Genomic DNA, 72,089 nt, shown 5'->3' with positions numbered 1-72,089 from the left:
CTGTTTTCTTTATATCACAAGTATTTCTGTCTGAGACCATTTCAAATGTTCTTTTGATCCTTTCTTCACTTTCTTCACTAATGTATCGGCCTTCAGTGGCGTTATTTGTCACCGGAAATGGTTTTGCTACTAAACAATTTCCTAATTGCATCTTTCATCTGGGTATTTCTCAGAGTGTAGATTAAGGGATTTAACATGGGAGTTATCATGGTGTAGAATACAGTCACTGCTTTGTCAAAGGGCAAAGTAGCTGCAGGTCTCATGTACACAATCAGGCAGGGCACAAAGAATAAGACAACCACCGTGATGTGGGAGGCACAGGTGGACAGGGCTTTAAGCCTTGCCTCCAAGCTGTGGTTCTTCAGGGAGTGCACGATGGCCACGTAAGAAATGAGCAAGAGAGAGAAAGTCAATAGACAGATGAACCCACTGTTGGCAGCAACAAAGAGTCCTAGGATATGCGTGTCAGCACAGGCCAGATTGAGCAACGGGTTTAGATCACACATGAAGTGATCAATGATGTTAGGGCCACAGAAGGGTAACTGGACAATGAAAAGGATCTGTATGGTTGCATGGAGAATGCCTCCTACCCACGACACTACTACCAGCAGCCTACACAACTGTCGACTCATAATGCTTGCGTAGTGCAAAGGCTTGCAGATGGCCACATAGCGGTCATAGGCCATCACAGTAAGCAGGATGATCTCAGCACCTCCAAAGAAATGTTCCCCAAAGACTTGTGTCATACATCCATTGAACCTGATGGTCTTCCTGTCATGGAGGGAATCTGTGATCAGCTTGGGGTGTTGACGGAAGAATAGCAGGCATCAATGAAGGAGAGATGGGCCAGGAAGAAGTACATGGGGGACCTCAGAAGTGGACTGGCAGTGATGGTGATCATGATGAAAACATTTCCTACAATAGAGATGATATAGATAACCAAAAACACGAAAAATACTACTTTCTGCATCTTTGGATTCTCTGTAAGCCCCAGTAGAACAAACTCTGTCACGTTGTTTCTATTCTCCATGTGATTCAGGCTAAAGTTGTATTACCTGTAAGAAAAGTAATTAAAATTTTTATTTAATAAACTGCTTTATGATTATAAATGATAAATTTTTGGATTCCAGTGATTTGTGTGATGTTGCAATATCTTTTTTATTTTTGCAAATGGAGTAAAATGTTTTAGATTACTTAAGAGTATAAAAATTGCCTGACTAAATATGCTTTAAATATAAACATTAGGAATTTTATGACCTAAGGCACAAGACCACCTGAATATCTTCATATTCTAAAATGATGAGGCCTCTTACCTGGGGCAGTAGATTGCATACTTAGTGGCAGGTATGCTCCCAAAATGAAGTAGAAAATGTAGGCTGTGTCCAAAGAGAATTTTGTTAATTGTTTTAGGAAATGTAAAATAACTGAGAACATGAGTGCAAGGATGACAAGGAATTTAGAAAAGGAGAAATCATGGCCATTACTGAAAAAAAAAACACTTTTTGTGTGTGTGTTTTGAATAAAATGGATTGTGGCTCACTAAGGAAGGCAGGTGGGGGATCTAGAAACAGAAATTGGGGCCTGGAAATGCTGTGTATTGGCTGACATAAAGAGTAGCAAGGCATTGGTGATGGAGCTGTAATGAGAGCATACAAGAGCAAGGAAGGAATAATTCACAGCACCTGAGGTCTAATATGTATCTTTGTAAATGCCAATATTAGAAAATGTTGAGTGTTTACTGTGAAATCAGGTGCTTTGCACATATTATTTCCCTAGTTACTGGACAGTAACTTGGTCGGATGCCTGTACCTCCTTCATTTTATAGATAAGGGCATTATCTTAGTGACTAGTGTTCATAGCTACAACTGAAATTTATGGAACATTCAGTGCAGTGTGTGTGTGTGTGTGTGTGTGTGTGTGTGTGTTTGCATTAGGTGATTTCATAAAGTGGATGGCAACCATTATCATTCTTGTCCTTATTTTACCAGCAGTGCAAGCATAGTAACATCAAGAATCTTGCCTCAGAACAAGCAGATAACAACAATAAACTGATAAAGTTTTGGGGGAGAAAATTAAGCCTTAGTTTAAACTTTGCAGTTTACACTGATTAAGCATGGTTTTATAGAACTTTGCATTTTAACAATTGAAGAATAGAAAAGTTTTAGGCAGGTGAGCAGAGAAATCCCCAACAACCCAGTGAGTGAGGAAGAATTTAACTCTACATGCTACCTAGTAAAGTCCAGGAGAAGCAAATAGGAAGCCTAACCAGTAATTACAGGCTGAGCGATTATTACCTAGTTGGTCTTTCCCCTGGCTGTTCCAGACTTTCTATATCTATATCTATGTCTCTCTCTGTCAATCTGAAAAGCCAAATGGGAAGTCTGATCAGTAAGGTACAAGCTGTGTGACTATCAACTAGCTGACCTTATTAGTCTCTGTCTACAACATGTAACTGCAGAGAAACTTTGATGTTAAGTTCGTACTCAGCTGTTATATATGATGGATGTTAGTGTTGATCCTGCCTCTGTTCCTGTGCCACTCTGATTTAGGTTAAACTCAAAAACATGTTAGCTTGGGAGAAAAAAAAAAGGTTTATAGCAGCTGGTTGCATATATACTAACATTGAGATGGCAAGGAAGTAGTTACAGGATGTGGTTAAGAACTTGCATTTTCTAACATATTGGTCACTTAATACCATGTTAATTAACTTCATGATGTTGTTAATTTCAATGTTTCTTCCTTTTGTTGTGTAGTGACATCTCATTGGAGGCGATGATATTCTACCAGCTCTACTTTCAGACTAAGGATGGTCTCCCAATAAAATTGTTGAATTTAACCGGACAATAAGATGCTGGACTCTCCGAATGGTCCATATCCACAATAAAAGAATCATGACTGGATATGATCTGTACTACTGTAACAATATAGAGGAAATCTATATGAGGGGAGGGTTTGGGGGAATCCCAGAGCCTATGAAACTGTGTCATAAAATGATATAAAATTTAAAAAATAAGTAAGTAAGTTACAAACTGTTTATAAAAAATAGTAGGACTCAGGTTGCATTTAGTTTTGCCTACCACATCCTTAAGCTATCTGTCTTTCAATTCCTTTATGTACACAATGTTTAACAAAATATTGTTTCAGAAGAAAGGTTATGAGTTAAGCCTGTAAGTGTAGAGTGGGTTAAAATTATGTCTTTGCAAAGAAGATTAAAACGAAGTAAGGGGAGGAAGGGAGAGGGATTGGAGGGTGAAGGGGAAGGAAGAAGGGAGGCTGAATTGTCTCTTTGGAGATTTACTTATGGAATACATGAAATTTAACTCTTTTATTAGTATTTTGAAGGGATGAAAAATAAAAACTTACCTTGAAAGTCATAGATGAGACTTGGAAGTGTTCATGTTCTCATGTCCAGAGTGACTTCCTCTTGGAATATGACACTTTCACAACTCAAAAGAAAGCACATTTGCAAGGAAACTTCTGATGATCCAGTATCAAATCAGTAGTTGTAAAGGAACTGTCTTCGTAAGTGTAAATATTTCCTTCTGACCCAGAGATTAAACATGTCTTATTAACAACAGCTAGAGATTTGAATTTAGAACACATTCACTTGCTGCTCCATAGAGAAGCAATTGTTCTGTTACTCTGATCTTTCACTGTAAGGAGTAGAAAAGTTTAGAGGAAGAGCATTCCAAAGACTCCCTCCATCTGTGATGACTCTTTCTTGGGGGATATGAAATAAAACAACAGAAAAGAACTAGGTCCAACTTGTACTGCAAGAATCTTGACACACACTTCCATACGGACTCAAAGTCCTTGTCTTATGCATGAGTCTTTGTCTCTGAGGAATTAATTATGTTTTTTGATGGAAAGATTTTGTCTTAGAAGCAGAATACGCATTTTGTGGTCATGGGTGAATCACTCATTTTTGAATGGGGAATTCTATTTCTTCCTATAGATAACTAAGGATGTGTGGGGTTGCCTTCTCTGTTAGAACTCAGATTGGAAGCTGAGTGACAGTTCCATAAACAGTGGTCAAGGAACAATTATTCAATGTTATATCATTTTTGAAGACTTATTTATTTACTTTTTAATGGGAAGAAAATGTACAGAAAAGAGGAGAGAAAGAGAGGGAGATATTCCATCCACTCCCAAATGACCACAACAGCTAGACTGCGCTGATCTGAAGCCAGGAGCCAGGATCTGCAGGGTTTCCACTTGGTTATAGGGTCCCAAGGCTTTGGGCTGTCCTTGACTGCTCTCCCAGGCCACAAGCAGGGAGCTGGAAGGGAAACAGGGCCACCGGGATTAGAATCGGCACCCATATGGGATCCCAGAGCATGCAAGGCAAGGATTTTAATCACTATGCTATCGTGAAAGCCCTGTTTATCTGTTTATTTGAAAGTCAGTTTGCAGAGAAAAATGTCAGAGAAAGAGAAAGTCCCCTTCAGCTGGTGCATTTTCTTGACAGCCACAAGCAACTCTCATTGCTGGAACAAGCTTCACCCAGGAGCCAGGTGTTTCATCCAGCCTTCCCTCAGGGTATCTAAGGCCCAAACACTTGAGTTGTCTCCACATGCTTTCCCAGGCCAGCAGCAGGGAGCTGGATGGGAAGTGGGGCAGCCAGGAAACAGCAGAAGGCCATGTTGGATGGCAACGTGGCAGGTAGTGGCTTTGACTGCCACACTATTGGCAGCCCTGACATGAACATTTCTGTAGCAGTCTATGTGGACCACTGTTTTTACTCTGTCTGAAAATATGTTTAGACTTGCCATGTTTAATAGGTTATGTTTTCCAAAACTTTTCAATTACTAAATACTCATTTCAGTACTGTTAATTTTCAGGTATTTGTTTCCAACATTATTTATATGCAATGGATATAACATAATATTTCATTATAATATTTGAATCTTTGGATGAAAGAGGATTTCTCTTTTTTTACAACTAATCTATTTTTCAAAATTTTAGAAAATCATATGTATTTGTGCATTTTTGTATATTTCTTTATATTTCTACTTATAATGCCATAGTTCAAGAAATAAACACAGAATAAACTGATCAAGCCAGGCAATTACTATTTGCATTTAATTATGTTTATGTGTATTTAGAAATAGCTAGGTTTTTTTTTCCAGTTGTTTAACAGTGTATGAGTCACAAACATTCCACAGTAAAATGGAACTCCAGCACTCATTATTTGTTTTGATGGTAGTTTAATCTTCATTTTCAGGATAGCTCCAGTACCTTTCTATTATAAGTCCCTCTCAGCTTCTAGGGATCAGTATAGAGATTGACAGTTTTTAAAAATTTTAACACAAAAAGATGATACAATACGTGTTCTTAAGTGTGACCTAACCTTTTACTAATTTTTCTTCAATATCAGGATTTCATTTTTTCCATATTTATACAGCACTCCAATAAATTTGAACTGCTTGGATCTCAATGATGTGATTATGTCAACTCCTTTGGAAGAAGGCAGAGAGTTGGAACATCTAGGTCTTAACTGTGGATCTTCTTTGCTTTTCTGAGACACCTCCACACAGTTTTCCAGAGCGACTTTGCAAACCTCCATCTTCATCATTGTTGAAAAAGGGCTCCAGTCTTTGCATTTCCCTAATAACTAATGATGGTGAGTATATTTTATTAATTGCTTTACTGTATCTGGATAAATGGCTACTTAATTCTTTTTCATAATATTAAGTTATGTGCCTGTGTCTTTGTTCCAAAAATGTACAATTTCATTTTTATTTGATAAGCAAGGGCTTTATCACAGATAATATAGTCAAATATTTTCTGCCCTTTTAAATCCAGAGTTGCAGGGAGAAGAAGAGATAGAGAAGGGAAAGATCTTCCATCCACTGGTTCACTCCCCAAATGGCCACAATGGCCAGAGCTGAGCTGATTGGAGGCCAGGATTCAGGAGCTTGTTTGGGTCTTCCTCTTTGGTGCAGGGGCACGAGGACTTGAGCCATCCAACACTGCTTTCCTGGGCCATAAGCAGGAAGCTGGATGGAAAGTGGAAGAGCCAGGTCATAAACTGGTGCCCCTATGGGGTGCTGGTGCTACAGGAGAGGCTGAACAAACTAAGCCCTGCCACCAACCCCAACTTGTCTTTCTTGATAGGGCTCCTTGATTCAGAAGGGACTTTAATTTGGGTAATTTTTAGTTTATTATTTTCCTTTTTTGTTGTTTCAAGAGTTAAACTATTTATATATTTACATGTCATCAAATACTGCTAAATACTATCTCAGTACCCAATTTTTTAAATTCCTTCTATATTCTGCAATATAGTAAAACAATCATTTTTAATGTAGAACAAATAATCACTGAGTTGAGTCTTGGCTGATCAGTGTTAGCACAAATATGGAGGGTGAAAGACATACAGTGAAGAATCACAAGAATTTTCATAGCCATTTAACATTTTATTAACATACTCCCAACAAGAGGAAATGAAGTATATTAAAATATACAAAAGTAGATGATTTTGTCATTGGTCATGGTCAGATGTGAACCAAGCACCACAGTTAACACATCCTTTTCCATCTAGGTTCTGTACTGACACTCCTGTCCTGCTCTCGCTCAGGGTTAGGGAAATACAAAACCAAGAAAATCACAAAAACAATTTTAAAAGAAAAAATCTGATTATGTACAATAGCATGTTTCTTGCCTTAACTAGAGCTCAAATGTTAGCTATAACGCTCAGTACAAAATACTGTATGTAGCTGATAAAATTCCAGTGGACATAAATATGGTTTCTAAGACTTCAAGAAAATTGCAATAATTCTAAGTTGATGAGGATAGTCTTATCATTTTTATGGTGTTCTCTTAGCACATTGATCCAAGTGGATGATGCATACATCAACATTAATTAAGTATATATTGTGCTCCTTAAAAGATATCAAAGGATTTAAGTTTTTGAATATGATTACAGCAAAAGGGATGTGAAAATATAAAAACTATTTCCTAAATCATGTCACGTTATGGAAATCTTGATTCACACATGTACTAACCCTGAAAAAATAAACCAAAAGACGTCTTCAAACTCATTTCCATGAACACCTCAATGAAATTGGGCTTCTTTTTTACAAGTATAACTATACATGCATTTGTTTCAGGAAAATGCCAGGGGAGTTTTTCCCTGAGGTACACTTTGTCCTTTTTGATTTAAAGAAATCGCTGCAATGACTCTCTGCTTCTTTTGGATTGAAGACTCATGGGTGAGACGGGTGCTCTGCGTGAGTACTCGCTGCTGCAGGTGACTATGCCAGAGAAGAAGGAATCACCCTGGGAGACCACGCAGGCATATGAAGGGTGAGTTCATCCACAATGGAGCAGTAACTGGGTTAGTGCCATGTATGTATTTTTAAACTGAATTACCTTTCACTTTGGAGTTTGAGTAACCATTTCATATAAAATATAATATTGGTGAAATTTAAAAATGTATATTTTTTTGCTGATGGTTATTTTTAAGAGAAGTAAATGAACATATTCAGAAATATCTGAATGACAGTTGATGTCATTTTAATATATGGGTAAAGATTTAAGACTTTATTTTTATTTGTGGGATCACATACTTAGTGAAAATTGAGTTTTGAATCACACAAATGTGGCTTAATACTGACCTTATTACTTGTGTTATCATAAACACAATTTCCACTTTTATAAAAACTCAGTAATTTTTAAACCGGCACATGATTATTATTTTTGATGAAAATGAAATGATCAAGAAATTGCAAATTGTTTATTTTCATATACTGCATTGTTAAGTGCCCAGAAGACATTTTAACAAATATTTGTTCTATAAAATAGTTTGCATTGAATATATGAAGTCATTAGTTTATAACTTTCAGTTTCATTCATTTCTTTTTTGTACATACTTGATAGTAAAAGAAGCAAAAATATAGAATTTTTCCTTGTTGAAATTTTTGCCTTTTATGTCATGATGCTCATAAAATTTAAGAATTGTCAATGATTTTGTTTTTTACTGTTGGCAATCTGCAGCTGAAATATCACTGGAAACAATTCAATGATAATTTTGATTTAAAGGCAAATCATTTCTGGGACATGCTTCAAGTGAAAGGTAGGTGAAAAGGTTGACCAAATATTGTTCCTAACTATGGCCCAAACACATATGGTGATGTGTGTGTGTGTGTGTGCACGCGCACACGCGTGTGTGTGCAGATCCACATTTAGTAGAGTAGGGAGGAGTGTAGAAGGGAGAAGCAGAGAAAGGCAGTGACAGAAAACTTGAGCATTAATGGCCGGGGAGGGTTGAGGAGAGGATGGGAGCTGTGGAAGCCTCTGCAGTGGGCTGCACCTACAGAGTACTCAGGAGAGACCCTGAGAACACAGTAATGGAGCATCTTTCCCCACGTAGTTTTGTGTGTTTTCCACTAATGCTTCTGACTAATGTTATCCAGACAAGAAGTGGGTATAGCGGGAAAACTTAGGGGCATACTCTTCACCCTGAGTTGTACTTTCTGAAACATCTGTGTTCGCAACAGTGTTGCTTGCCAGTGATTGGGGAGAGGGGGAATTAATAGTTGACTCTTTCATCTCCCTTAACTCACAGATTCTTCAACACAATTTATGCCCATAACAAACAGGTACTAACACCCATTTGCCTTTCTATACACTTCACATACATCTTGAGAGTTCTTTAATTGATCTTCTAGTGCAAAAACAAGTCCACCATAGGGGAAATCATGAACAAGGGAAATATTGGCTTATGATTCATTTATTTCACAGTGTGCTTTCCCTTAAAACATTTCAGTTATGAATGTGATTTTACAAACGTACTAGCAATGGTAAGCTACTTCTTTCGTTCTATATGTTGAGCTTGGTAATAATTGAGTGGTGTTGGTAGCATGGCCCCTGCTTACTGGTAGAAGAAGGGTTTCCAATATCTGGACAGCTCAGTGTAACACAGTAAGAAATGATCAGGGCATCTTAGGATCCTGATGATTACAACCTGGGACTGGGCATCAGTGCACTGTATCAGATCATACATTCACTGGTGCCGTTTTAAAGGTCAGAAAAGCTAATTACATTTTAGGAAAACCATGAATTTCTTAAGGAAAATTAGCTATAAATGGAAAAGATGATATATAAGCATACATATGTGAAAAAATATAAATAATATTTTAGTGCATAACAATGTAGACATCAATACTTAAGAGTCTTAAGACTGAGAGTAAAGATATATATTAAAGACATATACTGGTGGGTTAAACAATTTTATATACATACATATCTTCCCATGATATTGTCCAAGACAGTGGGGACATCCCTGGTGTTCTGCCATGCTCCCACATGCAGTGTCTCAGAACACCTGCACAGTTCTCAGAGCAACTAACCACCAGATCCTGCCTGAGTCACAGCACTGCATCAGCATGTCAGCAAATAATGACAGCCTCTCAAAGATTTGTAATATATCTGTGTAACATCAATATTCCCCTTTAAAATAATTAGTCCAAATGTCAGGCATTTACATCAGAAGAAACCACATTCCCATGATCAGACAGCCAAAAATGCTCTCTACAATTGCTCATTTCCAGCCTCTCCCTGTGTGTGATTTGTGCATGCATGAGCAATGAGAAATGACAGAACCTCTTATTACCTGATTTCTCAGCTGTGATCAAGAATTCAATTTTTTTTCAATTGTTAACATTAATTCACTAGAACTGTGAAGTGGATATTCACCAGAAATTATATTATTAACTTGTAAAAAGTGGAAGGGTTCTGTGTATGTGTATGCAGTAAAGGGCAGGATAAAAAGAAAACTTCTTGTTTTCACCTAAGAAATAAGCTTGGAATCCATTTGGTGTATGAACCATGCAGCACAGCATTTAGGAGCATGAAATCTGGCACCAAATATGGGATCATATCTCCTGCCATCTTGATAATTTTCCATAGTAAATCATTAATATTTGTATTATTTTTTCATGAATAGACTGCTTTAAATACTTATTTGGGTTTTCAAGGTTCACTTGACAAAAATTCAAGCAATGTCCATGTGTAGAATGTGCTTCTATTACATATCATTAGAAATACAGACTGTTGATTTAAAAACGTTCAGATTAAGCAAGTAATAATTTTAATGACATGTTAAGGTTAGCATTTTAAAAAGAGATATTAATTGTCCTGTGTTTCTCTACTATTTCACTAGATTAAAGTTCCCGTGAGTATTCTGCATTCAGCTAGACTTCATGGAAAATCATAACAATGTCACAGAATTCATTTTCATGGGACTGTGGAAAAACAGGCACATAGAGCTACTGCTCTTCTTCTTCTTCCTGCTTTGCTACCTGGCGGTCTTGATGGGGAACTGCATCATCCTACTCACCATCACCTGCAGCCACCTCATTGAACAGCCCATGTACTACTTTCTGTGCCACCTCTCCCTCATGGATGTCACTTACACCTCCACTGTGGTTCCCCGGCTAATCAGGGACTTAGCTGCAGCAAGAAAGAACATTTCCTATGGCGAGTGCATGACACAGCTCTTCACTGTCCATTTGTTAGGAGGTGTGGAAATCTTCATCTTGGTGTGCATGGCATTAGACCGCTATGTGGCCATTGTCAAGCCCTTGCACTACATGGTCATCATGAACCAGAAGAGGTGCCACATGCTGATTGCCCTGGCATGGCTTCTAGGCTTTTGGCACTCCATTGCTCTCCTGCTCATGGTACTCAGCTTACCTTTCTGTGGTCCCAACCTGATAAATCACTACTTCTGCGATGTGAAACCTCTATTGAAACTGGTCTGCCAAGATACCCATGTGGTTAGTATCTTAGTGATTGCAAATTCAGGCATGGTGGTAGTCACAATTTTCCTTGTTTTGGTGGCTTCTTATATTCTCATTTTATACAACCTTAGGACAAGGTCTTCTGCAGGGCGTCACAAAGCCTTGTCAACCTGTAGCTCTCATATAATGGTTGTAGTTTTGTTTTTTGTGCCTTGCATCTATATCTATGTATTACCTGCAGGAAGTGAGAACAAGGACAAGGAAGTGTCTGTGTTTTACACTGTGATTGCTCCCATGCTAAACCCTCTCATTTATACGCTGAGAAATACAGAGATGAAACTTGCCATGCGGAAGGTATGGTCTCGATTCTCACATTCAGAATTACAGTAAATCACCAGGCATTCACTGTGCTTTCAATTCCACCTCTCTTGGTAAGTCATCATTGGAGAGTTTACATAGAAGCATTATGCATTTTCTACAGAGCCAGAGTAAACTGTCATTCACGTAAAATGAATGTAATGTTCATGTTATTCTCATTGCATCCTGCAATGTACACAGTTCAAATCTTTGCAAATGTGACCATGCAGATATCAAGTGTGCAATAAATGTCCTTCTAGGGCCCGGCGCGATGGCGCAAGTGGTTAAGGTCCTCACCTTGCACGCCCGCTATCCCATATGGGCGCCGGTTCTAATCCTGGCGGCCCTGCTTCCCTTCCAGCTCCCTGCTTGTGGCCTGGGAAAGCAGTTGAGGATGGCCCAAAGCTTTGGGACCCTGCACCAGTGTGGGAGAACCGGAAGAGGCTCCTGGCTTCGGATTGGCATAGCATCAGCTGTTGCGCTCACTTGGGGAGTGAATCATCGGACAGAAGATCTTCCTCTCTGTCTTTCCTCTCTGTATATCCGCCTTTCCTATAAAAATAAAATAAATCTTAAAAAAAAAAATGTCCTTCTAAAATAAACCTTTGATCTTGTCAATCTCTCTTCCCCTATAACTTACACTCCAGAACCTACCACATAACAAACAAAAAAACTGAAACAACCTAACACCTTACAACACTTAGTTTTGATTTTTTTTTTTGAGTAAAACACAAGTTTCTCATTTATAAATGTGCAATCTCTCAAAACTGGTCAAATGACTTACTTAGGTAGTGTTTACTCTTCTACAGGATCTTATGGTGTCATACCTACAGGATGTGTAGTTATGGAGCCCTGAGCAATGAACTCACTTTGTCGGTTTTTGTCTCTTTGACTTGGTTCTTGGTTTTCATAATTGCATCTTCTTTGTAAGATATTGGTGATGTCAGCTAATATTACACTAAATATATAAAACTACTTGTGCTAACATGTGAAGCCTCTTCATCATGAGGAGTGTCTTTGGTGGGTGTGAAGCTGATGAAAGATGCCCTTCTCCCCCACCCTCCTTAAGCTTTACACCCTGTAATTTGTGTTGAATAAATGGTGAGTTTTCATCAGCTTGTCTCCAGTAGTTCTTATGGCTAATGTACACTATTACCTCACCCTTGGGGGCATTGGAGCCTGCTGGGAGGCTTAAACCCCGAGATTTTTCCTTATGTTTCTGTGTCATTCTCTTGGACACAATTGTCTACTAATGTTTATCATATCCAGTATGTTCTCACAAACCAAAGAGTCAAAGGACATGTTTTGGGTCCTTCACTCTTACTATGTTGACATCTGTATATTTATGGTATTCCTCCTGTGCTGTGTACTAATGTTCCTTGGTATGAATTGTTTTTCCAAATTGAGTGAGCATATATGCTATGTACCCATTCTTTTTTTAACTTGATCCAAGTTGACATAAGTTAATCCTACCAAATTTAATTAATCAGTAGTATTTTCATTTTATTTTCTTACATATGCTGTCTTATCATATGCAGCAACTCTCCTTATGTAATAACTCTCTTTATGTCTAACCATTTATACATTAACAACAGAAAGTAATGTGAATATGCTTACGCTTTAATATGTGTCCCCTATGTCGTGGAACTAATAAAACCCAGCAGATTCTCTGTCCCCTGTAATGTCTTTTGCTTATTTAGTATTGTGGCACATGGATACTAGTAATTCAATTGTGTTTGATTCAATTTCTAGAAAATCACATAATTGAGATGGAATCCATTCTGTTTATCAGAAATCAAATAATCTCTCTTTGCTAGGCATTTACTTTATTACACAAAATAAAGAATTATCCCTACAAGTTCTTTTTGGAGTCATGCTTCTCCCACAGATAATATTCAGAAAACACGATGAATGCCACAAACCTGTTTTTAGTACAAAGAACGACTTTAATGTTTCAATTCTCAGACATTTCGCATACGAAATTTACAATTTGCCTGTTAACACTTAATTTTTAAAATTGGCCTCAAAGAGACATTAATATTCCTGTTGATAAACATTTTTCTATATCCTCTGATAGGACTTCTGCAAATTCTTGTGTAGATAAAACAACTAAATGATCAGTATCCTGAAACACTAATAACCCATTGCAAAGATTATGGGTTTTTTTTTTGCCTCTAGAATTTCCTGATGGATCCTCGGAAAAACTTTGGATTTTGCTACAGCTCCTCTGACCTCAGGTGATGTGTATTTGGATGATTGTATATTTTTGACAACTGTTCATGTGATTTTTAAATAAGCAACATTTTATTTACTTATTTGAGGGAAAAAAACAACAACAACAACCTAGAGTTAGAGTCCTGAAATCAAGACACAGAGAGTTGTCCTCAGTCCCCTCTTTTACTTCCCAGATGGGAGTCCAGCGCTGGCCAGCACTAACCAGGCTCAAGACAGAATCAGGAACCTCACGCAGGTCTTGCACATGGTTACAGGGGCCCAAATACTTGATTTGTGTCCACTGTTGCATCCAGCCATTGGCAGGGAGCTGGATATAAAGTGGAACAGGTCAGAAACAAGCTGGAGCCCCCACGGATTGCCACATATTTGAATATGTATTTTAAAATATATTGGTTGTATTACATAGTTTTGCATAATTTTGCAATTCTATCAATAGGGTAGAAAATTCTCAGTTTTCAATAACTCATGTCAACACTTACTATTTTCCAGGTCTTTCACCTAATGTTATACACATGCAACAGAAAAGAAATATTTAATGGTAATATAATTGTAATATGATTATAGGCTATTATTATAGCAATGTTAATTTTAAACTTTTCAGTACAATGTGAATTGCCTGCATTTTTTTGCATACAATGCAATATTTCAAAGATGTAAACAAAACAACTACCAAGAAAGGCAAGTGCACTTTACATTTAATATCTCCATGTGTGTTTCAAGCTGGTTAGTTCTTCATATGGTGGATAATACATTATTATGAACAACTATCATTCCATGTTACAATGGACAGCTGGAATTCATTTTCTCTTTTTGAGTTGTAGTTTGGTATAGACTTTCTTTCCCCAAATCGTTTCAACATCTTTTTTATTTCAAAGTTTATCTCTGATACTCTTTACATATTTGACAAGGATGCCTACCTATGAAGACTATCGGTTAGGATGTGGTCAAAAATACATTATATATAGTATGGGCCTAGCACTGAAGCCTAGTGGTTAAAGTCCTCTCCTTGCATGTGCTGAGATCCCATATGGGTGCCAGTTCGTGTCCCAGTGGCCCTGCTTCCCATACAGCTCCCTGCTTGTGGCCTGGGAGAGCAGCCACAGTCTAGGATGGCCCAAAGCCTTGGGACCTGTACTCATGTGGGAGAGCTGGAAGAAGTTCTTGGCTCCTGGCTTCAAATCAGCTCAGCTATGGCCATTGTGCTCACTTGAGGAGTGACTCTAACAATCCCCAAAATTCCAGAGGGCAAATGGTTATGAGGAAATAGGGTGAAAAACTGATTAGCTAGATGTAAAAAATGTCTAAAAGTTAAAATATTCACAAAGCAGTTCTTGGCACCAAAACCAAAAATATGGATTTTTTTTTGTTCTGGATTTTACCTATGCAACAGTCATAACTCAAAAAATGAAATCATGGAAGTTAATCAGTATTTTTATTCAATAAATATATGTCTACCAGAGAAAAATGATTTAAACATGGAAATCCAAATAGATTCCATTCTAATTATTTGATTTACAAGAAACCAAGATCAAATATAATTGGATTGTTAGTATCTGTTTATTACAACAAGAAATAACAAAAAAAATACCACAGGGAACAGGGAATCTGGTGGATATTATTTCATCCATTTTAGACAGTATACTAAATTGTTAGCACTTATCACATGACTTTCTATTGTGAATATGTACATATTTTTGGTATATGGAAAGGTTTTGCATGTTAGAACAGAAAGTATTATGGATTAATTAAATCTGGTGGGATTAAATTATGTTAGTTTGGGTCAAGAAAATAAAAAAAATGATAGAAGAAAATAAAAACATAGCATGCACTCTGAACTTGGAAACAAATCATAGCAAGGCATGGGTGTGTTAGGAATATCATCAACTGGCAAGTGAACATCAACAGAGTGATGGTGAAGGAACCACAAAATGTCCTTTTCCTCTTCTGTTGGAGAATCACACTGGATAAGGTAACATCAGTAACCGAAGTACATTCAAGAGAAGAACTCGGATGAAAATGAAAAGATTATTCCATACAGAGAACGGAGACGTTAAAGAGCTAGAGGGAAATACAGTCTAATGTGATGGGATGAAAGCACCCCAGAAAAGAGAAACAGACAGGAAAATGTGCAAAGAGGAGTAAAACCCAGCAAGAGATTAGTTACTCTACAGGAACATAGAAGCTGCCTGGGTTAGTAGAAGTAATTTTATATATTTGGTAACTGTAATATTAGCCAACATCAGAGATATTTTATAATGAAGATGCACAAATATAAAGCCAAGAACCAAGTCAAAAAGATAAAACTCAAATTCAGATTATGGCTCAGGGCTCCTTGACTGCAGAACCTGTAAGAGTGACACCATACAATCTTGTAGAAGAATAAATTCTGAGCTAAGCAAGTCAGGTTTGAACAGTTTTGAGAGATTACACATTTACAAATAAGAAGCCTGTGTTTTATTCCAAAAAAATATGAAGTGTCATGGGTGTTTTGTCATTTTAGTTTTTTTGTTTTTCTGTGGTTTGTTTTGGAGTGTAACTTATATTGGAAGGGAGATTGACAAGATCAAAGGTATATTTTAGAAGGACATTTATTGCACACTTGATAGCTACATGGTCACATTTGCAAAGATTTGAACTGTGTAAATTGCAGGATGCGATGAGGACATACTAAATTGCCTCTTAGATTCATTTTACGTGAATGACAGTTTACTCTGGCTCTGTAGAAAATGCATTCTATGTAAACTCTCCAATGATGACTTACCAAGAAAGGTGGAATTGAAAGCACAGTGAATGCCTGGTGATTTACTGTAATTCTGAATGTGAGAATCGAGACCATACCTTCCGCATGGCAAGTTTCATCTCTGTATTTCTCAGCGTATAAATGAGAGGGTTTAGCATGGGAGCAATCACAGTGTAAAACACAGACACTTCCTTGTCCTTGTTCTCACTTCCTGCAGGTAGTACATAGATATAGATGCAAGGCACAAAACACAAAACTACAACCATTATGTGAGAGCTACAGGTTGACAAGGCTTTGCGACGCCCTGCAGAAGACCTTGTCCTAAGGTTGTATAAAATGAGAATATAAGAAGCTACCAAAAAAAGGAAAATTGCAACTACCACCATGCCTGAATTTGCAATCACTAAGATACTAACCACATGGGTATCTTGGCAGACCAGTTTCAATAGAGGTTTCACATCGCAGAAGTAGTGATTTATCAGGTTGGGACCACAGAAAGGTAAGCTGAGTACCATGAGCAGGAGAGCAATGGAGTGCCAAAAGCCTAGAAGCCATGCCAGGGCAATCAGCATGTGGCACCTCTTCTGGTTCATGATGACCATGTAGTGCAAGGGCTTGACAATGGCCACATAGCGGTCTAATGCCATGCACACCAAGATGAAGATTTCCACTCCAGCTAGCAGGTGGAGAGTAAAGAGCTGTGTCATGCACTCGCCATAGGAAATGTTCTTTCTTGCTGCAGCTAAGTCCCTGATTAGCCGGGGAACCACAGTGGAGGTGTAAGTGACATCCATGAGGGAGAGGTGGCACAGAAAGTAGTACATGGGCTGTTCAATGAGGTGGCTGCAGGTGATGGTGAGTAGGATGATGCAGTTCCCCATCAAGACCGCCAGGTAGCAAAGCAGGAAGAAGAAGAAGAGCAGTAGCTCTATGTGCCTATTTTTCCACAGTCCCATGAAAATGAATTCTGTGACATTGTTATGATTTTCCATGAAGTCTAGCTGAATGCAGAATACTCATGGGAACTTTAATCTAGTGAAATGGTAGAGAAACACAGGACAATTAATATCTCTTTTTAAAATGCTAACCTTAACATGTCATTAAAATTATTACTTGCTTAATCTGAACGTTTTTAAATCAACAGTCTGTATTTCTAATGATATGTAATAGAAGCACATTTTACACATGGACATTCTTTGAGTATTTGTCAAGTGAACTCTGAAAATCCTAATAAGCATTCTAAGGCATTTTATTCATTGAAAAGTAATAAAATATTAATAATTTACTATGGAAAATTATCAAGATGGCAGGAGATATGATCCCATATCTGATGCCAGATTTCATGCTCCTAAATGCTGTGCTGCATGGTTCATACACCAAATGGAATCCAAGCTTATTTCCTAGGTGAAAACAAAAAGTGTTCCTTTTTATCCTGTCCTTTACTGCATACACATACACAGAACCCTTGTATTTCCTTCAATTTCATACAATTTCGATGCAAAATATCCACTTCACAGTTCTAGTGAATTAATGTTAACAACTGAAAAAAAAATTGAATTCCTGATCACTGCTGAGAAATCAGGCAATAAGAGGTTCTGTCATTTCTCATTGCTCATGCATGCAAAAAATCACACACAGGGAGAGGCTGGAAATGAGCAATTGTAGAGAGCATTTTTGGCCATCTGAACATGGGAATGTGGTTTCTTATGATGTAAATGCTTGACCTTTGGACTAATTATTTTAAGGAAAATTCTGGGACTACAGAGATGAATTAGAAATCTTTGAGAGGCTGTCGTTATCTGCTGACATGCTGATGCAGTGCTGTGACTCAGGCAGGATCTGGTGTTTAGTCGCTTTGAGAACTGTGCAGCTCTTCTGAGGTACTGCATCTGGGAGCAGAGGGAGAACACCAGGGATCTCCCCAAAGATCCTGAATAATATCATGGGAAGATACATTGTTTAGTTTTTTAGTATGGCTTTCTGCATTCTTATACACTAAAATAACCGTAGCATTTATTTTTTCACAGATTATTGATGCAAGGGTGTATGCTTATATATCATCTTTTTCCATTTATAGCTAATTTTCCTTAGGAAATTCATGGTTTTCCTAAAATGTAATTAGCTTTTCTGACCCCTAAAACGGTGCCAGTGAATGCATGATCTGATACAGTGCACCGATGCCCAGTCCCAGGTTGTAATCATCAGGATCCTAAGATGCCTTGATCATTTCTTACTGTGTTACACTGAGCTGTCCAGATATTGGAAACCCTTCTTCTACCAGTAAGCAGGGGCCATGCTACCAACACCACTCAATTATTACCAAGCTCAACATATAGAACGAAAGAAGTAGCTTACCATTGCTAGTACGTTTGTAAAATCACATTCATAACTGAAATATTTTATGGGAAAGCACACTATGAAATAAATGAACCATAAGCCAATATTTCCCTTGTTCATGATTTCCCCTATGGTGGACTTGTTTTTGCACTAGAAGATCAATTAAAGAACTCTCAAGATGTATGTGAAGTGTATAGAAAGGCAAATGGGTGTTAGTACCTGTTTGTTATGGGCATAAATTGTGTTGAAGAATCTGTGAGTTAAGGGAGATGGAAGAGTCAACTATTAATTCCCCCTCTCCCCAATCACTGGTAAGCAACACTGTGGAGAACACAGATGTTACAGAAAGTACAACTCAGGGTGAAGAGTATGCCCCTAAGTTTTCCCGCTATACCCACTTCTTGTCTGGATAACATTAGTCAGAAGCATTAGTGGAAAACGCACAAAACTACGTGGGGAAAGATGCTCCATTACTGTGTTCTCAGGGTCTCTCCTGAGTACTCTGCAGGTGCAGCCCACTGCAGAGGCTTCCACAGCTCCCATCCTCTCCTCAACCCTCCCCGGCCATTAATGCTCAAGTTTTCTGTCACTGCCTTTCTCTGCTTCTCCCTTCTACACTCCTCCCTACTCTACTAAATGTGGATCTGCACACACACGCGTGTGCACGTGCACACACACACACACACACACACACACACACACACATCACCATATGTGTTTGGGCCATAGCTAGGAAAAATATTTGGTCAACCTTTTCACCTACCTTTCACTTGAAGCATGTCCCAGAAATGATTTGCCTTTAAATCAAAATTATCATTGAATTGTTTCCAGTGATATTTCAGCTGCAGATTGCCAACAGTAAAAAACAAAATCATTGACAATTCTTAAATTTTATGAGCATCATGAGATAAAAGGTAAAAATTTCATCAAGGAAAAATTCTGTATTTTTGCTTCTTTTACTATCAAGTATGTACAAAAAAGAAATGAATGAAACTGAAAGTTATAAACTAATGATTTGATATATTCAATGCAAACTATTTTATAGAACAAGTATTCATTAAAATGGCTTCTGGGCACTTAATAATACATTATATGAAACTAAACACTTTGCAATTTCTTGATCATTTCATTTTCATCAAAAATAATAATCATGTGCCGGTTTAAAAATTACTGTGTTTTTATAAAAGTGGAAATTGTGTTTATGATAACACAAGTAATAAGGTCAGTATTAAGCCACATTTGTGTGATTCAAAACTCAATTTTTACTAAGTATGTGATCCCACAAATAAAAATAAAGTCTTAAATCTTTACCCATATGTTAACATGACATCAACTGTCATCCAGATATTTCTGAATAAATTCATTTACTTCTCTTAAAAATAACCATCAGCAAAAAAATATACATTTTTAAATTTCACCAATATTGTATTTTATATGAAATGGTTACTCAAACTCCAAAGTGAAAGGTAATTCAGTTTAAAAATACACACATGGCACTTGCCCAGTTATTGCTCCATTGTGGATGAACGCACCCTTCATATGCCTGCGTGGTCTCCCAGGGTGATTCCTTCTTCTCTGGCATAGTCACATGCAGCAGCAAGTACTCACACAGAGCACCCGTCTCACCCATGAGTCTTCAATCCAAAAGAAGCAGGGAGTCATTGCAGCGATTTCTTTAAATCAAAAAGGACAAAGTGTACCTCAGGGAAAAACTCCCCTGGCATTTTCCTGAAACAAATGCATGTATAGTTATACTTGTAAAAAATAAGCCCAATTTCATTGAGGTGTTCATGGAAATGAGTTTGAAGACGTCTTTTGGTTTATTTTTTCAGGGTTAGTACATGTGTGAATCAAGATTTCCATAACATGACATGATTTAGGAAATAGTTTTTATATTTTCACATCCCTTTTGCTGTAATCATATTCAAAAACTTAAATCCTTTGATATCTTTTAAGGAGCACAATATATGCTTAATTAATGTTGATGTATGCATCATCCACTTGGATCAATGTGCTAAGAGAACACCATAAAAATGATAAGACTATCCTCATCAACTTAGAATTATTGCAATTTTCTTGAAGTCTTAGAAACCATATTTATGTCCACTGGAATTTTATCAGCTACATACAGTATTTTGTACTGAGTGTTATAGCTAACATTGGAGCTCTAGTTAAGGCAAGAAACATGCTATTGTACATAATCATATTTTTTCTTTTAAAATTGTTTTTGTGATTTTCTTGGTTTTGTATTTCCCTAACCCTGAGCGAGAGCAGGACAGGAGTGTCAGTACAGAACCTAGATGGAGCAAGATGCGTTAACTGTGGTGCTTGGTTCAAAATTATCTACTTTTGTATATTTTAATATGCTTCATTTCCTCTTGTTGGGAGTATGTTAATAAAATGTTAAATGGCTATGAAAATTCTTGTGATTCTTCACTGTATGTCTTTGCCCTCCATATTTGTGCTAACACTGATCAGCCAAGACTCAACTCAGTGATTATTTGTTCTACATTAAAAAAATGTTTTACTATATTGCAGAATATAGAAGGAATTTAAATAATTGGGTACCGAGATAGTATTTAGCAGTATTTGATGACATGTAAATATATAAATAGTTTAACTCTTGAAACAACAAAAAAGGAAAATAATAAGCTAAAAATTACCCAAATTAAAGTCCCTTCTGAATCAAGGAGCCCTATCAAGAAAGACAAGTTGGGGTTGGTGGCAGGGCTTAGTTTGTTCAGCCTCTCCTGTAGCACCAGCACCCGACAGGGGCACCAGTTTATGACCTGGCTCTTCCACTTTCCATCCAGCTTCCTGCTTATGGCCCGGGAAAGCAGTGTTGGATGGCTCAAGTCCTCGTGCCCCTGCACCAAAGAGGAAGACCCAAACAAGCTCCTGAATCCTGGCCTCCAATCAGCTCAGCTCTGGCCATTGTGGCCATTTGGGGAGTGAACCAGTGGATGGAAGATCTTTCCCTTCTCTATCTCTTCTTCTCCCTGCAACTCTGGATTTAAAAGGGCAGAAAATATTTGACTATATTATCTGTGATAAAGCCCTTGCTTATCAAATAAAAATGAAATTGTACGTTTTTGGAACAAAGACACAGGCACATAACTTAATATTATGAAAAAGAATTAAGTAGCCATTTATCCAGATACAGTAAAGCAATTAATAAAATACACTCACCATCATTAGTTATTAGGGAAATGCAAAGACTGGAGCCCTTTTTCAACAATGATGAAGATGGAGGTTTGCAAAGTCGCTCTGGAAAACTGTGTGGAGGTGTCTCAGAAAAGAAGATCCACAGTTAAGACCCAGATAATCCAACAATCAGCCTATTTCCAAAGGAGTTGAAATAATCACATCATTGAGATCCAAGCAGTCCCACTTTCACTGGAGTGCTGTACGTAGAGTAAGTCTAGGTGCTTGTGAAATCATAAGTGAGTCAGATGTAGCTCCTGTGCACAATGGAATGCTCCTCAGACATTAAAATTGAAATCCTTGATTTCAGTTTCATCTTTTCCAAACACTTTTTCTTGTTGAATTCATTGCTGGCTCATGGATTCCATGGTGGCATCATTTTCCCGAAGAGGCTTTTGTGTTTTCTTTTTGTCAACATGCATTGGTTACTAAGTGGCATTTTTTTTTAAATGGTGCTCTAATTTTGCTGTTGTTGTTGTTGCTGCTGTTGTAATTCATACTGATTGTTGACCTTATTTCATGACTTCTCATTTATGGAATGCAGAGTGATGGACTAATAGAGACGACCATATCCAGATGTGGGGATACAATGCAATATGCCCCCTGCTTCCAAATCAGACTGTCTCCCAGTGAAATTGTTGGAAATGTGTAGACAACGGGATGCTGGGCTGTTTGAGATTGTCTGTAGCAGCAGTGTGGACCTCACTTAAATAACAGACTGATGGAATTATGACTATAGGAGTTTGAGGGGAGAAGATCCTAGTCTATATGAAATTGTACCATAAAATTGAAAAATCCAAAATAAAACAATTGACAAAAAATAAAGTATATTGAGCATATAAATATGGAAAAAAATGAAATCTTGACATTCGATAAATATTGGTAAAAGGTTAGGTCACACTGAAGGACATGTATTATATCCTCTCTCTCATGTGTGAAAATTTTTTAGAATAGTCAATCTCCATACTGATCCCTAGAAGTTGAGAGGGACCTGGAATAGAAGGGTACTGGAGCTATCCTGAAAATGAAGATTAAACTACCATCAAAACAAATAATGAGTGCTGGAGTTCCATTTCACTGTGGAATGATTGTGACTCATACACTGTTAAACAACTGGAAAGAAAAACCTAGCTATCTCTAAATACAAATAAAGATAATTAAATGCAACTATTAATGCCTGGCTTGATCAGTTTATTCTGTGTTTATTTCTTGAACTATGGCATTATAAGTAGAAATATAAAGAAATATACAAAAATGCACAAATATATATGATTTTCTAAAATTTTGAAAAATAGATTAGTTGTAAAAAAAATCCTCTTTCATCCAAAGATTCAAATATTATAATGAAATATTATGTTATATCCATTGCATATAAATAATGTTGGAAACAAATACCTGAAAATTAACAGTACTGAAATGAGTATTTAGTAATTGAAAAGTTTTGGAAAACATAACCTATTAAACATGGCAAGTCTAAACATATTTTCAGACAGAGTAAAAACAGTGGTCCACATAGACTGCTACAGAAATGTTCATGTCAGGGCTGCCAATAGTGTGGCAGTCAAAGCCACTACCTGCCACGTTGCCATCCAACATGGCCTTCTGCTGTTTCCTGGCTGCCCCACTTCCCATCCAGCTCCCTGCTGCTGGCCTGGGAAAGCATGTGGAGACAACTCAAGTGTTTGGGCCTTAGATACCCTGAGGGAAGGCTGGATGAAACACCTGGCTCCTGGGTGAAGCTTGTTCCAGCAATGAGAGTTGCTTGTGGCTGTCAAGAAAATGCACCAGCTGAAGGGGACTTTCTCTTTCTCTGTCATTTCTCTCTCTGCAAACTGACTTTCAAATAAACAGATAAACAGGGCTTTCACGATAGCGTAGTGATTAAAGTCCTTGCCTTGCATGCTCTGGGTCCCATATGGGTGCCGATTCTAATCCCGGTGGCCCTGTTTCCCTTCCAGCTCCCTGCTTGTGGCCTGGGAGAGCAGTCAAGGACAGCCCAAAGCCTTGGGACCCTATAACCAAGTGGAAACCCTGCAGATCCTGGCTCCTGGCTTCAGATCAGCGCAGTCTAGCTGTTGTGGTCATTTGGGAGTGGATGGAATATCTCCCTCTCTTTCTCTCCTCTTTTCTGTACATTTTCTTCCCATTAAAAAGTAAATAAATAAGTCTTCAAAAATGATATAACATTGAATAATTGTTCCTTGACCACTGTTTATGGAACTGTCACTCAGCTTCCAATCTGAGTTCTAACAGAGAAGGCAACCCCACACATCCTTAGTTATCTATAGGAAGAAATAGAATTCCCCATTCAAAAATGAGTGATTCACCCATGACCACAAAATGCGTATTCTGCTTCTAAGACAAAATCTTTCCATCAAAAAACATAATTAATTCCTCAGAGACAAAGACTCATGCATAAGACAAGGACTTTGAGTCCGTATGGAAGTGTGTGTCAAGATTCTTGCAGTACAAGTTGGACCTAGTTCTTTTCTGTTGTTTTATTTCATATCCCCCAAGAAAGAGTCATCACAGATGGAGGGAGTCTTTGGAATGCTCTTCCTCTAAACTTTTCTACTCCTTACAGTGAAAGATCAGAGTAACAGAACAATTGCTTCTCTATGGAGCAGCAAGTGAATGTGTTCTAAATTCAAATCTCTAGCTGTTGTTAATAAGACATGTTTAATCTCTGGGTCAGAAGGAAATATTTACACTTACGAAGACAGTTCCTTTACAACTACTGATTTGATACTGGATCATCACATGTTTCCTTGCAAATGTGCTTTCTTTTGAGTTGTGAAAGTGTCATATTCCAAGAGGAAGTCACTCTGGACATGAGAACATGAACACTTCCAAGTCTCATCTATGACTTTCAAGGTAAGTTTTTATTTTTCATCCCTTCAAAATACTAATAAAAGAGTTAAATTTCATGTATTCCATAAGTAAATCTCCAAAGAGACAATTCAGCCTCCCTTCTTCCTTCCCCTTCACCCTCCAATCCCTCTCCCTTCCTCCCCTTACTTCGTTTTAATCTTCTTTGCAAAGACATAATTTTAACCCACTCTACACTTACAGGCTTAACTCATAACCTTTCTTCTGAAACAATATTTTGTTAAACATTGTGTACATAAAAGAATTGGAAGGCAGAATAGCTTAAGGATGTGGTAGGCAAAACTAAATAACAACCTGAGTCCTACTATTTTTTATAAACAGTTTGTAACTTACTTACTTATTTTTTAAATTTTATATCATTTTATGACACAGTTTCATAGGCTCTGGGATTCCCCCAAACCCTCCCCTCATATAGATTTCCTCTATATTGTTACAGTAGTACAGATCATATCCAGTCATGATTCTTTTATTGTGGATATGGACCATTCGGAGAGTCCAGCATCTTATTGTCCGGTTAAATTCAACAATTTTATTGGGAGACCATCCTTAGTCTGAAAGTAGAGCTGGTAGAATATCATCGCCTCCAATGAGATGTCACTACACAACAAAAGGAAGAAACATTGAAATTAACAACATCATGAAGTTAATTAACATGGTATTAAGTGACCAATATGTTAGAAAATGCAAGTTCTTAACCACATCCTGTAACTACTTCCTTGGCATTCTCAATGTTAGTATATATGCAACCAGCTGCTATAAACCTTTTTTTTTCTCCCAAGCTAACATGTTTTTGAGTTTAACCTAAATCAGAGTGGCACAGGAACAGAGGCAGGATCAACACTAACATCCATCATATATAACAGCTGAGTACGAACTTAACATCAAAGTTTCTCTGCAGTTACATGTTGTAGACAGAGACTAATAAGGTCAGCTAGTTGATAGTCACACAGCTTGTACCTTACTGATCAGACTTCCCATTTGGCTTTTCAGATAGACAGTGAGAGACATAGATATAGATATAGAAAGTCTGGAACAGCCAGGGGAAAGACCAACTAGGTAATAATCGCTCAGCCTGTAATTACTGGTTAGGCTTCCTATTTGCTTCTCCTGGACTTTACTAGGTAGGATGTAGAGTTAAATTCTTCCTCACTCACTGGGTTGTTGGGGATTTCTCTGCTCACCTGCCTAAAACTTTTCTATTCTTCAATTGTTAAAATGCAAAGTTCTATAAAACCATGCTTAATCAGTGTAAACTGCGAAGTTTAAACTAAGGCTTAATTTTCTCCCCCAAAACTTTATCAGTTTATTGTTGTTATCTGCTTGTTCTGAGGCAAGATTCTTGATGTTACTATGCTTGCACTGCTGGTAAAATAAGGACAAGAATGATAATGGTTGCCATCCACTTTATGAAATCACCTAATGCAAACACACACACACACACACACACACACACACACACACACACACACACTGCACTGAATGTTCCGTAAATTTCAGTTGTAGCTATGAACACTAGTCGCTAAGATAATGCCCTTATCTATAAAATGAAGGAGGTACAGGCATCCGACCAAGTTACTGTCCAGTAACTAGGGAAATAATATGTGCAAAGCACCTGATTTCACAGTAAACACTCAACATTTTCTAATATTGGCATTTACAAAGATACATATTAGACCTCAGGTGCTGTGAATTATTCCTTCCTTGCTCTTGTATGCTCTCATGACAGCTCCATCACCAATGCCTTGCTACTCTTTATGTCAGCCAATACACAGCATTTCCAGGCCCCAATTTCTGTTTCTAGATCCCCCACCTGCCTTCCTTAGTGAGCCACAATCCATTTTATTCAAAACACACACAAAAAAAGTGGTTTTTTTTTTTTTCAGTAATGGCCATGATTTCTCCTTCTCGAAATTCCTTGTCATCCTTGCACTCATGTTCTCAATTATTTTACATTTCCTAAAACAAGTGACAAAATTCTCTTTGGACACAGCCTACATTTTCTACTTCCTTTTGGGAGCATACCTGCCACTAAGTATGCAATCTACTGCCCCAGGTAAGAGCCCTCGTCATTTTAGAATATGAAGATATTCAGGTGGTCTTGTGCCTTGGGTCATAAAATTCCTAATGTTTATATTTAAAGCATATTTAGTCAGGCAATTTTTATACTCTTAAGTAATCTAAAACATTTTACTCCATTTGCAAAAATAAAAAAGATATTGCAACATCACACAAATCACTGGAATCCAAAAATTTATCATTTATAATCATAAAGCAGTTTATTAAATAAAAATTTTAATTACTTTTCTTACAGGTAATACAACTTTAGCCTGAATCACATGGAGAATAGAAACAACGTGACAGAGTTTGTTCTACTGGGGCTTACAGAGAATCCAAAGATGCAGAAAGTAGTATTTTCCGTGTTTTTGGTTATCTATATCATCTCTATTGTAGGAAATGTTTTCATCATGATCACCATCACTGCCAGTCCACTTCTGAGGTCCCCCATGTACTTCTTCCTGGCCCATCTCTCCTTCATTGATGCCTGCTATTCCTCCGTCAACAACCCCAAGCTGATCACAGATTCCCTCCATGACAGGAAGACCATCAGGTTCAATGGATGTATGACACAAGTCTTTGGAGAACATTTCTTTGGAGGTGCTGAGATCATCCTGCTTACTGTGATGGCCTATGACCGCTATGTGGCCATCTGCAAGCCCTTGCACTACGCAAGCATTATGAGTCGACAGTTGTGTAGGCTGCTGGTAGTAGTGTCGTGGGTAGGAGGCATTCTCCATGCAACCATACAGATCCTTTTCATTGTCCAGTTACCCTTCTGTGGCCCTAACATCATTGATCACTTCATGTGTGATCTAAACCCGTTGCTCAATCTGGCCTGTGCTGACACGCATATCCTAGGACTCTTTGTTGCTGCCAATAGTGGGTTCATCTGTCTATTGAATTTCTCTCTCTTGCTCATTTCTTACGTGGCCATCGTGCACTCCCTGAAGAACCACAGCTTGGAGGCAAGGCTTAAAGCCCTGTCCACCTGTGCCTCCCACATCACGGTGGTTGTCTTATTCTTTGTGCCCTGCCTGATTGTGTACATGAGACCTGCAGCTACTTTGCCCTTTGACAAAGCAGTGACTGTATTCTACACCATGATAACTCCCATGTTAAATCCCTTAATCTACACTCTGAGAAATACCCAGATGAAAAATGCTATTAGGAAATTGTTTAATAGCAAAACCATTTCCGGTGACAAATAATGCCATTGAAGGCTGATACATTAGTGAAAAAAGTGAAGAAAGGATCAAAAGAACATTTGAAATGGTCTCAGACAGAAATACTTGTGATATAAAGAAAACAGTACTGTGAGTCACAGATTTTTCATTTATAGGAGCAAAATGTGTACAAGAACAGAGAAAAGAATTAACCCAGGACCACTCCAAACTTAATAGAATTTGGAAAATTCTGTTAAGATTTGACTTATTTTTAGTATCCTCATCCATGAAATTGCACAAAATAACTAGTAAAATGTGTGTTCATAGACCAATTTTATCAATATTATCCCATCGATGGCTGCATTCTGATTAAGCCCATTTTTCTTCCTTCTAGAAAGTGAACCCAAATGTAAGGAGTGACATGTGCTTTAGAACCAGTAACCAAAAAATGACTAGTTTCCTAAACCAATTCTTTACTGCTATGGTACATTGCCAATCAATAATGATATAAAAGCCAAGTTATTATGCGAATTTTCATTTTTAACAAGTAACTGGACAATTCACAGTGCATATTATTTTAGTATGTATACCTACAAATACATACAACATATGTATCCAGCAGCAATAAAATGTCTAAGTCACTTAACACTGTAAATCAGGGGACCACTAAACCTCCTGTTTGAACAAGTACTCTGGGATACTGTCAAAATTTTATGTTAGTGTTGCTATAAGCTCTCCCAAAGGAATCTACATCCTTTCCAGGGTAGCCATGCATTAGGTAAAACATAGTAAAGACATTGCTGGAAAAGATTATAAACCGACTCCAAAAAGAACAAACATCATCGTGGCCCACCAGTCAGTGATAAGTTAGTCAAAAAATTTAAACCCCCTCCCCAAAAAAATCTCAAACATGCTAATAGGTTTTCAAACTCATGCCATGGTTACTTCATAGTTGTGAAACTCAAAATCAAACTGTCATTGGACATTTACTCATCCTGATCCTGGATCAAATCCCCATGCTGTCTCTGATCTGTGATGCAGGAAAGCAGTGGATGCAAGACCTCTCTGTCTTTTCTTCCTTCTCAGTAACTCTGCTTTCAAATAAACATACAAAAATTTTTAAAGAGTGCATCTAATAAATACATGAAATATGTTCTCTTTATAGTAAAAAAAAAAGTATTTATTTTTTCAAAAGGCTTCTAACCTGAAACATCATTTCCTTACAGACCTAAAACCCACATGTCCTTCAACCTTATCAATTCCTCATTTGTACTGATAGGTGAAATAAAACAGGAATATAGAAAGTCACTTTATGTTATGATCTGTCTCCTTCGCTTCTACATTCTTAGGAAATCTGGATATAGAAGGAACATTCGCTCAACGAAATAAAGGCAATACATGACACACGCATAGCCAGCATTATTGAAGGAGGAAATTTTTGAGCATTTCCATAAGGGAGACAGTGGAAGATGGACTGAATTCTAGGGAGCATGAACCTTCCGGGAGCCCCAGAGGACACTCCTGGCTTCTGAGTTTGGCTCACCTCAATTCCAGCTATTGTGACCATTTGGGGAAGGAACCAGTAGATGGAAGGTCATTCTCTGTATCTCCTTTTCTCTGTAAAATCTGCCTTTCCAATAAAAACGGACAAATTAAAAATTTTCATCCAGTGCATGATACACTGAAATTTAATCTTCACATAATTTCTTCAGCATTTTAAAAATAAACTTTATTCTAAACAGATTTTTATTATCATGGGACTTCTAACAATAATTGAGTTCCTATATACATACGTGTATTTTCCCACATTGTCTTACACTGATGCATTTATCAAAACACTGATCAAAATTAAAACAAGCAAACTAAGATTCCTACTTCCTAAGATATCTTTTTCCTCTACATTTGTCATGCATGCTCTTTATACTTTCCAGTATCTTATCCAGGATAACACATTAATTTTGTCATCTTGTTTTCTTTAGCAACTCAACACATTTTCTCAGATGTTACTGGCTTTTGATGACCTCGGCAGACTGCAGAAATACCAGTCAGACATCTTGTACAGCTATCCTCAGATGAAGTTTAATAGTTTACTCACTTTTAGACTAGATTATAAACTTGGGGGAGAAAGACCAAAAATGTATCAAATGGGTACATGCTATTAACATGACATCATGGGCCTGCCACAATAGTTCAGTGGCTAAATTCTCGCCTTGCCAGCTCGGGGATTCAATATGGGCACCGGTTCATATCCCAGTTGTTTAGCTTTCCATCCAGCTCCCTGGCCATGGCTTGGGAAAGCAGTAGAGGATGGCTCAAAGCCTTGAGATCCTGCACCCATCCAGAAACACGGAAGCTCCTGCGTCCTGCTCAGCTACAGCTGTTGTCACCACCTGAACAGTGAATCAGCTGATGGATGATTTTTCTATCTCCTTCTTGCTATAAATCTGTTTCCTTATAAAAAAAATAAGTAGGGCCCGGCGCGGTGGCGCAAGTGGTTAAGGTCCTCACCTTGCACGCCCTGGATCCCATATGGGCGCCGGTTCTAATCCCGGCTGCCCCGCTTCCCTTCCAGCTCCCTGCCTGTGGCATGGGAAAGCAGTCGAGGACGGCCCAAAGCTTTGGGACCCTGCACCCGCGTGGGAGACCCGCAAGAGGCTCCTGGCTTCGGACCGGCATAGTATCGGCCATTGCGCTCACTTAGGGAGTGAATCATCGGACAGAAGATCTTCCTCTCTGTCTCTCCTCTGTATATCCGCCTTTCCAATAAAAAAAATAATAATAATAAATCTTTTTAAAAATTTAAAAAATACATATATAAAAAATAAGTAAATATTTTTAAAAAGACATCTTAATGTTAACTTTCATCACTTGATCATAGAATTAGTGCTTGTCACATTTTCCTCTGCAGTTACTCCGCATGCCTCATCTGTATTCTGTCCTTTGAAAAGAAGTCATTATACACATCCCACAGTGGAAACAGTTATCCTTCACAGCCTTGAGCATATAAATACTCTCTCCATAAATACTCCTGAAATTTATTAATCATGCAGTTTCTTGTGTGTTGTCTTAGAGAGGTCCTATTCACTGTTTCACTTCCCAAATGCTTCTAGTTGCCAGGCTGGGCCGAGCCACAGCTGAGAGTCCCTGAGTTAAACAGAGTCTCCCATGTGGAAAAACTGCAAGAGTGAACCCCTGCTGCTTCCTAGGGTCTGCAATAGCAGGAGTGTGGAGTCAACAGAGGAGCCAGGGCATGGGCCAGGCACGCTGAGATGAAATGTGGGCATTCCAAGTAGTGTCTTGCTTCCTATATCGGCTGCCACTGTGTGCGTGTGTGCTGGTAGGGGCTGCCTGGCTCCCGTATTTACATAGTTATCTGCTCAATCATTTATTACACCCTAGAGCTTTTCACATACACACTTTACTTCAATATGTTTCAGACAACATTATTGTATTGCTCATGTGTTTTACAGTATGGGTCATCAAATACTCCTTCAAAGTCTTCTCTGTCTCTGTTGTATAACCTTACCTTCGTGTTGCTGTGTGTATGTGTTTTTGCAATTGTTACAATCTACCACTATAAAAACATCAGTTCATATGAAACATTTTCCGTCCCACACCTGGAACCATTCGTTTTCTCGAGGATCTCCAGTATTATTTGGAGGATAGTAATGCATTTTTAAAAAATCTGGATTCTATGTGACTATTTATGCATGTAATATAAAATTCCTTTACTATGAATATTAAACTTTTATTTCCCATAATATCTTCCCAAATTGAAGATAAAGTTGCTCACAGCACCTGGCTCAGGTGTGCCAATTAAGAAAGACAGTTACAAGTTAGGGAATGACTATCCCTAGACTCCTAAATGTTCACCACTTTGTCAAATACCCCACATCATAATACACTTTTATAAACTCCCAAGTCTAAGAACATAAAACGTTCCTTTAGCCATGTCTGTAGTAATGGTCTCTCATTTTTCATGGGGCTATGTGGAACTGTTAAAAACAATAAGTTTTTCAAATAATTTAAAATAAATCAGCCAACAAGGCCAGAGAATGAAAAAGTCTATGCTGGATTATACTTGTTTAGCTTCAATATCATGTTAAAACTACTATTTAAACTCTTACTTTTACAAGTTTAATCAACTAGAGAATGTTAAATAAATACTAAATAAGCATGCTATGGTCAGATGCCAGGATTGACTAATACAGGCACATGTTGAAGTAAATCTTTCAGGAGTTTTTGTATATTTAAAAATGTTACCAGCATATTGATAAAACCTAATGAATCAAATTTAAAGTCAGAAGTTTAGCTACTAATAGCAAATCTCCTGAATTAATGTTAACTTTAAAAATCATTTTCTTTTGCATTCTGTTTTCCATTTTGTGAATTTTATGGGCAGTTTCATTAGTATGTTGAAAAACAACCAAGAATACCATTTTGTTCATAAACAGAGTGGACCAAGCTATTCATCATAAATCATTGGAAATTTACATTTTTCATAATAGAGATTATATGCCTAACTTCCATATTTTATATTATTTTCCTGTTATTCTTTTATCCTTTGCAGATTTTCTAATACCTGTTAGCCATTCAGGGAATGGACCAACTGTTAAAAGATCTCTCGCTGTCCTTTCTCTAAAACATCAGCCCTTTAAATAAAATTAATCTTTTTTAAAACTCTCTCTTTCTCTCTCTCTGTATAAAATTCCTTCTTTCAAATATATCTTTAAAATCATAATAGGTGTGGGCTCAGCACAGTGGCCTAGTGGTTAAAGCTGTCACCTTGAATGTGCCAGGATCCCATAAGGGCACCGGTTCTAATCCTGGCAGCAGCACTTCCCATCCAGCTCCCTGCTTGTGACCTGGGAGAGCAGTTGAGGATGGCCCAAAGCCTTGGGACCCTGCACCTGCATGGGAGACCTGGAGGAGGTTCCTGGCTCCTGGCTTCGGATCAGCACAGCACCAACCATTGTGGTCACTTGGGGAGTGACTCATTGGACAGAAGATCTTCCTCTCTGTATAGCTGACATTGCAATAAAAATAAATAATAAAAGAAGATGGTAGGTGTGATATCATGGAACATGGAGAAAATCTTTGGGAATAAAATCAGGAGTAGCTGGTGCTCCAGACCATTTCTGAGGGCAGTAGCAATAGAAGCTTCTCCATCAGTGTTCCCTGAAAATTTGGCATGTTTAAAGTCAGTTTGGGGGGAGTGCCAAGCACATCATTTACAGAATTCTCAATTGTTACTAACACTGCACAGAAATGTTTAAGGATAGGCCAAGTCTCTCAACGTGAAGAAAAACAAAATGCTAAAACAGTAAATAATTTAGAGTGGGAATTCTTCAAATCTGTGGACAAATAAGCTTAGCCAATGCTGTGATCCATGTTCATAAACAGGCCAATTCTCAGGGCCATTTTTTTGGTTGAAATATTGCACCGTATTTTATGAAATGTACGCTTATTAGGTACTTATCAAAGCTTTTATAACTAACATAATTTTTTTAAAGAATTTCTATAGCTCCCACATTTGATTGATCTGCACTCAAGCCAACTTGCCACAAGGTGGCACATGACACAAATTGTAGTTCAAACCACAGGTTGGCTTTGTTCTGTTCTAGTTTTGCTTTGGTTTGCATGCAATATGGCTTTTTCTGTACTGTACAAAGCAATATTTCAACAAATAGACACACAGAGCAATCAGTTCTCACAAGCAACATGTCTACTTCCTTATCCTCTTTGTGTATTTGGAGTTTATCAGCACTTTTCCTCCAGTTGGTACACTGTTAATGATACTGTGTGTGTGTGTGTGTTTGTGTGTGTGGACAGGTAGTACATACATCACAATTCATATAATTCCTGATCTTCCATGCAGGTGCAGGGTCCCAAGGCTTTGGAACATCCTTGACTGCTTTCCCAGGCCACAAGTAGGGAGCTGGAAGGGAAGTGGAGCAGCTGGGACACAAACCAGTTTCCCTGAGGGACCCTGGTAGATGAAAGGTGAGGATTTGGCTACTAAACTATCGTGACAGGTCCAAAAATGCATATTGCTTTAAAATTGGTATAGATTTCAACATTTTTGCACTAAAATAAGCATATATTTTAGTTTCAATTACCATTAACTTTTTTCAAGTACCTTCACACATGTTTTTGTGTTATAGAGGACAGCAATGAGGTGTGCAATTGTTGAAGCTACACAACTCAAAATCAATTGTCATGTATTTCTGCTGTCATTGTGAACACCGATAGCTGGAGTTCATCCTTGGTGATCATCAAATCAGAAAAATGGAAGTCTGGAAAATGAAGATTCTAAATCTGAACAGTTAGTTTCTTTCCATCAGTACGCCAAACCTAAGAACGTTTCCTAAAATTTTTTATACATCTAATACATTAATTCATTACTTTCCAAAAATGTCATTTTGTGCAAGAGCTAGATGAGGAAGAGGACAGGGGAATAAACTAAGGAAAGCCCACAGTGAGTGAGGAGCAATGAATCATGATAAGATCATTTCTCCCAGGATTTTAATAGTGTTTTACTGCTCTCTCCACCACTCTCTCCAGCGCTCCTAATATCCCCCCTCCTTCAGTCCAATTGAGAATAGGATAAGAATGCTCACATGGTCGGTCACCTAACACTGTCCTCAGAATTTAACTTCAAACTTACTAAAAAAGAAGCTTGCGTAGAGCGGTTTCTAGCCTTCATCCTTTCACTTGTCCCTAGTTCGTGATCATAACTGACCCTATGACACTTACATCAAACAGAAACCATGGCAGACTGGGAAACATGGATACTGGAATCTTTTCAACATGGGGTGGTTATATGTAGTACCAAAGTAGAGAGTAGTACCTTTCCTAAAACTCCTTGGTCTCCAACTAAGAGAAAGAAAAACAGAATAGTCAGACAGGACTTGAAATTTACCATTTTCTATAAATTTTTAAGATGTCCCCCCTATACAAAATAGGTCAAGCTGGTATTTGAATAAGGAATGTGACATTTGCATGAGAAATCTAGGGAGGAGATATCAATATGTCATCAACATAGAGTTGGTGCTTTCCAGCCGTAAGTATCTTTGGTTGACATTTTATATTTAGTTTCACTTCCATCCCTTTAATTTTTAAGAATTTAATATAGTGATCTTTAATATTTTGCCACATTTACTTCATATGTCAGTAATATATATATATACACATACACACTGTTTATCTTGGAAGTGGGGATGTTAATACTACATGCATTTGGAAATTTTAATGAAACTGCTTCACTGAACATCAGTGTTCTGGACACATTTCAAAGGAATCTTAGCTGACCTAAGTTAACTGAAAGAGGAGGAGCTTCCTCATTGCCTTACAAACACACATGCTTAGGGGGACTCTGAAAAGGTAAGACCGTCTCCTCTACCACTGCGCTTCAATTACCACTTGTTCTTTCTGCAATATTTTGATCTCTAATTCCTAATCTTCACTCCTATTTACATTGCAAAGCCGGCGTATGTCATGACAAGTGGTTTCCTGATCTTTCAAGCCTTATGTAATGATATCCTCTCCCCAGTATCTATAGTACACGCACATTGGGAAGTGTGTCCAATAGAGCTTGAGGACATTAAGAAAATCCCCCAAGCCACAGTCATCAGGCAAGTAAAAAGCAATCAAAAGGACATGACTTCAAAAGGAAGCCACAGTTAGCCTCTGCCTGCCTTGCCTGCACATTATTCTTAGGAAGCATGTTCGATAAATCTAATTCTCTTGACCTCCTAGAGAGAAGAGATGTTTGCTGACCACTGGCAACAAATCAGGCCAAGGTAAAACTGATGTTTTCTCAGACACTTGGGATTCCTTCTCACGAGGTCCACCAGTATAAGCACAGGACATGGCACAAACTATTCACAGAAACAGTTCTTCAAAATTGGTTTCATATTTCTTGCATCCCTGTTTTGTATCATTTATCAGTCTTCATTGTAGACATACATCAGGAAACAGCATATCTGCAGGTGTCTTTCTTGATAACATTATCTCCTAAGTAAGGAAGTAATTTGGTCATGGAATCTGTGCCATCTTTAGTAGACTGTAACCACAATGAATGGAAAAGAAAATCTAACGTTTTCCCTGTGAGTGAAAGAACATGAATCTTTAAAGAAAAATATGTAACACAGATATTCAATTCCTTCCCCTTTTCCTTTCTCTCTCTCTGCTTTACAGTGATTTAAAAACATATGTGAGGTTGGAAATTGAGAAATTATTTGTATTACTAGTTTCCTTTTTACAAAAAGAGGAAATTGAGACATAAATAGCTTTAAGTAGTTGTTAGATTTCATGTGGCTAACCAATGTATTGAGGAATCTTTTGCTGTATAATAAAGGTTTTAATTTGCAGATTCCTAATAATTTAAGTGGTGCTATGAAATCTTTAAGATGGTTCTATAAAGTCTAAAAGATGCAATGTAGGAAAAAAAAATGCCAAAAGCACAGAAAATGCAGAAGAAATAGTTATCTATACTTATTGAATCTCCTTAAACATGTGGAATTGAGGTATACAAAGCTAAATAACTCTCCAAGTTTATAGAAGTAACCAGTGATAGAAGAAAGCCTAGATTTTCAATCCCTTAGTTACAAGGTCAAAGCTGTTATGCTAATCTTAGTTACATAAGATTCTTGACCTTGAGAACAGGAACAACCAATGAACATGTCCCTACACCAATCTTCCTGGAAAATCCTAAACTAAATTTATATATGAGTTAATGATTTTTTTAAAACAATGATAATCTTATTATTTGCATGTATTTTCTGAAAAAAAAAAAACACTTCTTATTATCAGTAGTTTCTATGATACAATTTTGGTATAGGGATTTCCTCTTCAACTCCCCTTTCTACCTCCCAATTCTCCTTCCCCCACTGTTTCCCCCCATATTATTACAGTGTTATAGACCTAATACTCAGAATTCACAAAAATCTAGCAGAAAAAAATTTGTAGAGAATGATGCAAAAGGACTAAATGGAACAAAAGGAAGAAAAGTAAATGATTCTTGCAGTATTTTAAAACTTGAGTAACTATGCATCCCATCCTCTAACTTTGCCTTTCAAACAAACAAAAAAGAGAAAATTAAATGGGGGTCTCAAATACTGGAGGAAATAGAAATTGATCTTTCTCAAATAAGAAAATCATGAGATTTAAGGAACACCTAAAGCTCAACTTCCATGGAAATGTCTACCTTTCTTAAATCGAAGTTGTTCTTTCCTCAGTTCATTAAGTGTCCTCAGTTTTTTATTTGAAATGTTTTGATGAAGGATATGTTCTTACTTTTCCATGCATGGAGGGAATGATAAACCCCTGATGGGAAATATGCACATATATGTTATCACTGTTCCTTGGTTACTAGTTTATAAGCATTGCACTCAATTCCTTTAATTTACTTGTGAGGATACTAAGTTGTCATTTCAGAGGTGGTAAGTGTCAAGAAAGTGAGAAGACTATTTTCCTAAATGCCAATTTTAATGTTTTTCCCATTAAATCACATTATTCCTTTCCAAAAAAAGAATATCTCATAAAATTTTACCTAAGACAATTACAACTTCTTCATGCATATCTTTATTTTTTTAACTTAATGTTTTATTTATCATCATAAACTTCCACCCATCTGTTCCATAATTTCCTCATGGCATTTATCACTTCCTTATTCCTGAAAGTGTAGATCAAAGGATTCAGCATGGGAGTTAGGAGGGTGTAAAATACGGCCACCATTTTGTCAAAGGAGAAAGCAGATGGGGGTCTTGCATACACAAATATGCACGGGACAAAGAACAGGACCACAACAGTAACATGAGATCCACAGGTGGACAGAGCTTTCCATCTTCCCTCAGAACTGTAATTTCTTAGTGAAAACAAGATGGCACCATAGGAAACAAGCAAGAAAGAGAAGATGATAATGCAAATGAATCCACTGTTGGCAACAACAAAAAGGCCAAAAATGTGAGTGTCAGTGCAGGCCAGCTTCAGCAACGGGTACAGGTCACACATGAAATGGTCAATAACATTGGGACCACAGAAGGGCAGCTGGAAAGTAAAGAGGATTTGGATGATGGAGTGCAGGAAGCCCCCTGTCCAGGCCACCCCCATCAGAATGCCACAGAGTCTCCAGTTCATGATGGAGGAGTAGTGCAAGGGCTTGCAAATGGCCACATACCGGTCATAGGCCATAGCTGTGAGGACAATCACTTCAGCACCAGCCAGGAAGTGTTCAGCAAAGAGCTGGATCATGCAGCCTTCAAAGGAGATGGTTTTCCTCTCCTGGAGGGAGTCCACGATCATCTTTGGGGTGATCACAGAGGAGAAGCAGGCATCCAGGAAAGACAAGAATGCCAAGAAGAAGTACATGGGGGAGCCCAGCAGTGCAGGACTGTGGACAATGGTCACTACAATCAGCGTGTTGCCCCCAACAGTCACAATGTAGACAAACAGAAACACAACAAAAACTACTTTCTGGACATGCGGATTTTTGGAAAGCCCCAGGAGGATGAACTCAGTTACAAAGCTTCGGTTCTGCATGACTTCCAAGCAGACATTGAAAGTTACAACAGTGGTCCTATGAAATCTGAAATTGTAATAAAGGAAAGTTTGCTTCAGAATAGCTTTTGTATTTGCCAACAGCATGGTACCCAGCATATCAAAGCTATCTTCAGCGCTTGTGTTTCCATTGCATACTTGTGTTTGTTGAAGATAGTAATATGGAGGTGCAGAATAATAAAGGAGAATATAAATTACTGAATACCTTTTTTTCTTTAATTGGAAAGTCAGAGTTATAGAGAGGAGGAGAGACACAGAAGGAGATCTCTCCACTGAGTCACTCCCCAAGTGGCTGCAACAGCCAGAGTTGAGCTGTTCTTACACCTGGAGCTAGGAGTTTCCTTTAGGTCTCCCCTGTGGGTGCAGGTTCCCAAGGCTTTGGCCCATCCTCTCCTGCCCTGCCAGTCCACAAGCAGGAAGCTGGATGTGAAGTGGAGCAGCCAGGACATGAACCAGGGCCCATATGGGATCCTGATGTATGCAAGGTGAGAACTTTAGCCGCTAGGTTACAGCGCCAGGCCCACGGCTTGTGATTTTAAAGCAGTGTCCTAGATTTAATCTTATAACAGGAAAAGTACAGTAGTGAAAAATTGCTGAACTATCAATGAAATCTGCTATTAGTTAAGAATAATGTGTCAAAAATCTTAGCAAGATAAATCAAGGGAAACTCTACACGGTCATAGCAAGCTTTCTGCTCATCCAAAAATGCTGCACAGAGAGCTGATTTTTAAAAAGGTACATTTTGCTATCGCAACATTAACAGTTTCCATTTTACCTTTTATAGGCCTGTGCCATTGAGTTAACCTGACATCTCAAGCTGCCTTGAATGTCACTGTTGCGACCTGCATGTTTTAAAAAGCACGTATCAAGAGGCAGAGAGACATCACGCTTACTTTAAGCAGTATGCGTATGTGCAGAGTGAGGTAAAACTGAATTAATCATTTCCGAGTTAAGAAGACATCTCAGAATTTGATTGTTTTTTACTTTGTCCACACTCCTGTGGAATTGTAATCTTCCCACTCTTCACCTGTTGAACATTATGATTAGTAGTGCATAATCCTGTGTGTATAAATCAAAACTATCATGTTGCAAATTCATGATTTTTTTCAAAAATTAAAGAATAACAATGAAGGAAAGATGGAGGGGGTTGAGGATGGGAGGAAGGAAAGCACGGTGATCTTCAAAAATTCTCCATAAATGGGCGTGTCAAGTGCCGGCCCGCTCAGCCCTGTGGGCACCCACGTTGATCAGAATTTTAAATTCATGAATTTGTACAAACACGGATCATTTTGCTTATAACTTTTCTGGAATATTCCATGTGTTTTTTTGATATTCAGACCTATTGAATTGTTGGGGATCACATCTTATGGCAGGAAATGGGGGAGCAAGTTCATCTCCTTGGTCAGTAACATTGGGAAGACTTGCAGTGTCCCTTGACCCCATTATTCATTATGTTTTCATTATTTAGCAACAGATTAGGATTATAGCTAATCCTAAAATATTAGGAACTTTAATTTCAACTATAACTATCTACAGTATTTGGAAGTTTAAAAGAAATTAATCATAAAGTTATTGCAATAGTGTTTTATGATCATACAAGAATACTTCAGAAAAGTTGTGGAGAAAGGGAATAAAGAGATGAGGTTATTGTAGTGGAAAAATGCTAAAATCTAAATGTAGATTTTTTTTTTACAAATTATGAACTTTTTCTGAGCATTTCTTCACTTTCCCTGTCTCTGTGGAATATCATTTATACACACAGATTCCAAGACTTTTTGCAATGAAGCAAACTTCTGTTTTCCTTACAGTTTCCACTAAATTTTTTAAGACACCTTTGTGTTTGAAACAGAATTTATATATATGTATACATATATATATATAACTTACCAACATGTGTATCTCAGTTACATTTGCGCTGATTTGTCTAAGTACATACCTTCATTATAAATTAAATAATTAAGCTCAATCCTTCTATAAATACTCTTCTCTGTTAAAGTTCTTAAATCCACCAAATATTTATTATGGGATCATTACTCAACAATAGAATTACTATTCAGCAAATGTCCCTTGTTTGTCAAACTAAGCGTATTCCTATCCATGACCTACTATGAAACAAATTTTCCACTATTTTCAGCTCTTTTGTCTCCTGTCAGTGTTGTTCTGCTGATTGCCTACATTTTTTAATGTAAATATATATACACATGCAACCAACACAAAAACATATAGATAGATAGATAGAGATACAGATAGAGATATACATACATATGTATTTTGGGGATATGAAAAATAAGCTGTAATGTGCTCATCTATGCAATTTGCTGTTAAGAAAATAGCAAATGCTACATTCTGTGTCAATATCTCTATACAACCATAGAGGCACTTGGATTTATAATACATGTACATATCAATTATACAACTTTAGAATATTTTAATTTAAAATGTCAGCATGAAGAGATAGTTTAAATGAGAATATATTTAGAAAGAATTTTTGTGAAAATAATACATGGTGAGATTTTTTTATTCACGTATATCTTATTTGATGTCACAGAACAGGTAAAGTGATCTTGAAGAGAAAGGACAAATATATGCACTTGTTATTTGACCCTGAAATTAAAAAGCAAAAGTAGACATGATTTTACTGCACTTGAAACAATGAAATCTCCTAAACAAAAAAGGGATAGGAGTGAGAGTGCAGGGGAAGGAATTGAGAGAGAAAGAGAGAGACTATTTCTGCCACAACAGCTTCTGTGTACTGGACATTTGCTTCTGATTTCTGGACCGTGTATCAAATGATCTCCTGGAGCTTTAAGTCTGAGAACTGAGAGCCAAAATGTTTACATAACTAGTCCAAGTATATATTGTTACGATTAGTAGAACCATGCATTGTTACAATTAGTAAAGCCATGTATTACATTAAAGTTAATAACTGGACCATAACACGCACACTTAAGCACTCCAACACCATTTGAAATCATCTCTCAAAATGGAAAAATGTAAGTAATAAAGCTCACCATATGCCACTACCTAGAAGATTCTGATAATGACAATTTTTTATCTTTGTTGAGGTAAATCCAAACAGCGGCTGACCGAAGTGTGGAGACAGATTCCAATTCTTATATTTAAGACAGAAAGGAAAAGCACCTATTGCAGCCACAGAGTAGAAAATCCCCCACTGATGTTCAGCTTCTGGCTTCAGCGTGGTTCCTGGAAAAACAAAGAAGCACAGGTGTTCACCTTGACTTCCAACTGCAGTTTAAAGACTTGCCTGAGACGTCATGAGCCCATAGAATCACTTCCAAGTTTCCCCCAGGGTTTGAACATTTTTCATCAGTTTGATTTTCCAATCATAATTTTTCAGGATTTGATTTGCACAAGTATTTTTAAAAGTTTTAGGTCCCCAAACAACTTGAGACATCTTTTTTTTTTTTTCACCTTGTCCTGGGGTTTGTATTTGAAGAAGCATCAATTCCCTCAGTGCTCAAGAATAGAAAACTGAGTGTGTTGTTGTGGGGCTATGCTGTCTTCTCTTTGCAGAATTTGGGCAAAAATGTGTGCTTACTAATTGCAAGACGTGAGTTCTGGAATGAAGCAGCATCAGTTCACAAGGACATGGTTATTTTAGGCTCAAGTAGCAGTAAGTGTTCTGATTCAGCAAGAACAATATTTTATGCACAGAGAAGAAAAATTTCACAGATTATTTTTTCCTTTCAGAAACACAATTTATGATTCTGTGACTTAAAAATTAATAGAAACATTTTCTACACATGGAAGGCATATCTTTATTGCTTTCATTGGAAAGATGACCCAGCAGCCGTGTCTGCCAAAGAGGGGAGCATTAAGACGAAAGCTTGAGCAGTGAGTTGAACTCAGCCCTCAGGACTTATTAGAAAGGGAACACACGAAAACTTCACTGCTTCATAATATCAACCCTAAACTTGAACACTTTCTATTTTGTGTCTACTTACTCCCCCACAGGAAAATGCAGAATTAGAATTATCTATCAGAGAAGTTAAGGCCCAGAGGGACCATCATTTCAACCATATGTTGAATTAGAAGTTATTTTAATGGAAATATTTGATGTTGTTGGGATACAGGTGATTCATTTGATATGTGCCATACCCCTAGTTAAAATGATATTTAAAAAAAAAAAGTCACTAAGGCAAATCCTTCAGCAAGTCATTCTTGAAACCAGGAGGCCACATCTGGCCACACTTGGCAACTTTTGCTTTAACCCATGCCTTGACTTGCTCAATATTTTATCAACTCTTTCTGTAGAGAAGCAGAGAGAGAGATAGTGTGGAAACGAGATCATAAAGATGAAATGGGACAGATAGTATAAAAAAAAAGTTGTGGGAAAACATGATGTTTTTCAACAGAGAGAGACAGGAAAAGCCACAAAGAATATGAACCAAAGTAAAGAGGTAGCAATTTGTCCTTCTCGTGCATTTCCAATATTCTGTTCTTTCCCATTGTTTTAAAATCTTACCATCCTCATTTACTAATTTTTTTTAAGTGTAACATGTTTACAAAAAGAAGGAAAGTGAATGACTCCATTAATGGGCACTTGATTCTGTTCTTTGGATTCTTTTTTCACAGTTTTTAACAAATTCCTATAAACCAGATTACTGTGTTTTAATGGCAAATACATCTAGTCTCAAAGTTATTCTTACATATTTTTAATATAATTGCTGGTACTCAAATATAAAACATACATTTTTCAGAAAATTGATTTTCTCAGTGTGGAAGCAGGGATGGGTGGTTGTTAACACAGAATTGTCTTCAAAATCAGAACTTCCAGAGGCAGGCAAGACAAGCCAGATTTTTCTTTTCTGCAAAAATGTTGTTCATATAATCAGTTACAGAAAGTGATAAAGACTTACCCTAAAAGGTGTGCAAAATCCTTGAGTCAGTATCCACACAGTGGATTCCTGGTGGCAATGTGGCATTTGAACAGAGGAGCTGGCACACTTGCTGAGTCCATGAGGACACTGGAAGGCTTTTCTGCATGTCCAGTCAACACATCTCTTTCTCAATCAGGTCCAAGAATTGTCTTTTCTTTTCCCGTGAAGAACTGACCATATTGAAATAATGCCTCAAGACCATTTACTTAACTCTGTTCTACACAATTACTTACCAATGTGTGTCATTTATCAGGCTGCCTGTGAGACAGATTCCAATGTCATTCACAAATATATCTGCTGGATAGTGATCACAGACAATAATGTGATAGCAAATATATAAAAGAATAAACAGCAATTCTTTTATTGGTCATGCAAAACACCTCTTCATGGCTTTGTAGCAGAAGTCCAGAACTGCCTATTTTCACTCACAGCTTTGATTCAGTTCAGGAGGACTAAGATTTCTGCATTCATTAAATAGCATGTCTTTGAGGATCTCCCAAGTTCTTCCTTTCGTGAATTACTCCCGTAAACAGAGTAGGATTGTAAGAGAAAGACTTAAAACTATGTAAGAAGTTAACAATAGGGCCCAGCACGGTAGCTTAGCAGCTAAAGTCCTCCCCTTAAACTTGCCAGAATCTCATATGGGCTTTAATTCCTGTGGTCCACTTTTCCAATCCAGCTCCCAGCTTGTGGCCTGGGAAAACAGTCAAGGATGTCCCAAAGTCTTGAGACCCTGCACTCATGTCAGAGATCTGGAAGAGGATCCAGACTCTTACCAATGAGCGGTGTCCTTGTGAAATTGCACCATCCTTGACACGTCACACCACATAAGTAATCAAGATACTTGTTTTCCCACTCTCTCCGCAAGTGCACCAGTTCTGTAGTGCAATGTAATTCCTTGCCACTTACTGAAACATACATACAGAATCAGTGACGTTTGGAACAGCTGACTGAAAGCACAACTGCCAGCTGTTTCACTGTTTTCCAATTTCTACGTGCTTTCTAGATGTTAATCCAGCTATTTCTGCTGGAAATATACAATGTTCTAGATGTACATTATGCATATTAAATAAAATATGCCTGTGAGTTTCCCACGAAGATTTTGGGTTTTGATTGAATATTTTAAACACTTTGCTGGATGTATCTCATATTGGCTGAAACCTATATAAAATCCTACCTTGTGTATATGCTATTTCTCTCAAGAGAGAATTAATATGATGGCCACAATTTTTCTACATAAGAAAAGGCATTACATATTATAAATGTGATCTTAATAAACCTTTGGAACAAAATATCAAAAAATTTGTCCGTTCATTTCCAATTTTTTTGTTTAAATAAGAACACTGTGACTTCTAAACATGACAATTTTTTTTCACTGTGTTTCAGGTGCTCACCTTGGCTTCCATAACCCATAATGTTTTTGTCATCATCTTACTTCCTTTCTGTTCCCTTGGGCTTCTGCTCTTCTGTACTCCAGCCACACATGACATTTCCCGTCCCTGACAAACACACCTTGTAAGCCTCATTCCCTTAGTTGTCTGCATCCCACAGGATCCTTCCCTTTAGTCCAATCTCCAATATATATTCCTTCTATCAATGGACCACTCTACTTACATATCAATGGACCATTCTGCTTAATAAGCCTTCCTAGATTATCCCAGCCAAATAGTTCTCTTTCTAATGACTCATCACTGTAAAAATTTATTTTTACTTCTTTTTATTATTACTATTTTATGATACAGCTCCATAGGCCCTGGTTATCTTCCCACCTCCCCAAACCCTCTCCCTGACTGCCACTGAGTTACCCCATATTATTACTATAGTATAGTTCTGTATAAACATTCATATGTCCATTATTGTGGGCATGGACAATGGCAGAGAATACAGCATCCCTTGGTAAAAATACATTTAACAGTTTCATTGTGAGTCCATCTTTGATCTGGAAGTCTCTATTACACAGGTACTATACATCCCCTTAAATGAAGAGCCACAATATAAAATCAACAACTGGTAGAAAAATTAAAATTAACAGTGCCATAACGTTCAATAACATGCTACTGGATACGATTGTGTCCATTACACAGTCACTGTACATCCCCCTAAGCTAAAAGCCACAAAACAAAATCAACAACAGGAAGAAAAAAAGCAATTGAAAACTGAATTTCTTAAGTTTCTCCTGGGATCATCCTGGCTGCAACACATTTCCATTTTTAAATTTTGTGATATAAGGCAAGTTGGCATGTTTCTATTTTATGCTTAAAGCTAAGCTAGGAAACAGTGAAGAACAACCAAAGAGAAAACTGGGGAAAAAAATGCAAATCTTCACTCTCCATAACATTTTCTAACACTTCATCCCCTACACTGTCATGAAAAGCACAAAATTCCATGGAAGTGGAGCTGGAATACAGCAAGACACTACCAGTAGGAGAGCAGGGAAACCCTGACACATGATCAGGATAAAAACCTAACAAATGGAGGCAACCTTCAGGACAGGTAAAAGGAACAGCTTTTTATATGCATATCTGAATAATAATAATAATAATAATAATAATAATAAGGAACAGAGAGAAAGTAGCAAATGAGAACAGTAAGAATCTAGAGAACACTACATCTTTCTTGAGGAAAAGTCAGCAAAGGAAGAGGAATCAAGGCATTAAAAAAAAGAACAACATCAATTAGTAACGGGGGCAAACAGCCACGTGGAGCTGAAGTTGGTGGCAATGGTGCGAGGTCTTAATAAGATTTGGAGCAGAATTTTGATTCAGTCTGACTTAGAAATTAGCACAGTTTCTATTTCTGAATCATTTCTCTCTTTAGTTTCAAATCGGTTTTGTGTGTGTTTTTTTCAGATATCCAGAGATATCTTCTACCACCAAGACACTAAAATTGGCAATACTTATTCAAAACCACTCTAAATACTGATGGAAATTACAAGGAGCTCACAAACTATGTATAATGCTAAGAATTCAATACCTTGAGATGCTTTTCACCAGATCTAGGTACACAAAAAAATAGTTTAAGCCAAAAATGCTATTAGAAGAATTTTTCATTTTTCTTTAAACTGGTAGGAATTAAGCAATTCTGAGGGAAATCTTTCAGTATTAATGCTATATGATGAATATTATGGTTTTTTTCAGCTTCAGTATTATTATCAGAGAGCATAATAAGAGGCTCAGGAAAAATATGTTTGAATTTGCAGTTGTAATGTAATTGACTGAGTCATATCAGACCCCCATATCTCACTAGTTTAAAGGATAAATGATGTATTTAACAATCAGAACCTCAGGGTGTATGTATTAAGGAAAAAGATATTAAGAGGGATCCTTTATTATGCTGATAGACTCAGTGTGGGAGCCAGGGAAGGAGCAGAGAAAATGTGTTCATTTTCCACACTCTCAGACTCAGCCATATGGCCTGCTGTGGTTCACACGGTGAATTCAGACAATGTTTCAGATCAACTTCCAGCCTGATGGACTTCCCCAATGTGTACTAATGGAATGTTTTTGTGTCTTCTGTATATTTCTTTTAAGGCTAAACAAAAACCTCATAAATACACTTCTAAACTTGGTATAACACGAGATTCAACAAACAGGAAAAGCAACATTTTCATTTTATTCACCATGATTAATAGGATTGTCAATAGTATTTATGTAAAAGGAGGAATTGTCAGATTTTCTTGCAATTTTTTTCCCTTCCAGAATCCACTTGATAAACTGACAGTAAAGGAGTATAGCTACATGAACAGCAAAACTGAGCTGGCTAAACTTGAACTCTTTACTGATCATTGTCCAAACAGAACTATTTCAAGTATAAACTATCTAAGAAATTCAAATCACATATTGATTAGCATATATCTTTCAAATTCTACTTTTGATTCTCTAGTGCTCCTTGCTATTAATTCTCCTAGGGAGACAATTCCTGCCGCCTCTCCTGCTTTGGTGCAGGTTGTGTTAGTGTCTGCTCTCTCCAGTTCCCTTGTCGTATTCACATAAGAAAGGGGCATTGCTCCTCTCCTGCCATATGTTCCCCTTTCCTCTCCCATGACAGACGGGAAAAGCACAGTCACCAGACACAACAGGAGTTCAAAAGTCCAGGGAAGGGTGGACCAGCAGATTTTACTTCTCAGCATTTCAAGAAGTCATCAGCATCTCCAGCAGATGGTGATGCAGCCACCTTAAAGGATCAAGTCATGGGATACAGAAACACCTACAGCTGAGGGTCAGTCAACGACTGGTACCCACCAACCCTGAGACCTGTTTGACTCTCTTCAGAGCAACTGGCATGAGTTTCCCAAATAAAAGCTGTATTTTACAGGAAATAGTTTGAATAAATTCTTCTTTTAAATTTCTGAGATAATTTTCTCAACTCCCCTAAAGAAAATTGTTGAAAGCAGAAATAAAAGACAGAAACCCTGTTAGGCGATTTATCTTACCATCATTTTAATATTAGATTCCAAAAAGGCATAGAATTCTACTTCTGTATTTAAGTGTTCAGATACAGGGTCATTAATCTACAGCTCGGGTGTGATTTTCACATTTTCTAATTTTTTTTTCTTGCTTCACATCTTTATTTCAAGAAGCCATGCTAATTTATTTTCTGTTAATGTATTCTGCCTGCCTATGTGTATTTAATATCACACAAAGTGCCTGTCAAAAAGCTTTAACTTATTTACTTTTAATGTTATTTTCTTAAATTAACTTTTATTCTTCCTCAGATATTGCCACCCATCTGTTCCATAATTTCCTCATGGCATTTATCACTTCCTTATTCCTGAAAGTGTAGATCAAAGGATTCAGCATGGGAGTTAGGAGAGTGTAAAATACGGCCACCATTTTGTCAAAGGAGAAAGCAGATGGGGGTCTTGCATACACAAATATGCACGGGACAAAGAACAGGACCACAACAGTGACATGAGATCCACAGGTGGACAGAGCTTTCCATCTTCCCTCAGAACTGTAATTTCTTAGTGAAAACAAGATGGCACCATAGGAAACAAGCAAGAAAGAGAAGATGATAATGCAGATAGATCCACTGTTGGCAACAACAAAAAGGCCAAAAATGTGAGTGTCAGTGCAGGCCAGCTTCAGCAATGGATACAAGTCACATATGAAATGGTCAATAACATTGGGACCACAGAAGGGCAGCTGGAAAGTAAAGAGGATTTGGATGATGGAGTGCAGGAAGCCCCCTGTCCAGGCCACCCCCATCAGAATGCCACAGAGCCTCCAGTTCATGATGGAGGAGTAGTGCAAGGGCTTGCAAATGGCCACATACCGGTCATACGCCATAGCTGTAAGAATGAGCATCTCCGCCCCACCCAGGAAGTGTTCAGCAAAGAGCTGGATCATGCAGCCTTCAAAGGAGATGGTTTTCCTCTCCTGGAGGGAGTCCACAATCATCTTCGGGGCCATGGCAGTGGAGAAGCAGGCATCCAGGAAAGACAAGAATGCCAAGAAGAAGTACATGGGGGAGCCCAGCAGTGCAGGACTGTGGACAATGGTCACTACAATCAGCGTGTTGCCCCCGACAGTCGCAATGTAGACAAACAGAAACACAACAAAAACTACTTTCTGGACATGTGGATTCTGGGAAAGTCCCAGGAGGATGAACTCAGTTACAAAGCTTCGGTTCTGCATGACTTCCAAAATGATGCTGAAAACAGCCAAGGTGAAAATTTAGATCTGCAATTCTGTTAAAGAAATATGAGCTTCAGATTAGTTGCAGTGTTAAAATCAACGTGAAGTTAGAACACTCGAATGCAAAGTCATCTTCACTATTTCCATCTTAGAAAATGCTATCAGGAATTTGCTCAGGTAACAGTTGCAGATCAGACAGACATATATTATCATAAATTAAATTAGTCATCTTATAAAAAGGGACGTGATGGTAAAGAAGTTAAATATTTTATTATTAATTCAAAATTTTAACATTTCATAGTGGCATCCTTGAGTGAAGAACTGAGATAAATTCTAAAGACATTTAAGTAGTAAAGAAAGAAGTACTGTTTTCTTAACAATTACTTCTGTGATTAGGATAGAATGTAGGTTACCTTATTGAGAAATAGAAGTAAAAAATAATATATAGTTTAGAGGTATTTGAAAAATTATGGTCATATCTCATGTGTTTCTTCAAAAGACTGTATTGAATTAGGCATTTAAATGAACTAGCTTACACATCATGAGAGAAAGAAATCATTAAGAAGTTCATAATTCTATGATTAACACATGATAAGTATCCCCCACTTCTGACTGCTTTTTCTGCCATCCCATCATTTTTAAACGCAACACATACTTGTAAAAATGCCTATTTACAATTCTGCCATCATAACAACACGAAATAATCCAAGGAAAGCAACTTCTGAGCATCTGTTGGCTAGAAAATGTCTTGGACTTGTGTTCTGTGATTTATCATTTTCACTATAGTAAGTATATTAATATGTTAATAAAATAGACATTTTATTAAATATTATTCATTTTAACTACAGTTCATAATTTCTCTAATTTGTTGGTCCTGTTTGGTAGGAGACACCATAGTTCCATTAACCTACAAATTTCTGATTTGTGACTTTTAACAATGAACTTCCGCTACCATCACTTAACACTTCCCACTGACTCAATAAGGAAAGAATGAGAATTTTTCTTTACCAGCAAACATTTCATGGCAACTTTGGTCTTTATGGTCTCCATCCACCTGGAGAGCATGAAACCTCCACTGTCTGGGTTCTTGAGTGAGTGAAGCACCTGGGTGATGTTATAGAACCAGAAGGTGATAGCCTCATCATCAACCAGTGCAAGTGTGCAGCAAGTACTTAGCAAAGGCAGAGAAACCAAGTGTTGTGTCAGAGCTGGACTCCAATGCTGGGTAGGGAGCAGAATCATCCCCTGCGTGCTGGCACTGTCAGGCAGCGCATCTCACCTGCGTCACTTCTAATCCCGCTCTCTGCTCGTGGTCTAGGAAGGCAGTAGAGGATGAACCAAGTGCCTGAAACCCTGCACCCACCCGAAACAAGCATACGAAGCTGCTGCCTCCAGGCTTTGGATGTGCTCGTTTGGGGAGTGAACCAGTGAATGGAAAACTTTTCTCCCTATCCCTCTTTTTCTTTCCTTAAAATAAAAATAAATCAATCTTTTTTTAAATAGCTCGGATCTTGGGTTTTTTCAATTATTTTTTTCAGTTAATAAATATGCTCCCTAAAAACAAGATGATTCTGTAAGTGCAGACATTTATATTTACCTAACTTGTGTCTGTTTATTATATACACATAATTAATTCTTGAAACCATAAAGAAGGTCAAGTTATAAAATGTGAAAATACGACTCATGCTAACTCATCTTTCCTAAATGCAGTTACTATTTGGTCACTTACAAAGTTTGGCATCTTACCCGTAGAAAGCTTTTTAAGAGTTATCACCATAATTATTCTAAATCTTGATTTCATTTTCTGACTGCTTTTTCTGCCATTCCAGCATTTTTAAACACAACACATACTTGTAAAAATGCCGATTTCACAATTCTGCCATGATAGCAACATGAAATAATCCAAGGAAAGCAATTTCTGAGCACCTGTTACCTAGAAAATGTCTTGGACTTGGATTTTCCACCATCTTCCAAGGACAATCATATCCTTACCTGTTCACAAAACTAATTCGTCATAGTTGAATAGCATATGTATGTATGTAATATTTCTATTTACATTCATATAAGCATACATCCATAAGCTTCCTAATGTATGTATAAACTAGCCAACTGGCATTCATAACAACCAAGTAAAAAATTGCAAAATCAATACTTCTGTGGGTTTTTCATGTTCCCAATACAAAAAAATAAATGTTTTAAATGATGAAGATGCCACTTACATTGTATATGTTTAATGAGATAACTCATTACAAATAATTTGTATTGATTCAAAGAACAGCAAAAGATTCAATCAAACAGCAGAAAGTAAAATCTACATACTTTGAGTAATATGCCCTAGTCATTGGTTTAAGGACAAAATTAACTACCTTACACACCCCAAAATACAGACATGCACTTGATGCATTTCTATAGGTAACTTGTATTTGACTTAAAGATGAACATAACATAGGTCTAATGTCGTTACACTCTGTGAAATAGATGCTCTTAATTACTCCCAAAAAGAAAATAATTGCATTGTAATAATAATTACTGTTGGTTGTGAATTGTATTTTAAGTGCTGTCCTATGGACTCTGTATGTATTTTTTTTTCATTTTCCTCCACTTTTTAGGGTTCAATAATGAGATCCTCACTAAAGATGAGGAGTTCAATAATAAATCTATATAGTACCTTAAATTTAGTAATATGACCATATCATTACATTTTAAGCACATCTTCATATTTTAAAATCTTTTCTAAAAATGCAAGAACATAAATAATAGCTCTCATCACCTACCACTTTCTGGAATTTCTCAATGACAATAATCCCATATACTCCACCAAGAAACATCCATTCAAGTGATAACCAAAAGTGTGAAAATTATTTCCAATTCTTACTCCTACATGTAAAAAAGAAATGAGAGGTTGTCTGGTAGATGAATGAGCAAATGGTGCCCTAGAAAAACATATTCAAACAGCAGTTTTCTTCCTTGATTTTCAACTAGAATTTAAGAGATTTCCCTGCAAAATGAACCTATAGAATTGCTTCTCAGTTTCCCCCAAGGGTTTGAAAATTTTCCATCAGTGGGACTTTACAAGAAATAGTAATATGCAGGCTGACCTGCAAAAGTTTATCTATTTCTGATCAGAGTTTTTTTCTCTTTTTAAAATTTTTACTTAGCCTCTTCTCTGATTGTGTTTGAAGATGCTTCCTTTTCCCTCCATGATCAAGAATATAGTACACATTGAGATGGAATACAGTGTTTCTTTGCATGATTAGGACAAAGTGTCTGTGTATTTACTTAAATGCAAGACCCAAGGCCTGAGTTCTGGGAAAATGTAGCATTGGTTCATGAGGGAAGTGTCTGTCATTTTGGAGTTGGGGTACCTAGAAGCATTTATTGAAATTATTGTATAAGGGGCCAGTATGTTGACTCAACAAGGTAATAGTCTGCCTGCAGTGTCATCATCCCATATGGGTGCTGGTTCTAGACCCAGCTGTTCAATTCCCATTCAGCTTCCTGCTGGTGACTGGGGAAAGCAGCAGAAGATGGCAAGTCTTTGGCCCTCTGTACCCACATGAGATTTGGAAGAAGCTCCTGGTTCCCATTTTCAAACATACGCAGTGGACTAGCATTTTGAAAAGTTCTTTTTCTCTCTCCTTTTCTGTTAATATGCATTTCCAATAAAATCAAATTAGTCTTTTGAGAAAGTAATTAAAATATATACTTTAAAAATATTTTTGTATAAATGCATTAAATTATAGATCAAAAGAATTATTTTGTCTTTACCATTTATTTGAAAGATGGCATCACAATTTTGCTCATGGTAAACAAAGGTAGCAAAAGTAGCATAAACTAGCATAAGTCTGAAACTTGATGGGAAACTTGTGTCTGGTCATCAGACACCCCACAGAAGGTTCTTCCCAAAGCATTTTTGCTTTATAATGCTTTACATGCTTTATCCCACCTATCTGGATTAATACCCCACAGGAAAATGCAGAATATAAGAAACTCCTCAGTAAAGTGATAGACCACAAACCATCATGTAACTATTTCATACAATTAAGAGATGAGTTTATTTCCAATTAATGGAGTTAAAATGTGTCCTGAAACAGAGTACTCACCTATCTGGATCACACTTATGTTCAGGATGATGTATCAAAATTACCATTAAGAAGTCAGATTTCAGCAATTTGATCTAGAGCTACAGTTTCCACTTCAAGCCATAGTTAAAATCTTTTACTTTTACCCTGTTTAGCTTAATCTTTTAATATGTTCCTCTCAGAGGCAACGCATTAGGTAATATGCTAATAAGATCATGATTATATAATATTATTGATGAGGGCAAAATTATGATTAAAAACACAAGAGACATAGAAAGAGAGAGACCCACAGACAAAATAGAATAAACGGGTTGAGAGGCAGGAGAAATTTATACTTTCAGGGTTTCCCCAACATTCTGTTCCTTTCTATTGATTTATTCCATCTTGATTGTTTATTGAATTCCAAAACTCATACTTTTTCCAACAGGGATGGCTCGATTTCTGCACAATTTCTGGTACTCATTAGTTATTGCTCAACCTACTGATACCTACTGATTTTTAGAAATTTAGTTGACCATCTCTAGTGTCACATTTTCCTGAATTATCAAGTCTGCTATTCAGACAAAGGCCCAAACACAATTCATTCACTTGGCATATCAACTCTGTGGAGTTATGTTTTGTCTTTGAGGAGGGAACAGTAAGTGAGTCTTAATTCATAAAAAGATTATTTCTTATTTCATAAAAATATCATCATTTCTGAAAATAGCTAAATCCCAACATAATACAGAGAGCCACCTGAAGACTTTTGCTAGAATATTGCTTGTTTAGTGTCATGTAAAAATCATAATTAGATCAAAGAATGTATTATAAATTTCTTATCCAGTGTCCAGTATTGTGATGCATTGATAGAGTTTTATAGCTAGGAGCAGAGAAAGGGATTACAGAATTGTTCAGTGACAATTCAGAGCTCACTAAGTTTCTTCCTACTGTGCAATCATCCTTGTGATCAGAAATTCTTCCCTTCACTTGCTCTATTTGCTGCTAATATACACAATATTTTATTTTTCATATTGTTCCAGCTTAAGAAACAGCATTTCAACTTTTTTCCCATTCAGTATGATTTTGACTGTTTACTTGTCATCTATATTTTTTATTTCAGAATGTGGTCCTTCAATAAAAAATTAATTAAATCTTTCTCATGGAATGCTATTAAAAACAATTTTTGCAAAGAAAAGTATTGATGACAAGCAGGGTGCTAGGGAATTTTCCATTATCTTATTTTAATGTTACTGGAGTAAAAATCAAAACAAAATTTAATTCTAATGGATTAATTTGAGAGAATACGAAATTGTCTACTCAGTTCATTAATGATCTCCAATGAAAATCAGATTTCCTGACTCACACATTAAAAATTTTATACATGGTTCTTCCTGTTTCCAAACAGTATGCATCCCTAAAAGTATTTATCAAACATCTTTACATTTTCTCTATTTAAAACATCACATTTTTACCACATAATATTTTATTTTTCATTAGAAACCATGCCAGAGCTATTCCATAATTTCCTCATGGCATTTTTTACTTCCTTATTCCTGAAAGTGTAGATCAAAGGATTCAGCATGGGAGTGACAGTAGTGTAAAATATAGATACCATCTTGTCGAAGGAGAAGGAAGATGGGGGTCTTGCATATATAAATATACATGGGACAAAGAACAGGACCACAACAGTAATATGAGATCCACAGGTGGATAAAGCTTTTCGCCTTGCTTCAGAACTATAGTTTCTCAGAGAAAGCAAAATAATAGTATAGGAGACAAGCAACAAAGAGAAGATGATGATGCAGATGAGTCCACTGTTGGCAACAACAAAAAGGCCAAAGACATAAGTGTCGGTGCAGGCCAGCTTCAGCAATGGGTACAAGTCACATAGGAAATGGTCAATAACATTGGGGCCACAGAAGGGCAGCTGGAAGGTGAAAAGGATCTGGATGATGGAATGCAGGAAGCCCCCTGTCCAGGCCACTCCTATCAGAATACCACAGAGCCTCCAGTTCATGATGGAGGAGTAGTGCAAGGGCTTGCAAATGGCCACATACCGGTCATACGCCATAGCTGTGAGGACAATCACTTCAGCACCACCAAAAAAGTGTTCAGCAAAGAGCTGGATCATGCAGCCTTCAAAGGAGATGGTTTTCCTCTCCTGGAGGGAGTCCACGATCATCTTCGGGGCCATGGCAGTGGAGAAGCAGGCATCCAGGAAAGACAAGAATGCCAAGAAGAAGTACATGGGGGAGCCCAGCAGTGCAGGGCTGCTGATGATGCTTACTACAATCAGCATGTTGCTCCCGACAGTCACAACGTAGGCCAGCAAGAAGACTACAAAAACCACTTTCTGGACATGTGGATTCTGGGAAAGTCCCAGGAGAATGAACTCAGTAACAAAACTTTGATTTTGCATAACTTCCCTGGGAATGTTAAAAACTATCACAGTGATCATTCAAATAATCAGTTGCAATAGATAAATTTTTTCCTCACACTAGCAGGTAGCATTATGTCATCAATAAGTCACATAGACATGCAAATCTTGTGGGCTTCTATTGTCACCAGAATAAATTTTACATTCATGGAAGGTCAAGCAGAATTGAGGTAGAGATGAATCATACAGTAATTTGAAACAGCTAGAGTTTTATGAGGACTAGAAGCAGGCACATGTGATAAATAAAACAGACTTTTTATGTTAAGTGTCAGCTACCATTTACATCCAACTTCTGCCGAGTGACTTTCTAAGAAGCATCCTAAAGTCACATCCAATTTTTGAGCAATATTTGTACTCTGGATTCGTAGAGCTGGCTTCCCCGGTACAATATCAGAGTAGGATAGAGATGTCATGCTGATCCAAGGACTATAGTTTCTACAAGTGGAGTAAAGCATGTGTATTTAAAACACAATGAAAAATAATAGTTACTCTCCTAATACTTCATTAAGAGATTAAACAATTCAATCTTAAGATGAGTTAACTCATTCTTGATAAAAAGTGGAAAATACATGGAAAAGTTTTGAATTCCATATTTAATGCATAAAACAATTTCATCAGATCATCATGTTAAAGTAAGAACCTGAGACCATTAATAATTGCCTGGAAGGGCTGGCATGAGAGCAAAGGGAAATGAAACAAAGAAAGCAGTTGCACAGGACCCAGGGCCCAGGAAAAGTTGACTGCGTTATGTCTTAGTACCCCTATAAACTCCTTCTTAGAAGGTTGATTATAAGTAAGCAGTAGATATTTGACCTGGGATTGGATTCTTTGGCTGCAGCACCCAAGCCTTTCCATTAAGTCCACAGGAATATGAGTAGAGCTTTTGCTTCACCAGCAGTAGCTTCAGAGCAGAGATGGCCTTGCCACTGCCTCCATTTACCTGCAAAAGGCTAAAGGCTCTCACTGTGCTCACAAATGAGTCAAATGCCTCCTGTAGAAAGCACAGCAGATGGTGGAGAATCAGAAGGTGATTGTCCGATTACATAGGTATGTAAATTAGCAGCAACCACTTCAGAAAAGAGAGAAGCCAGAGGCTGAAGGTTTGTTACTTACCAATCATGTATATGATATGGCACAATCTATGTAAGAGTGAGCTGAAAAATTGTCCAATTCAACAACGTTCACAATAGTTTAAACATAATTTAACTTGAATGTATGTTTCTGGGTTTGATGAAAGAAGGAAGAATATATACACACAACAAAATATTATTTAACCACAAAGTGGATAAACCCTTGACATTTGCAGAAAAAAATGAATGGAACTAAGTCATTTTTTAAGTGAAATAAACCAGACACATAAATAAAAATACTGTATTTTCTATCTCATATCTGTAAATTTAAAAGCTTAATCTATTAAGATTTAACATAGTAGCTAGACATTGGACAAGATGAGGAGAGGTAAATATCCCACATTCTTTCCTATTCATGGAAATGAAAAAGGAAAAGGATTGAAAAAAGCAATTGATATCCTGATTAAACATTTTATCCTTTGTAAAACACAATCCAAAAGCTGTCCACTCAACTCTCCTGAGTCAAACAGTTGGATAAAAGCTAGTATGTCTATTTTATTGTACCAGAGATTGTCACATTAGTAGCAAATGCTGTATGTTTAGCAAAAGTGTTTATGAAGCGTTTTATTTGCAATACAGATCCGGTTACTATTAGAATATTTAAAGTGAATGCCATGTAGAATAAAATCAGCTGGACACAGAAAGACACATACCACTTGTTCCCTCTTGCATGTGGGAACTAAATTTTGAAAAAAGAAAGAAACCAACAGCAAAAAAGACTCATGTATTTATTAATATTGCTAAAATGTAGCTTTTTGTTATATTAGAATTGTATTGATGAACTACAGCACATTTATTTTAAAATTTTAGAGACTTTTAAAAACAGTAAATGGAAACATAAATTTTAACAGCAGTATAGTAGTCCAAAGTTTCCATCATTTACATGTTTCTGAACAATTCTGAGTCAGAAATTTGGTGATATTTACAACAAATACACTAGGAAGAATGTGGTGGATATACTTAGAATCAGAGTTCATTCTGCGACCTGCACCCTTCTTACCATGAAGTTTTCCTGTGTCCTTCAGCACATTCTTGTGGAAATAGTCAGTTAAAGGAATAACTCTATAAACAGTTTATCGATACTTACCAACGCTGTTTGTGCAGTCTCAGAAAATTTGGTTGTAACCTTACATCTTATACTGGGAGAGTATTAGATAATAAGTAGCACAAAAGAATATATTTATGAAAAGCAGATAATATTCGATTGGAAAGCAGGAAAAATACATACTTGTTGGATTTCTATGTTATTGTCACTTAAAGTCCAAAGCTAGTTTCAAGTTTTCATTACAATTAAGCAATAGGTACTCCTATATACTTCATCCTGAGAAAAAGATTTTCACTCCATTAATAAGCAGCTGTTTGTGGCATGTAGTTGTATCAGATATTACTTGGGACCATGGGTATTGTTTCATTTGCTTTCATATCCTTTGAATTTGGTAATATTATCATCCTCACTGAAAATGGGAGTCTGAAAGCTAGAAAGCCATTGTAACAAGCCCAGGAAAAACAGAGTTGTTCGTGATCGGTCCAAGCACTCCTTACCATGTGATTGCATAAGGAAACAACCACACTTTAAAGCATCCCCTCACAATTTAAAGTCCTCTCTAAAAGTGGAAAACTATAAGTCTCACAATGTACTTTGCCTTGAGAATTCTAGAGTAGGATATTTGCTAGTTTCTACAGAGAGAGAGGTTGATTTGGTGTCTGATCCAAGTGTGAAGGCATTTCCAATGCTTGCTGCCTCTATTCTAAAAGACAGAGAGATGGAGAGCACCTGTGCTGGGTAAAGGAGAATGGCACGCAGGGCTTCTCAAATGTTGTCTTAACAGGGTTCCGAAAAAGAAGAAATAAGCGTGTCCCTGCTTAATTTTCAGCTGGAATTTAAACAGGGTTGTCTCAGAGGTCATCACCTTCTAGAATTGCTCTCCAATTCCCCCAGAGAGTTTAGAAATTCCCCATCAGTAGGACTACCCATGATGTAGCACTGTGTGGCTTGACTTGCCCAAGAGTTTGCAAAACTTTTCCATCCCTGAATAATTAGGGCTTTTATAGCACATAGTCGAAATAGCCTTTATGTCCCTTTAGAGTTAGAAAGAGAGAAATTGGCTATACTGTAATGGAATATAGTATCTTTAAAATTTGGGCAAATATCCGGGTTCTCAACAAGTGTAGCCTGAGTTCAGCAATATGAAAGCTTCCATTCATGAAGAAGATAACATGCATTGTTTTTAACTAGGATTCAAGGAGTTAAAGAATGACTTGTATAAATATGATCAATACCACTAATTAATAGAAAATGCATTTATAATCTAAGAAACATCTTGAAATTCCATACATTTAAACATAAAAAGTATCATTTCAAGAGAAAAACGTTTCTCTTTTCATTTTATTTGAGAAGTGTACAGACCAACTCGGTTAATTCCGAAAGAAAACAGCACCAAGGGGGCGTCAATATGACATTGTAGTTTAGATCTCTTCCTGCAATGCTGGCAGCCCATATGTGCACGGGTTGAGTCCCAGCTACTCCATTTTCAAATCCAGCTCACTGCCAATGTGCCCAGGAAAGCAGTGAAAGATAGCCCAATCCTTGATCCCCAGCACCCATGTGGGAGACCCAACGCAACCCAAAAGAACCTGCAGAAGCTTGGTCTGCGGGGCATAATGGTCAAAGTCCTCACCTTGAATGCACCAGGATCCCATATGCTCACCGGTTCTAATCCTGGGAGCTTCACTTCCCATCCAGCTCCCTGCTTGTGGCCTGGGAAAGCAGTCAAGGACAGCCCAAAGCCTTGGGACCCTGCACTCATGTGGGAGACCCGGAAAGAGGTTCCTTGCTCCTGGCTCCGGATCTGTGAAGCACAGGCCATTGTGGTCACTTGGGAAGTGAATCATTGGACAGCAGATCTTCCTGTCTCTGTCTCTCCTCCTCTCTGTACATCTGCCTTTCCAATAAAATGAATAAGTCTTTGAGGAACAACAACAAAGCAGCAGCAGCAGCTTGGTCTGGGACAGGTCCAGGTCTTGCTATTGTGGACAACTGGGGAATGAACCAGTAAATGGAAGAAAGATATCTCTGTCTTCTACTTCTCTCTCTCTGCAAATCTGCCTTTATAAATAAAAATAAAAGAAGTTTTAAATAAGTAGCACTGAGATTATGATGGAGGCAAAACAGACTTGGATCCTTGGCCCTATCAGAGGGCCATCTCAAATAATATGTTTCTTTATGTTGTCTTTAACATGGCTCCCACCTACTTTACATTTGTTCACACCTCACAGAAAAAATGTGTAATTGATGTGATTCTTCAGAAAATCTAAAACTGAAATAACCAATTTTCCATAGAGTTCAGACAGAACTATTTATTTCCTCTTCTTTAAAATTCTAATCACATGTCTAAACACAGAAAAGCCACTGGATGTAGGAATGTGAATTCATTCCCAGACACAGATGTATCTTAAAGTTATTACTCAGCAACAAGGCTTTAGTGAATTATTCTAGAAACATGTATATACGTATAAGAGGTATCTCCCTTCATTCTAAAGCTTAAAAAAATCATTCATCTGAAAGGCAAAATGACAGGCAGAAAGAGAAGTAGAGGGAGACGGGAATCTTCCACCAACTAGCCGGTTCACTGCCCAAATAGAGAAAGAGCTTTTCTAGCTACCACTTCACTCTCCAACGGCCTGAAATAGCAAGCACTGAGCTGGAGCTGACACCAGGAGCCAGCTCCTGAATCCAACCCTCCCACCTGAGTGGCAGAAACTCAACTACTCAGATCACCAATGCTGCTCCCCAGCGTCTACACTGGCAGGATGTTGGAGTCAAGAGTTGCTCCATGAGTTGAACACAGATCCATATGACTTAATATCTGAAGTAAAAGCACACCCCTCAGACTTTTGAGAAATAAGGCTGCAGTTCAAACAGAGGTACACATCTATAGAAATATAAGCACTGAATTATCAATTTTTATGAGGAAAAAAAGCTTGACCATTTTTCGAAGAATGGGGTAATGGATACCAATTTGTCACAAAATAATTCTCTTTAAAAGTAGGCCCTTCCCCAAAGTTGGCAGAGTTAGCCGAATATATAGATTAGATATAGAAATATAGTTATATGTGTATGATTTTTTTTTGCAGGAACTTTGTTTACGAAGTCAATTAGATATAAAACAAAATAAACAAACTGTAGAATGTGTAGAAAAGTCCTTCTCCAGTGTCAATGAGAGGACTGATGGGGAAGACTGTGAGCAGAGAGGTAAGGTGTATACACTTGGGCCATTGTCCACTCAAGCTCACAGTGTCTTCCTCCTGTACCAGCATCTCTCTCCCTACCAAATCCAACAACATCTTTGTTTATTCCCATAGAACCTGTTCAGGTTAAAGTAACACTTCTAAGTTTCATTAGTACCATTTACTTAATTTTTCTTTACATCATTTTTCTTAATGCTGTCTTTTTTTCTAAGATTTTATTTATTTTTATTACAAAGTCAGACATGCAGAGAGGAGGAGAGACAGAGAGGAAGATCTTTCATCCAATGATCCATACTGGCTGGTGCTTTGCCATAAGAAGGGATAATAGGATAAAAGCTAATGAAGGAGGACAGTCAAACAAATGAAATTTTACATTGTTTTTTTATAAATGATGCAGCAGACAGAAACATGTAAATCAAAGAAGAAATGTGAAAGAGATTCTTTGATCAATGACCTCATGTAAGCAATAAAGAGCTAATCAAATTCTAGTGGTTTCAATGGATTTGCATTGAAGCTCATATAATTCATATGTAGGAACAAGTAGGAAGGCAGTGTGTACATTAACAGATGTTAGAAGACTGATTGGTAAAATTGCAAGTTTACAGAGGTTCTCTTGAGGGATTAAATTTTCTCAGTTAGGGGCAGGCATTTGATACAATGATGAAGATACCACTTGACAACCACATTTTATTTTTAGAGTGCTTGGATACCAATCCAATTCAACTTCTGATTCCAGCATCCTGCTAATGTGTGCCCTGGGAAGAGTATAAGATGGCTGAAGTGCTTGGGTACCTGTCAAGCCTGTTGGAGACCCGGAATGAATCCTGGCTTCTGATTTCAGTATGCCTGAGTCTCAGTTCCTTTGGCAATTGCAGAAGTGAACTAGATGTTGGGAGATTCTCTCTCTCTCTCTCTCTCTCTATCTCTCCTCCCCTTTCTCCCTTTCTTCTTCTTCTTTTCCTTCTCCCCCCTTTCCTCCTTTTCAAATAAGTAAAATGAAAATATGTACTATTTAAAAGGTTTAATGGACAGAGGAAGCTTGATCAATAGTTCCCATGCATTTTGATATTTTTAAAGCTTTTCTTAGCCAGAAGACGCTTTTCCCAAGTATTAAAGTATCCTTGTATTCCTACTTATCTATGGATTTGTCATGACAAATGCTGAACTTTTCAAATCCAAATACAGCATGTATTCTGCAGCTGTGGAGTAAAATGTTCTGTCAAAATTAAATTGAATCTTTTAGGTCAACAGTGCTGACCAGAAATGTTATTTCTTTTTAAAAATAATTTCTAGTTGATCCATCCATTGATTAAAATGGGACATTCAAATCTTCATTATTACATGGCAGCATATATTTCCTTTTAAATCTATTAACACTTGTTTTATTAATTTAATTTTATTTTTTATGAAACAGGATTTATTTAATTTTTAAATGATACAGTTCAACAGGCACTGGCATTTCCCTTATCCCAGCCCCAATTCCCCACCACCACCTAGAATCTCTATATCATTACTAAAGTATAGTTCTTCATACAGTCATACGTCCATCATTGTGAGCAAGGACAATGGCAGAAAGTCCAGCATCCTATTGTCAAGGTACATTAAACAGTTTCATTGTAAGTCCATCTTTGTCTGGAAGCAGAAATGCATACTGCATTGTATCCTCATATTTGGATATGTTAGTCTCCTTTACACAGCTACTGTGCATCCCTTCAAATGAAAGGTCACAATACAAAATCAACAATAGGAAGAAAAACAGAAATTTACAATGACATGAAGTTAAATAACATGTTACTAGAAATGACAGTCTTCAATACACAGCTATTATACATCCCCTTAAATGAAAAGCCACAAAACAAAATCAACATCAGGAAGAAAAAAGAAATTAACAACACCAAGAAGTTAAATAACATGCTACTAAATGACTAACATGTAGCTGAAGAAATGCAAATCAAGAAACTTCTTGAAGAAAATGATGCTACTGTATGATCTATGAGTCAGTGAAAAATTTAATCAGAAGAAAGTGTTTTGAAGAGATGAAACTAACAGAAAACATCAAAACCCATGAGATATAGTTTCCACTGATTTTTGTTGGAAAAATTGTCTCTTCTAGACAACAAACAGGTGGATTCTATTATTTAATCCAGTGTACTAATCTATGACTTCTGATTGAGCTAAAGCAATTTATGTTCAGGGTTAATATGTATAGGTGGTACTTTGGTTCTGTCATTTAGGAATGGGTTGTTCATTGGTTTAGTCTTCTGTTGCCATTTTACTGGGATGTTGTTCACATTTGCCTTTTAAAGCTTCTAATCAATAATGAGAAGCACATACAAGAGTTCAAAGACTTTAAGGAATATTTTACACAAGCAATAGCAGCAATAAAGTAAATCAAGGCTGATATATCAGAAATTAAGAACACAGTAGAGCAAATTATAAGTACGGTGGAGAGTCTCCAAAATGGAATGAAACAAGCAAATGAAAGAATATCAGAATTGGAAGATACTTCTGTCATCAGGGGGAAGCAAACAAAAAGCTTGAAGCAGAGCTGGATTAGGCCAAAAAGAGTATTCAAGAATTGAAAGGCACTATTAAGAGGCCAAATATAAGAGTCATGGGAGTCCCAGAAGGTGCAGAAAGAGAAACTGGTTTTACAAATATATTTAATGAAATAATCAAGGAAATTTTCCCTAATCTAGAGAAAGAATTGGGAAACAACATCCATGAGGGGCACGCCTGATCAAAAGCGATCTTCACCAAGACACATGATCATCAATCTCTCTTCAACTGAACATAAGGAAAAGATCCTGAAATGTGCACGTGAAAAAAAAAATCAATTGACATATGAAGGAATGCCAATTAAACTCACAGGCGATCTGTCATAGGAAACTCTACAGGCAAGAAGAGAATGGAGTGAAATTTTTCAGATTCTAAAAAAAACAAATTGTCAGCCTAGGATAACATATCCAGCAAAGCTTTCTTTTGTCTTTGAAAATGAAATAAAATTCTTCCACATTAAAGAAAAGTTACAAGAAGTTGTCTCTTCCAAATCTGCCCTACAAATGATACTTCAAGATGTTCTCTTGACAGAGAAGAGAAATAGCACCGACTAAAACAAATCTATTAAGACTTGCTTTAAATAGCTGGGAGCCCTAAATTTGGGTGATCACATACACTTATTAAAGTCATTCTTGCTGTTGAATTGATACCTAAATAATTACATAATTATTTTATTTGTTTTATCAATTTTTGCATAGAAGTTTATTTTGCCTAATATTCAAATCATCGCTTCTGCTTCTTTTAGATTTTCACTTGCATTAAATATCTTTTTCATCCTTATACTTTTAGTCTGTACTCATCTTTGTTGGTGAGGTGTATTTCTATTAGGCAGCATAGAGATTTTTTTGAATTAATTCAAGCAGTCTTTACCTATTACACGGAGAAAGTCTTTTCATATTGAAGGTTGTTATTGACAAGTAGTTATTTGATCTGATCTTTTCTCATCTCCTTTGTACTGTTAACTTTGTATTTATTGATTTCACATTTTTTCATGTTGCATATTATCTTTCTCTGCTTCTATGTTTCATGCCTTTTAAGACTTGATTGTGGTCATAAATTTTGATGTTATCTTTCAGGACTTGAACACATTTTTTAAAATATTGGGATCCATAGACACAAAAAAAATTGCCTGCATTGAGTCTGGGAGACACAGAAATTCTAAAAAAGATCAATAAGAAAGATAAATTTGAGTCAGTACTAAAGACCTTCCGTAACAAAGAAAATTCTAGGTCTAGAGAGCCTCACTGCTGAATTCCACGAATTCTTCCAAATCATTCCAAGTAATTGAACAGAAAGATTTTCTCTAAATGCCTTATATGAAGCCAGAACTATAGAACAATACACCTCATTAACATAAACACAAAAACTCTAGACTATACACTAGGTAATTAAATTTATCAAAACATCAAAGAATGAAATAGGATTTAGCCCTGAGATGTGTGGATGAAGCAACATATACAACACAATGATTGTAATCTATAATATCAACAAAATGAATACTTGAGATCATATTATTATATAAATGGATTTAGAGAAAGCATTTACTAAAACAAAGCATCATTTCACGTTTTAAAAAGAAAACTTCACCAAATTGTTTACAGAAGGAACATGTCTCAATAAAATCAGGGCAATATCAAACCCTCAAATAGTGTCATATTATACATATCATACTGAATAGGGAAAAGCTCAGAGCATTTCCACTAAAATCTGAACTAAAACAAGGATGCCCTCTCTCGCCATTACTGCCCAAAACAGTTTTAGAAGTTTGAGCCAGAGTTATAAGTCAAGAAAAAGAAATCAAAAGCATACAAGTAGGAAAGGAAGAAGTCAAAATTATCCCACTGTACAAATGAAATCATATGATCTTATGTATAAAAAAAACAAAAGACCCCACTGAGAGTCTACTGGAAATTATTAGAGAATTTGACAAAATTGTAAGGTAATAAAGCAATACACAAAATATCCCGTGATATTTGTATGTAAAAACAATGCTATGGCTTAAGAACAACTTGTAATATCAGTTTGATTCACAATAGCTACAAAACAAATAAATAAATAGTTGTGAAAAATTTAGTCAAAGATGTCACTAATGTTTACCTTGAATATTGTAAATCTTAAAAGAAATAGAATAAACAAAAGACAAAAAGTCTTCTGTGTTCATGGAAAGCAAGAACTAACGTCATCAAAATATGTATATTACCAAACTCACATTTATTTAGTCACATATTCAATGTGATTACACGGCAGTTATAATCAAAGCAACTTGGAGGGGCCTAGTGGCTAAAGTCCTCACCTTGAACGTACCAGGATCCCACATGCTCACCGGTTCTAATATCAGCAGCTCCACTTCCCATCCAGCTTCCTGCTTGTGGCCTGGGAAGGCAGTCGAGGATGGCCCAAAGCCTTCGGACCTTGTGCCCGTGTGGGAGACCTGGAGGAGATTCCTAGCTCCTGGCTTCAGATAAGCACAGCACTGGCCGTTGCAGTCACTTGGGGAGTGAATCATTGGACAGAAGATCTTCCTCTGTCTCTCCTCCTCTCTGTATATCTGACTTTGTAATAAAAATTTTAAATCTTTATTAAAAAAAACTTAGAGCTGGCACATTAAAATGGCCATGGAAACCAATAAAACGAATTAGAGACCAAGAAATTTATTCACATATCTACAACCAAGTAACCATACAAACAAGTTAAACAACTTCCCTGGAGAAGGTATGATCTCTTCAACAAACGGTGTTGGCAAAATTGGATCTCTGGTTGCAGAAATGTAAAACAGAAGTCCTGAAGATCTTATACGTTTTGCAAAAGTCAGCTCACAATGAATCAAGAATTTTTTTCTAAATCTATGACCTGATACTTTCAAATTGACAGAAGAAAACACAGGGTAAAACTACAAGGTGTTGCATGGGCTTCATTGCTTGAATAACACATCCAAAGACAAAACAGACAAACATTATATGAAGCTAGACCTTTCTGTACATCAAAGGAAACATTCAACAGGAGGAGGTAACCAAGAGAACAGAAAACATTTGCAAATTTTACATTTAATAAAGGATGAATACCAATAGTTAAGGAGACTTAGAAACTGAGTAACAATAAAATGAACAATCCAGTCAAAAAATTATCAAAAAGACATGATTTTTCAAAGGATAAAATACAAATGGCTAGCCAATGTATGAAATAATTTTCATATTGTCTGGAAATGGAAAGATCACGACAAGAAAGAAGCCAAGAAATGCAACTTGGAAAGATAAAGATAACCTTGAACTAGGAAAGGATTACATGGTTCAAAGGACATATTTTGAAAACAAGTGACTCTGTCTCCTTTTGAGAAAGTGATGCTGCACAAAATATACTTGCCATGATGTACTGTAGTTACACAAATCAACTTCTATCTCTTTTGTGAACTTACAAGGTGCTTTTGGTTTCTGAGTGATTATCTGATTGCAGTGGGCAACAAAGTAAGTGCTCAGTAGTCTTATAAGAAAAGCTTGTCCTTAGCAAATACAGTGATGACCATTCAGTGGCCTTTGTCCAACCACAATTTCTTCATGGCTTTTCTCACTTCTGCATTCCTCAAGGTGTAGATCAAAGGGTTTAACATGGGTTCAATAATAGTAAAACCCACAGCCATCACCTTGTCTATGGGATAAGTGACCACAGGCCTCATGTACAGGAAAATGCAGGGCACAAAGAACAACACAACCACCATGAGGTGGGAGCCACAGGTGGAGAAGGCTTTGCGCCGGCCTTCTGAGCCACAAGACTTCAGGGAGCACAGGATGAACGCATAGGAGATAAGGAGGATGAGGAAGATGCTCACACACATGACTCCGCTGTTGAGGATGACAAGGAGGCCCAGGATGTGAGTGTCCATGCAGGCCAGTTTCAACAATGGGAATAAATCACACATAAAGTGATCAATTATGTTGGAGCCACAGAAAGGTATCTGATACATGAAAAGAAGCTGTATTGTAGCATGCATGGATCCCCCCACCCAAGCCCCTCCCACCATAAAGTAACACACTCGAGGACTCATGGTGGTGGTGTAGTGTAGGGGCTTACATATGGCCACGTAGCGGTCATAGGCCATCACGATGAGAAGGATGATCGCCACGCCACCAAAGAAGTGCTCTGCGAAGAGCTGGGTCATGCAACCTGCGAGGGAGATGGTCGTGCTCTCAGACAGGGAATCCACGATCATCTTGGGGGCAATGACAGAAGAGTAGGTGACATCCATGAGGGCCAAGAAAGTAAGAAAGAAATACATCGGTGACCTGAGACTCTGACTTGAGGCGATTGTTACCACGATGAGTACATTCCCCAACACTGTAGCCACATACATGATCAGAAACACAGCACAGAAGATTTTTCTCAGCTCAGGATTTGTGGTAATTCCCAAAAGAATGAATTCAGTCACGTTGTTTGGATCCTCCATTGAATGTGGGCTGAGGAAACACACCTCTCTGTGCTGGAAAAAGCAGTATTATTTTTAGTTAGTAATCACTAGTACAGGTGTTTGGTGCACCCTGTCTCATACCCTCTTTACCTATGGATTCCCCAGTTCTTGATGGAAAAACCAGTTGGCAACCGCAAAGGCTTCACAGAAGGATCTCAGTCATTCCCACAAACGACACCCCGTCTCATTGATACACCTGGCTCTTGGATCTACAGCTCCCTGTTGCCAGTGGTTGAGGGGACCTGTTTCAGCACTGTGATGCATACACACCTGAAAATAAGGAGAAATTTATACCCTTAAAGTAACTCTGAATCTTTAGAAGCTGGAAGGTGATGGAGAAGTGGTGACACACCCATATAATCTCAACTGTTTTGTCTTTCCTTCTTCACTCTCCCTATTCAAAAAACAGACTGCCTCCATCCTGTATGCCCTCAAGGAACCACCCACAAGCAGGGAACCCCGCAGCTGCATTGGGGAACTTGAAATTAGGATGCCAGCTTTCATTAATAGTCACACCCAAGAATCTGGAAAACATTATATAAAATTTCTTTATGTATGCCATTTATTTACTAAACACTTAAAAAACTCTACTTTTCAAGTTATTACTGCCAGTATTATGATATATTTCTAATATCCCATGAGTTCCTGCCTGTGACTTTTGTTGTGGAAATTTAGTTGCTTTTGTGTTTTAGAGTTTAGATGCTGAGGGAAAGAAATGACAATTAAGTTCCCATAAGTAGAAAACACAAAAGCCAAACTCAACTCTAGATTTTCTTGACCCAATATTAACATGTAACATGTATATTGCTTCTCATGTTAATATTTAATGCTCAAAATTGTCAGATTACATTGTCGTTCATGATGACACTTCATTTTTATAACAGTATAGTGGGATAGATTTATGCCTCTTGAACAGTTTCATTTCACCATACGTGTGTGTATTCTAGTCTTGAAACTAGAAGTTGCAGCACGAATTAAATTTCGAACTGTATTAAACATTTTTAGATAAGGTGATTGAAAAACATTTAAACCTTAAATTCCTCTGCTCCAAGAAGATTCAAGTCTGCAACATAGTGGACACCATCCACACATGAACTTATTTTAACATAAATTATTCTATGTATAGCACACGTATTAAATTATTAAAGGATGATATAAATCCATTGCCATTCCTCCTTCATAGCTCACGTCTTCACTTCCATTTGTCCTTGCGAAAGAGAGCTTCCAGATGAAAAGAAGGATTTTTAAGAATGACTAAAGATGACTTTCCACGTGCCAGACCTGTCACCTTCATTTTACAGATCACATAAAATAAGTTGCATCACAAATACAATCTCAATGAACAGGAAACTGAGCCTTGGAGATTCTAGGCATCTCATTCATGAGCAGTTGGATTGTGGATCCAGATCATCTCAATCTAAAGTGCAAATTCTTAGCCATTGGAGGATATAAGCATTAACTTACAATATTTGATTGCCCATTACCATTAAACTCTGTGATTCCATAAAAATTCTCCTTTGGTGTTAGTACATGTTTGGACATTTATGATGCTGTCTCACAAAGAACAACCTCCTCTTCTAGTAGTTTCTCTCACTCCCACCCTCAGCGATCAAATCTTTCTGTTCCTGCTTTGTAGCAAATCCCAGACAATTCTGTGTTGTAGAACACATCATGAGTACTGGTGAACTGACTTACTCACTGTTTCAGAAAAGAAATTTATGGAATATATATACTATCAAAAAAAGAAAAAGAAAAAGAGTGCTGTTTTCATCATCAAAAAAATTCTCATGATTTTTTTTAAAAACATATGATATATGTGTTGTTATTATCCTGATTTTCTCATACAGTGGAAAGGTTTAGAAAAAAATATATAAGCCTGAGTAAAGCATCTTGGCCGGTATGTGATCCAGTTTATAGCACGGACAACAAACTACAACAGCCATACCAAGTGTTTTATACTCACACCTCACAGAATTTTCAGCAGAATCAACGGAACTTGGAAAGCACCATTTAAAAATTCACCTGGATCATTCTCCAGTTTAATAACTTTCTTTAATTCCTTCTGCCTCTGTCCATACCTTTTGTTAAAACAGCCATCAGCACTCCTGCTTCATGCCTTAGTTTGTCCCCAACACCAACGTCAAAACTATCATGTAATAAGTTTATATCAATAAGAATTTAAGTATCTTCATGTTCTTAAATTTTCATGATGGCTTTATCTTCTTACGGGGATACAAAAGGATGGCTACTTTATTCTCTTTCGACAGATGTATACACACAATTCAGTACTTTACTAAATTAAATCAAATCCATGAAATTAAAATCATCCAAGTAACACTGCACTGAACCACGTAGCCAACATTGTCAGTGCCAGTCCATCCCTGCAGACATGAGAGCACCTACCAGTCCCAACATAAGGATATCATGTACAGTCTTTTTCTTTATCATTTCTTTGCTTCACCATACTTTAGCCAACCTTGAAAAGTTGAAATACTGTGAACAAACAGCATAGTGTTGGATCATCCTCATCTCTCCTCTTTGCAATGTTAATTGCAATTACTCGCCAGCAGGGATTAAAGCAAATTAAGAAAAAAATATTGAGCCCAAGGTTTTCCAACATGACACTTCAATTTGTATATTAAACGAACACACATTCAGTATAATGTAATCTTACATGTGTTTAGGTGACTCAGTAATTTAAGCAACTTCAAAATAATACCTCAAATAGGAGCATATATAATGTTTGAATAAAAATTTAAGGTCCCTTCTAAAGCTTTGCCTGGTGTCATCTCCTCACCTCCAAGAACCACATTACCTGATGGTCAGAACAAGTGGAAGGTGGAGACTGTGTAAGTACATGTCGCAGATTCATATTTGTGAGGACAAAAATTTGGTCTCATTCATGGTGCCCTCACATAAACTTTCTTCTTCAGAAGATTTGGAAATTATGATGTGTCAGTACTTCAAAATAATCAGAAGCTACACCAGATGCAAATTCTCCAGCCATTCAGTGGGGCATTGATTTGTCAGAACTAGAGTTCTAGTTAATGTGAAAGATTTAGCAAAGCTATTTTATGTATCCAAAAACTTCACTAAGAAACAACTGCTGTGGCTGCAAAAAGAACACAACTTTTGTATAAAACAAGGAAGTTGTCTCAAAAGAACACCCAACTCATTTCTTTAAAATGTCATTCATTGTAAGCTTAAAACATTTATCACTCCATATTTTGTAAGAAATGACATGGCCAACATTTCTCTCCTTTGGATAAGAGCTCAGGTGAAAAGAGAAGTAGCACAGAATTTCACATTATGCCGACTTGTAGCATTCACAACTGCATCCCTGTGCAGCTGTGTCCCTACTGGCTGAGGTACTAATTACCGTCCCAATGAATTCCCATCCACTCGCGTGGTGATCAAGTGTTTCCCAGGGGCAGAACTTCACTGGAGCCAGGCCAAGCAGAAGATCCAGGCAAGCAAAACCAGATCACTCACTCCATACTGGTTCTGCTTCTTCATGGTCTTAGATTTTTTAAGTTGATTTTTACCTCCTTCTGGGGATGCCAGAGGATAATGACTTTATTCTCTCTGTTTAATATTTCTGAAGCTTGCTGAGTACATGCCTAGCTAATTAATTAGATTTCATTGAGTCCATGAAATCAAAATCATCCAGGAACTACTGCATTCAGTCATGTGGATTCTAACTGTTAAAAACAACATAGCAACACAATGACCTGTCTTTCCATTGAAATTGATGAAAGTGTTAGGGCCAAATTGTTCTATCATTCACTCTGATCATCTCTTCATCTTTTCATACTATTACTAAAATTATGCCACACTGAGCTGCAATATACTTTTCATCACTAAGGATCTGAAAAAATGCATCCTTCAACCATAAATAAATATTAAATTCTTCTTCATTCTGTAGTAATTTGTCTAGCAACAATCACACGCTCCCTACTTTAAAGGTGCTTAAAGCTATTATCTGGTTTCTTTTTCCACTGTCCATATGTTACGATATTAACATCATTCATTAATATCCATCACACACTACACCTGGCTCATGAACATCGTTGATTGCTTCCCTAGGAAGTGTCCCCAGGAGGAAGGGCCTCAGTTTTGCTGAGTATGAGCCTCACAGGTCATAGCTAACTCTGCATTTCCTGTGCCTGCACTAACACACCAAATTCATTCCATATCCTTGTCCAATCACTTACACATGGGTTAGGGCAGTGGTCCGCAAATAATGTTTTGTTTAATCATCACTCTGTGGAGAATCTTCTCATTTTTTTCTCCTAACAGACCTGTCTCTGAGTTTCTAATACCCCAAGTACAATCACTACCTATTTGTACACTCATGCATATTTGAGCCTTAA

At 37.3% G+C, this 72,089-nt stretch overlaps 8 protein-coding genes across 8 annotated transcripts; 2 read left to right on the top strand and 6 right to left on the bottom strand.

Annotated features, from left to right (window-relative positions):
• Window positions 1–101: 101 nt before the first annotated feature.
• Window positions 102–1,030, bottom strand: LOC121172161 (olfactory receptor 4C46-like). The gene is given in 2 exon segments (XM_041004005.1): window positions 102–805; window positions 808–1,030. Coding segments are annotated over 2 exon segments (927 nt in total).
• Window positions 1,031–10,202: 9,172 nt separating this feature from the next.
• Window positions 10,203–11,132, top strand: LOC121172389 (olfactory receptor 4P4-like). Its single transcript, XM_041004257.1, has one exon. It carries the CDS (start codon window positions 10,203–10,205, stop codon window positions 11,130–11,132), a length of 930 nt encoding a protein of 309 aa, XP_040860191.1.
• Window positions 11,133–16,136: 5,004 nt separating this feature from the next.
• On the bottom strand, window positions 16,137–17,066 carry LOC121172388 (olfactory receptor 4P4-like). Its single transcript, XM_041004255.1, has one exon. The coding sequence runs from the start codon at window positions 17,064–17,066 to the stop codon at window positions 16,137–16,139; it is 930 nt and encodes a 309-aa protein (XP_040860189.1).
• A 9,759-nt stretch (window positions 17,067–26,825) lies between these two features.
• On the top strand, window positions 26,826–27,770 carry LOC121172162 (olfactory receptor 4C46-like). The gene has a single exon (XM_041004006.1). It carries the CDS (start codon window positions 26,841–26,843, stop codon window positions 27,768–27,770), a length of 930 nt encoding a protein of 309 aa, XP_040859940.1. The 5' UTR covers window positions 26,826–26,840.
• Window positions 27,771–37,331: 9,561 nt separating this feature from the next.
• On the bottom strand, window positions 37,332–38,282 carry LOC121172151 (olfactory receptor 4C15-like). The gene has a single exon (XM_041003994.1). The coding sequence runs from the start codon at window positions 38,265–38,267 to the stop codon at window positions 37,332–37,334; it is 936 nt and encodes a 311-aa protein (XP_040859928.1). The 5' UTR covers window positions 38,268–38,282.
• A 9,604-nt stretch (window positions 38,283–47,886) lies between these two features.
• On the bottom strand, window positions 47,887–48,831 carry LOC121172153 (olfactory receptor 4C15-like). Its single transcript, XM_041003996.1, has one exon. It carries the CDS (start codon window positions 48,820–48,822, stop codon window positions 47,887–47,889), a length of 936 nt encoding a protein of 311 aa, XP_040859930.1. The 5' UTR covers window positions 48,823–48,831.
• Window positions 48,832–54,366: 5,535 nt separating this feature from the next.
• Window positions 54,367–55,317, bottom strand: LOC121172152 (olfactory receptor 4C15-like). The gene has a single exon (XM_041003995.1). The coding sequence runs from the start codon at window positions 55,300–55,302 to the stop codon at window positions 54,367–54,369; it is 936 nt and encodes a 311-aa protein (XP_040859929.1). The 5' UTR covers window positions 55,303–55,317.
• Window positions 55,318–66,777: 11,460 nt separating this feature from the next.
• Window positions 66,778–67,695, bottom strand: LOC121172222 (olfactory receptor 4C6-like). Its single transcript, XM_041004074.1, has one exon. It carries the CDS (start codon window positions 67,693–67,695, stop codon window positions 66,778–66,780), a length of 918 nt encoding a protein of 305 aa, XP_040860008.1.
• Window positions 67,696–72,089: the final 4,394 nt, after the last annotated feature.

This window comes from Ochotona curzoniae, unplaced genomic scaffold (assembly GCF_017591425.1).
Source record: "Ochotona curzoniae isolate NIBS_2020 unplaced genomic scaffold, NIBS_Ocur_1.0 scaffold_3171, whole genome shotgun sequence".
Taxonomy (NCBI): domain Eukaryota; kingdom Metazoa; phylum Chordata; class Mammalia; order Lagomorpha; family Ochotonidae; genus Ochotona; species Ochotona curzoniae.
The sequence above is the reverse complement of the archived record's forward strand: the minus strand, read 5'-3'. Positions and strand labels throughout refer to the sequence as shown.

What these genes read in the sequence shown, in the direction of transcription:
- LOC121172389 (XM_041004257.1), top strand. Translation starts at nt 10,203, where the DNA reads ATGGAAAATCATAACAATGTCACAGAATTCATTTTCATGGGACTGTGG.
- LOC121172388 (XM_041004255.1), bottom strand. Translation starts at nt 17,066, where the DNA reads ATGGAAAATCATAACAATGTCACAGAATTCATTTTCATGGGACTGTGG.
- LOC121172162 (XM_041004006.1), top strand. Translation starts at nt 26,841, where the DNA reads ATGGAGAATAGAAACAACGTGACAGAGTTTGTTCTACTGGGGCTTACA.
- LOC121172151 (XM_041003994.1), bottom strand. Translation starts at nt 38,267, where the DNA reads ATGCAGAACCGAAGCTTTGTAACTGAGTTCATCCTCCTGGGGCTTTCC.
- LOC121172153 (XM_041003996.1), bottom strand. Translation starts at nt 48,822, where the DNA reads ATGCAGAACCGAAGCTTTGTAACTGAGTTCATCCTCCTGGGACTTTCC.
- LOC121172152 (XM_041003995.1), bottom strand. Translation starts at nt 55,302, where the DNA reads ATGCAAAATCAAAGTTTTGTTACTGAGTTCATTCTCCTGGGACTTTCC.
- LOC121172222 (XM_041004074.1), bottom strand. Translation starts at nt 67,695, where the DNA reads ATGGAGGATCCAAACAACGTGACTGAATTCATTCTTTTGGGAATTACC.